The sequence below is a fragment of the Chrysemys picta genome, chromosome 9 (assembly GCF_011386835.1).
Source record: "Chrysemys picta bellii isolate R12L10 chromosome 9, ASM1138683v2, whole genome shotgun sequence".
Lineage (NCBI taxonomy): Eukaryota > Metazoa > Chordata > Testudines > Emydidae > Chrysemys > Chrysemys picta.
The window spans coordinates 20,648,956-20,721,044 of record NC_088799.1 but is presented as its reverse complement, the minus strand read 5'-3'; the positions used below and the strand labels follow the sequence as shown (position 1 = coordinate 20,721,044).

The 72,089-nt window shown below is 43.1% G+C and overlaps 1 long non-coding RNA gene across 1 annotated transcript; it reads left to right on the top strand.

Moving 5' to 3' along the window:
- The first annotated feature begins 42,176 nt into the window (after positions 1-42,176).
- LOC135973484 (uncharacterized) lies at positions 42,177-70,867 on the top strand. The gene is made up of 3 exons (XR_010590340.1): positions 42,177-42,486; positions 42,749-42,912; positions 70,647-70,867. It is a non-coding gene; the product is annotated as an uncharacterized LOC135973484 (long non-coding RNA).
- Positions 70,868-72,089: the final 1,222 nt, after the last annotated feature.

Below are 72,089 nucleotides of genomic sequence, written 5' to 3'. Positions count from 1 at the left end.
GAGGTTTTCTCTTGTGTTTAATCTAAAATATGTACATTTTCTTTCTGATTTCCCTCCAGGAAATACAGTTCATATGCAGGGATTTGGGTTAAAAGAAATGTTTTGTTTCATGTGAAACAAAATGTTTCATTTTAATTTCAAGTATGTTTTTACCCTTCGTTATTGTTTTTCACTTAAAGCTAGCTAAATTTCGAAATGAACCATTATTTTGAAACATCACATTGAAAATATTGAAATGTAAATTTTGACATTTTCAGAATCCCCCCCCCTCATATTTTTTCAGCTAAAACTATTTGAAGAATTCACCCCTTATTCATGAAGAGTCTCAGTCAACAGGAAACTGCATTTTGTAAAAAAGAAAAAAAAATCTCCAGCGCTAATTATTTCCTGCTACTGTGACATCAGGCATATCTTCTGCATTCAGCATCTTGTATATCAAAATATGTTTGGCTGAATGATGAATTACTGGCCCCCTCATGCCTTTGATCAACCATCATCAGACATATTTGAGCATTATTCTCTAATATGTAAAGCATAAGTTACTAAACTGAAGGAGAAATGAGATATGCAGTGTTGTTGTAGCTGTGTTGGTCCCAGGATATGAGAGAGGTGGATAAGGTAATATCTTTTATTGGACCAACTTTTGTTGTTGAGACAGACAAGCTTTCAAGCTACATAGATTTCAGAGTAGCAGCCGTGTTAGTCTGTATCCGCAAAAAGAACAGGAGTACTTGTGGCACCTTAGGCCTGGTCTACACTAGGCGTTTATGTCGAAGTTAGCGCCGTTACATCGAATTAACCCTGCACCCGTCCACACCGCGAAGCTATTTAGTTCGACATAGAGGTCTCTTTAATTCGACTTCTGTACTCCTCCCCGACGAGGGGAGTAGCGCTAAATTCGACATGGCCATGTCGAATTAGGCTAGGTGTGGATGGAAATCGACGCTAATAGCTCCGGGAGCTATCCCACAGTGCACCACTCTGTTGACGCTCTGGACAGCAGTCCGAGCTCGGATGCTCTGACCAGCCACACAGGAAAAGCCCCTGGAAAATTTGAATTTGAATTCCTTTTCCTGTCTGGGCAGTTTGAATCTCATTTCCTGTCTGGACATCGTGGCGAGCTCAGCAGCACTGGCAACGATGCAGAGCTCTCCAGCAGTGATGGCCGTGCAATCTCAGAATAGAAAGAGGGCCCCAGCATGGACTGATTGGGAAGTCTTGGATCTGATCGCTGTGTGGGGCGATGAGTCCGTGCTTTCCGAGCTGCGCTCCAAGAAACGGAATGCAAAGATCTACGAGAAGATCTCTAAAGACATGTCAGAGAGAGGATACAGCCGGGATGCAACGCAGTGCCGCGTGAAAATCAAGGAGCTGAGACAAGGCTACCAGAAGACCAAAGAGGCAAACGGACGCTCCGGATCCCATCCCCAGACATCCCGTTTCTATGAGGCACTGCATTCCATCCTCGGTGCGGCCGCCACCACTACCCCACCACTGACCGTGGACTCTGAGGATGGGATATTGTCCACGGCCGGTTCCTCGGACATGTTAGCGGACGGGGAAGATGAGGAAGGAGATGAGGAGGACGAGGCAGTCGACAGCGCTTACAACGCTGATTTCCCCGACAGCCAGGATCTCTTCATCACCCTTACAGAGATCCCCTACCAACCGTCCCCAGCCGTTAACCCGGACACAGAATCTGGGGAAGGATCAGCCAGTAAGTGTTTAAAACATCTAAACATTTATTTTTAACAGAACAGGAATATTAAAAATAACAACAATGGGTTTCTCATGATTAGTTTGCCTTAGGCGCTTAACGTTTCAGTCCTGGGCAGTGCAACTATTGAAAAAAAATCTAACAATGTCCAGTTTAGCATGATTGTTCTGCCCAAGCCGCTCTACTGTTTAGTCACTGCCAGTGCAGCTAGAGTAAAATGCGGTCTATATGTCCGGGGATAGAGCAGAAATCCTCCTGGGACATCTCGAGGAAGCTCTCCTGGAGGTAATTGGAAAGCCGTTGCATCAGGTTCCTGGGGAGAGCGGTCTTATTGGGTCCTCCGTAGTATGACACGTTGCCGCGCCACGAGACAATCAAGTACTCAGGGATCATTGCTCTGCACAGCAGGGCGGCATACGGCCCTGGTCTTTGGAGGCTTTCCCGAAGCATTCTTTCTTTCTCGCTGTCTGAGATCCTCATGAGGGTGATGTCGCTCATGGTGACCTGCTTTGAATTAGGTAGGGGAATGTTACTGTTGGGACTGCTTGCCCGTTGCTTTACAGAACTGTAACCGCTGGTTTGCGGCCACGCGGTGGAGGCGGGAGAGGGGCAGCCTACAGGGATCGTTCCCGGGGACAGCCGCGAGGGGGTGGGACAGGGGCAGAGTTCCTGCTTGCCGGATTGCTGGCAGCAGGGACTGACATTGCTTTCAATGTGAAATGAGGCCAGTGCTAATATTAAAGTTTTAAGCTGCCACAAGTCTACGGCTTACCATGTCTGCCTGCTACAGAAATTCCGGTGTCCTGCCCCGCTTCTCAAATCTGCTGTGCAAGACCCCAGGCACTGAATGAGAAGGCCGAGAATTCGACCTTGTGCTGAATGCGCATGTGATAGGTGCTGTGCATGGTCTTGTTCACAGAGAAAGACTATGTTCTTTGTTCACAACTACATTTATCTTTCTGAGGAATTCACTCCCTTTTTCCCATTCCCACAGCCACATCTGCGACTGTCTCACAACCTAGCCTGGCATCACACTCCCAGAGGCTAGCGCAGATTAGGCGTAGGAAGAAGAGGACACGGGAGGACATGTTCTCGGAGCTTATGGCCTGCTCCCGAGCCCAGGCAGCACAGCAGACCCAGTGGCAGGAGAACTTGTCCCAAATGCACCAAGCAAGGGAGGAGAGGTGGCGGCAGGAAGACCAGCAGGCGACTCAAACGCTGCTTGGACTACTGAGGGAGCAAACGGACACGCTCCGGCGCCTTGTGGATGTTCTGCAGGAACGGAGGCAGGAGGACAGAGCCCCGCTGCAGTCTATCTGTAACTGCCCTCCCCCGCCACCAAGTCCCATACCCCCCTCACCGAAAGTGCAAAGAAGGAGGGGCGGCAGAGTCCGTGCTAACTCTCACTCCACCCCTGCAGACAGCTCTAGTAGTAGAAGGCTCTCATTCCCCAAAATTTGACAAGTTCTTTCCTTCCCGCCTCACACAAGCCCCCGTCCAAGTTTCACCTCCCAGTTCCATGTGTAGTTGATAATAAAAAATACGTTTCTGTTAATTACTGTTTCCATCATGTTCTTTTGGAGGAGGGGGGAAGGGGGTTGGTAATTGGACAGGACAGTCACCTTTGGCAGGGTACATAGGCGGGGCAGGTCCAGCAGCAGGGCACATACACAGTGCAGTGACTAGTTACCCTGGTCAGTCTGGGAGGTGGTTTTCATGTTCTGTGGTGGGGGGTGGGTTGCTCTGTGACTTTGTGGCGGGGGAGGGCAGTTACAGATCTTAAGCGGCGGTCCTTATCCTGGATCACAGAGCCACGCAGTAGGGGATCTGTAACCGTCCTCCCCCTGCCACAAAGTCACATCGCCCCCCCATACACACAATCCCGATCAGGAGGGGTGACAGGCTCCGTTGAAACAACCAGTCCACCACAGCGGAGCCTGTCAATCCTGGAGTTTAGAAGCTTCATTTGCGTCAGTACACTACACCCGCTCCCCACCACAGTCTACGTCCCAGTTTTAAAACATTCCCGCGAAAACAGTAATAAAGACAACGGTGTTCATTAACAAAGTAGAAGTGATTTTATTTCTAAACGTGTGTTGGAAGGGGGTGAAGGGGGTATGTAACTGGAGAGGATAGTCAACATTAACTGGGTAAAGAAACGGGGGCAGGTTCAGCTTCTCTGTACACTAACTTAAAAGTCACAGGTTACCCTGCTCAGTCAGGAACCTAGCTTTCAAAGCCTCCCGGATGCACAGCGCGTCCCGCTGGTCTCTTCTAATCACCCGGCTGTCTGGCTGGGCGTAATCAGAAGCCAGGCTATTTGCCTCAACTTCCCACCCCGCCATAAAGGTCTCCCTCTTGCTCTCACAGAGATTGTGGAGCACACAGCAAGCTGCTATAACAATGGGGATATTGGTTTCGCTGAGATCACAGCAAGTCAGTAAGCTTCTCCATCTCCCCTTGAGACGGCCAAAAGCACACTCCACCACCATTCTGCACTTGCTCAGCCGGTAGTTGAAGAGTTCTTTTTCACTGTCCAGGGCGCCAGTATAGGGCTTCATGAGCCAAGGCATTAGCGGGTAGGCTGGGTCCCGGAGGATGACTACAGGCATCTCCACATCCCCAACAGTTATTTTGTGGTCCGGGAAGTAAATACCTTGCTGCAGCCGTCTAAACAGACCAGAGTTCCTGAAAACACGAGCGTCATGAACCTTGCCCGGCCATCCGACGTAGATGTTGGTAAAACGTCCCCTGTGGTCCACCAGTGCTTGCAGCACCATGGAAAAGTAGCCCTTTCTGTTAATGTACTGGCTGGCCTGGTGGTCCGGTGCCAGGATAGGGATGTGAGTTCCATCTATGGCCCCACCGCAGTTTGGGAATCCCATCGCTGCGAAGCCATCTATGATCGCCTCCACGTTTCCCAGGGTCACTACCTTTGACAGCAGTACATCAACGATTGCCTTGGCTACTTGCATCACAACAACCCCCACGGTAGATTTGCCCACGCCAAAGTGGTTCGCGACTGACCGGTAGCTGTCTGGCGTTGCAAGCTTCCAGAGGGCTATGGCCACTCGCTTCTGGACAGTCAGGGCTGCTCGCATCCGGATGTCCTTGCGCTTCAGGGCAGGGGACAGCAACTCACAAAGTTCAAGGAAAGTTCCCTTCCGCATGCGAAAGTTTCGCAGCCACTGGGATTCATCCCAGACCTGCAGCACTATGCGGTCCCACCACTCAGTGCTCGTTTCCCGTGCCCAGAATCGCTGTTCCACGGCATCAACATGACCCATTGCCACAGTGATATCCCCGGCGCTGGGTCCCGTGCTTTCTGAGAGGTCTGTGCTACTCTCAGACTTCAGGACATCACCGCGGTGCCGTAGCCTCCTCGCCTGACTTATCTGCATCTGCCTCAGGGAAAGGTGGATGATAAGCTGCGAGGCGTTGAGAACGACCACAACTGCAGCGATGGTCGCAGCGGGCTCCATGCTCGCAGTGCTGTGGCGTCCGCGCTGTCACTGACTAGAAAAGTGCGCGAACTGATTTCCCGCCGGCGCTTTCAGGGAGGGAGGGCGGGAGTGATGGACGGATGACGACAGTTACCCAAAAGCACCCTCGAGACATTTTTTTTACCCAGAAGGCATTGGCGGCTCCACCCAGAATTCCAATGGGCAGCGGGGACTGCGGGAACTGTGGGATAGCTGCCCACAGTGCACCGCTTCCAATGTCGACGCTTTCCCCGTTACTGTGGACTCACAAAGTCGAATTACTGTCCTTAGTGTGGACACACACGTTCGACTTTGCAATATCGATTCCAAAAATTCGATGTAAGTAAAATCGAACTACTCTCGTAGTGTAGACATACCCTTAGAGACTAACAAATTTATTAGAGCATAAGCTTTCGTGGACTACAGCCCACTTCTTCGGATGCATACAGAGTGGAATAAATATTGAGGAGATATATATACACACATACAGAGAGCATAAACAGGTGGGAGTTGTCTTACCAATTCTGAGAGGCCAATTAAGTAAGAGAAAAAAAACTTATTATGGGTGAGGATGAAATGGATTAGTTTGGTGATGTGTTTGGGGTGGACCAGTGTCTTGTAAATATTTGTCCAGTGTCTTGTAAATATTTGAACCAGGCAGCTATGCTAACATTGTGAGGAATGTTGGTGAATAGGGAAGTGACACGCATGGGGGCAAGGATGGTGTTCTGTGGGAGGTTTTAACGTTGCAGAGTTTGTGGAGGAAGTCGGTAGTGTTCTGGAGGAAGCTGAGACTTTGTATGGTTAGTGGTTTGAGGATGATGTGCTGTGTTGTCACCCTGGCATTCAGTTTGGGAACCATTGGAACTGCTGTGCCCTCTAACCCTCCAGCTGGGCTGGCCCTTCTCACACTGCTTTGATGGAGATTCATCTAGCCTCTCCAGGCCCTGTTATCACCCAACATGACAGCAGGTGGTGCCACACACGCAATTAAGCTACCTGAGTGCTTTACCTAAGCCACTCAAAGACAAATAGAAGACAACAGCCAATTTACTGGCTCCCCAGCCTTGTATCCCTGCTGGAATATAAACCCAGAATTATATTGTTTTACACTGCACAGGGATCTGTACAATGTAAGCTCATTAATATAGTTTGCCTTCCCCTCGATGTGGGAAAGATATGCACAACAAGCTTGTGTTAACCAAGCTGAGATTTTTCCCAGACACTTCACTCAAAAACACACTAGTAAAGATAACACATAAAACAAGTTTATTAACTATGAAAAGATAGATTTTAAGTGATAGCAAACAGATCAAAGCAGATTACCTAGCAAATAAACAAAAACGCAGACTAAGCCTAACATACTAGATGGATAGGATTTGAATTAGCAATTTCTCATCCTGACTGATGACATAAGCAGTCCACCAAGTTTCCATACAAAGGCTAGAATCCCTTTTGCCTGGGACCAGCACTTCCCCCAGTTCAGTCTTTGTTGCTCAGGTGTTTCCAGGAGTTCTGTTGTATGGGGAGTGAGGCCAAGAGATGATGTCACTCCTCACCTTATATAGCTTTTCCATATGGCGGTAATTATTTGTCTCAAACTCATTTCCCAGTCCAGTTTGTGGAAAAATACAGGTACCAAAATGGAGTTCAGTGTCATGTGGTTTGGTCACATGCCCTTGTATTCCTTGCTGAGTCATAGCAATCATTACTCATAGGCTATCTGGAGCGTTCTCAGGAAGGCTCACTAGGTGAGCTTCTCCTAAGGCCTATTGTTTCCCATAATGGCCCATTACCTTGAATAAGCCCTTTACAGCCAGCTATCTGGACTGGAAGCATCTTGCGTAGTGGGTGTCCCCCAGGCGTAACTACATGTGAAATACAGCTACATAGTCAATATTCATAACTTTAGATACAAAAATGATACATGCATATGCATAGGATAATTATATTCAGCACATCATAACTTTTCCATACACAGCTGACAAGACAGATCTTGTACAAGATGCATCATAATTATGTCATAATCATATTATAATCATACCACTATGCTGAATATGGGGGTGCAGTGTCACAGCTGGTTTCTATGAATCCTGATATTCTTTCAGTAAGAATCCCATGGCCAGATATGATGGGTCTGCCTGGGTTCCCTTGTTTGTGTATTTTGAAGAGCATGTAGAATATCCCTGGGATACGTTTGTAGAGTTTCTCTTTGAGTTGTTTGGGGAAGGATTTGATGATATCCTTAAATTCCTGGATAAACAGTGGCGTTTATCTTTGAGTTCTTTACAGTAGATGGTGTTGGAGAGTTGTCAGTTGGCCTTGTTAACATAGTCATCATGGTTGAGGACTACAATGGCGCCACCTTTGTCTGCCGGTTTGATTATTATCTGGTGTTTAGATTTTGGGGACTGTATAGCTGTCCTCTCAGCAGTGGAGAGATTGTGGTGGATATGATGTTTGTTAGGATTTCACAGTCAATTTTTTCATGAAGCAATCAAAGTAATGACCAAGAGTGTGGTTTCGTCTACTTTGTGGTGTCCAGTCAGATGATTCTTTTTTCTTATGATTGTTGGTGGGGACATGGTAATTGTGAATGGTGTCATCATTGTTAAGAAAGAATTCTTTGAGGGAGAGTCAGCGGAAGAATTTTTCTAGTTCTTCACTTGTTAGTATGGTATCAGGTTCTCTGGTGGAGCAGAAATTCAGTCCCTTAGTGAACAGATAATTCAGCTCCAGGGAGAGGTAGTCTTGATAAATTGATGATGTTCGGGTGTTGAGAAGTGTCCATATGGTGGATACTGTTCCCCTGGTTTCTCCTGGAGGTGGCATTCTGTGGGTTGTGCAATATTTGTAGTTGGTTCCACTTTTTTTGTTCTCTGGAGAAATTAGGGGCAGTTATATAATCAGAAAAAATCTATCTATTTTGGTGCTTTGTTTGGTTAGCAATTAACCATGCTGATAAACTGGTTTAAGTTATATTTTCTTATGCTTATCTCTGAGCTCAGTGTATATTTACTTGTCTCTGTGACAGGGTGTCCACCCCTCCAAAGAACTGGAAGTGGTTAAGATGGCCAGATGAGCCAATTAACTCCAGAGGCTGCACCTGAAGGAGGAGCCAGGCAGCAGGGAATTGATTGGAAGCAGGCTCAGCTGGAAGGGCCTATATAAGCCAGGAAGCTGGCAACTGAAGGGGTGGCAGGGAAGTAGGTTGCAGAATCTCCCTGGGAGAAGGGAGGTGTATTAAGACTATAGAGGGTAGTCCACAGTTATTCCCTCGGAGGAGGGAGTTGTGAGGCTGACAAACCCAGAGAGTGGGGAAGCCAGGAAGGTAGGAGAACGCCGAGGGGAAAAGCTGCAAGAAATAGGAGTACAGCTCTTGGCAGCTGATTAGAGGGTCCCTGAGTTGGAATCCAAAGAGAGTGTGCGCCCAGGTTCCCCTATCAGCCACTGATAAAGTGGCACCAGTGGGACAGTGAGCAGGAAGACTGCCTGAGCCCATTTGTCAAGGACTTTTATACGCTGGAAGGGGGGAATACATAGGGTGACGCGGCCGGAGGGCCGAATCACGAAGAGGAGGCTGCGGTTCCGGGATCAAGAGGGGTCCACAGGACAGGAGAGACACTGCTGGAGGAGGGTGCAACATCTGTCCAGAGCTAATCCCCAGGATGGCCAGCAGGAGGCACCACCAGTGGTGAGTGAACCCCATGACAGACTCCTACAATGAATTCTGCTGAGGTGAAAACCTCACCTCCGTTTCAGCCAATATTTACCTTAGGGATCAATGAACCTTGTCTAAAGTTGACAAAATCAGTGGGAGTATTTCCACTGACTTCAGTGGTGATTGGATCAGGTCGAGTAAGGGCAAAATTTTCAAACATAGCCCCCTAAATCATGACTGCAAAATAAACACACATTGGTAAACAAGTAATTCATTAGACATTCAAATCACAAATCAATGTGTGCAAAAGGGCTTACTGCATGAAAATGCTACTTCTATGTAAAATACTCCTTTTGTATATTTTAGATTTGGCACGCGGCTAGTTGGAAATCCGCTGGCAGGCCAAGATGGTTTGTTTACCTGCAGCGTCCGCAGGTTTGGCCAATCGCAGCTCACACTGGCCGTGGTTCGCCGTTCCAGGCCAATGGGGGCTGCGGGAAGCGGCGTGGGCTGCCGGATTTCCCTAACAGGCTGCGTGCCAAAGGTTGCCGATCCCTGTTCTAGATGCACAGTTAACTTGTGTGTGTGCATATTTTGAAAATTGAGCTCTAAACTTGGTATGGGTATAGATACAATCTATTTTTACACACATTTTCATTGTCTTTATCAGGAATGTTTGGAAATCACTCCATTTTGGGTATGAGTGACTTAAGCCAGTGTCTTCCAAATAGTGGGTCCCAGGAAGGGTTGTTGTCATTGTCCTTGGCACATCACTCACCCCCCCCCTGCATATGCCTTGAAAGCACTCCTCCCTCCAGCACTGGGGCTGCCCAGGCCCCCTGATTGAGATGGCCCCCAAAACTAGTGACATTGTAACCTGTAAGATGGGATCACACCACCACTCAGGTTTGGCCCAGTCACCCCTCCATCATGCCAGAGGGGCGACTGGACCAAACCTGAGTGGTGCTTTGACCTCATGCATCAGCTCACAACAGATGGAGCTGGGAGCTGGGCCCAGACCTGTGAGACAGGAGCTGCTGCTGTAGGGTGAGTGTGGGATGGTCTTGCTCTCCAAACCCCCATAGGGCCTCCACAGCTGGCTGGGACTTCAGGAGGGGACAGGGCTGGGAAAGCAAAAGGAAGAGCAAGGGGGCTGGTGGAAGATGAGCAGGAGATCTGGGGACCAGAGAGGGGCTCTCCTCACCTTGATAAAGGGGAAGACTGGGATTGTGTGGCCACCTTGGTAGGAGGGGATCTATGTTGTTTGGTGTCTGTTTCAGCAAGACCCCTGGCCATAAAGGAATCTTTGAGAGACCAATTGTCTCCCAGGACAGAAACAGCCTGGAGGGTGGTTGTGTTTTTTCATTTGTTTTATTGTAGCCTGTCTCCCACTCTCACTGAAAAGAGTGATGTCCTCAGACTGCAGGGCTGTAGCTCTTCATCCACAAGAGGGGGCAAAGGTGGGAGATGGAGAGCAAGGGGGCTGGAGGCAACTGAGCGGGCAACTCGGGGGGCCAAGCTGGGGTATGGGGAGAGCAGGGCAGAAAGCTTGTAACTTTGTGTTCTTCTTTCGGGTTTGAATATAAAGAAATAGTAAATAGAACAGTATGCGTATATATAACTATATCTATGGTATGTCCCCAAAACAGACAAAATGCAGACACTGGGTCACCGTAGTAAAAAGTTTGGAAACCACCGACTTAAGCATCCTGGTTTTTAAACAATGTGCAATGTTGATGTTATGGATTTTATTTCTGATTCCTTTTCAGTGGTTACTACACATAAGGGATGTTTAACAACATGTTATGTGGCTGTAATTTCAGCATGGACTTTTGCCCAGTAAGTATAAGAGCTTGTGGAAATCGTTTCATTCGTTAATTTAACTTACACTTTATAAAAATATTTGCACCCAAGCATATTAAGGAGATCACTTTCTTTATTTTCTGAGCCTGATATGTGAGGCAACAAGAAAGTTCAATAGAAGGCTGATCTCAAACCAGCCCAAGAGGCATGTTTGTAGCTATCAACTGAGCCAACCTAGAGGCTAGCCAGGAGGATTTTCAGACATCAAAATGCTATTGCTGGAAAAATTCCATCTGTTTCTTTGCAGCTGCTAAGCTTGCCCTGTGGTGACCATAACAGTCAATTTCAATTTGAAGGAGAAAGAGGAGGATAAATAAGTGCTGGATGCCACAGTCAGATTAATGGTCAAGAAACTATTGTAGTTAAATACATGCAACAAATGTTTCCTGCAATCCTCTTATTTTTTTAAACATGGGATGATTATATTGTGAGTCTGAAGTAAAGGGGCTATCTAGCAAAGAAAAAAGTATTGTTTATATTTGAGTCATTCTCTGATGTGTTACACTGGAAGAGTTGTATGTACACAATGGTAAAGTTTGCCAGGGCTCAGAGTGGCTGATGGGATGTGTGGTGTGCCTGTGTTTCACCAGCAGTGAGGTTGCAAGTGAGAGTCAACATCAGAGAGAGAAATTGCGTTTTTCTGTCTTTGCTGTTCTTTTCTTTCTGCCTTTTGTGTGTGTTGGTCTTGTTTTGTCTTAAAGGAAGCAGGATTGGACTTTAACAGCAACAGCAACAATAACACTTCCAGCCATCTCAACTAACTTCTCTTTCCCCCCAAAGGACAATAGTTACCATGTAAAGAGCTGTCAAACAAGGGGCATTCCTTTCTAAGGGTACATCTACACTACAGGGGGGAGTCGATTTAAGATACGCAAATTCAGCTACGTGAATAGCGTAGCTGAATTCGGCGTATCGCAGCCGACTTACCCTGTTGTGAGGACGGCGGCAAAATCGACTTCTGCGGCTTCCCGCCGGCGGCTCTTACTACCACCTCCCCTGGTGGAGTAAGAGCGCCGATTCGGGGATCGATTGTCGCGTCCCGACGGGACGCGATAAATCGATCCCCGAGAGGTCGATTTCTACCCGCCGATTCAGGCGGGTAGTATAGACCAGGCCTAAGACTCTACAGCTTAAGGGGAAGGGACCAAGGAATATTGTTAAAAAGAAAGCCTTACTTATGACTTTACATTTCAAACGTTTTAACTCTTTTCCTTCTTTTTTTTGTATCATTAGTACAAGATTAAAACATTTTTAATGGTGATTTTTGCCATGGTACTAAGCTGGCTGAGGTCTCTGTATACAAAACCTCAACCGTACTGAAAACTGTTTTAGGTTGAATAGTGACTGGGTTATGTTAACACCTTTGACTTTTTGGGCCCATATATTCCATCTAAATTAATACAAGAGTATTTCAGTGGGTTTTTCGATCCATTGGACAGGGATGTTGGGAGTATGTTAGTCTCTGAAGGGAGAGGGCAGTCTGTGTTGTCTCAAGAGGATGGTGTTAATAGAAGGAGTTTGCCTGTTTTTTTTCTGTAGGAAGCAGGAAACTCTTGGACAAAGGAAAGAGCAACTCAGAATTAGGGAGTGGTTCAAATCCACACCATTCTTATCAAACTCATCTATATCAACTGATCATAGTCTACATGTGGTAAGAGGGTCAATGTCTTCTCTAGTTTAATTGACTATATCCTCAAGCCACATGCTTTATCGAGGGTTATGGAGTATGTTAGGATTAGTGAGACCATGGCAACGAAAGAAAACTTTAACTCACCCCAAACATTTGTGTCATAGTATTTACAATTCCAACAGCACTCACTATGTATTTCTAAACATTTATCACTTCTTAAAGGCATCTGCTTTTATTTTCAGAACACTGCACTAATGTGTTTCCTGCAGATTACATGAGGTTTTTTTTCTCACTGTTTTAGACAGGAATGGAAATGTAGCACTGGAAGCTGACCTTACAACTAACCATCCATTAAAAACCTGTCCAAGAGTACATTAAGTGAAAGTAACAAAATTAATACTGTTGTTAATTTTTATAATCCTGTTTTAGTCCAAATGTTGTTAAATACATTTATTATCTTGTCTTCTCCTGTTTAATTGATTGTAACTGCAAAACATACTATATTGTCTTTGCATCCTTCTCTAAGTGACAGCTAGGGAGTAGGGAGACATTAATCATATTCCAATTTGATTTTTGGACATTATTTCATTATTCACAACTTTGGTGGTCAAAAGATTTTGTTGAGAAATAGCTTGCAGTATTTTGTTGTCCCCACTGTCCGGTAACTAGTTTCAAATGAGTTCTTTGTATCAAAGAGTCTTAAACATGTTCACCGTATATAATTTAACATACTTTTAAATGTCTTTAGATTTTGTTTTTGTTGGTAAAATTATTGCTCATTCAGGGGGCGGGGCAAATTTAAGAAGGAATTGAAAGCTGTTTTTCTGTATTGACGGAACATTTCTGCAATATTAGTAGCAGCAGCATGCCTCAAACCTGAATTGGAAGGACCCCCCCTGGAGAGTATAGATGATGATTTGGTCTTTGGGACAATCAGTCCTTGCTCTTTCTGCTGAAACTGACAACCAAAATTCCAACTAATGTGACTATGAACAAGGACACCTGTCCATTGCAAATTTGCCACCAATTCAAAGATACCACTGAAGGTACAGTTCTGAACCTTCAAAACTCCTCCTATCCTGAAGGTTTTAATAAATTCATAGATTATAAAACCAGAAGGGATCATTGTGATCATCTAGTCTGACCTCCTGTATAAAACAGGCCACAGGACTTCCCTAAATTAATTACTGTTTGAACTAGAACATATCTTTTAGAAAAACATCCAGACTTGATTTAAAAATTCCCAATGATGGAGAATTCACCACAACCCTGTGTAAGTTGTTCCAGTGATTAATTACTCTTATTCCTCAAAATTTGTGTCTTATCTGTAGTCTGAATTTGTCTAGCTTCATGTTCTAGTCATTGGCACTTGTTATATCTTTGGCTGCTAGGCTGAAGTGTCTTCTATTTCAAATTTCTGTTTGCAGACTGTGATCAAGTCAGCTGCCTGCTAGAAACCCACCCACTCAATGAAGATTTCCCATTTACAATTACATCTTGAGACCCGTCAGCCATTTAATGTGTGCCATATTGATTTTGTGTAGTTCAAGTATTTTAATCAAAATGTCACATTGTACCAAGTCAACTACTTACAGAAATACAAGTATATTAAATCAGCACAATTATCTTTATCAACCAAATTTGTAAGCTCATCAAAAAAAAAATCAAGATAGTTTGACAAGATATATTTTCCATAAACCCGTGCTAACTGGAATAAATTCTGTTACCTTTAATTCTTTATTAATGGAGTCCCATATCAACCTTTCCATTATTTTTCCCAAATTGATGTCAGACCGACAGGTCTATAATTATCTGAATCACCTCATTTATTCTATTTAAATATTGGCAAAAAAATTAGCTTTCTTCCAGTCCTCTGGAACTTCTTTAGTGTTCCAAGACTTATTCAAAAAACAACAATAATGGTCCAGAGAGCTCCTTGACTAGCTCTTTTAAAACTTTTGGATGCCTAGTTATCTGGACCTGCTAATTTAAAAATGTATAACTTTAGTGTCTGCTGTTTAACATCCACCTTAGTTACTATTGGAAAGGAATGTATGCAATTGTCATTTGATGTGACTACATTGGTTGGCTTTTTCCCCAGAATAGAACAGAAATATTTATTGAACACTTCTGCCTTTTCTACATTACTGACCATTCTACCATTTGCATCTAATGATGGACCATTACCATTCTAATGTACGTGAGAGATTTTAAAGGGCCAATGATCTAGGTCTTGTAAAAAACCTAATTAAATAGATACGAATTTTTGGATGAGTGAAACAGTTAAGGTGAATGGAAAACTAAACAGAACTCACACTTACAACTCAAATCAAACAGAGGATGAGCCTTAAATTTTCAAAAAAGTTGGGTTACATTTCTTTAAATATATTTTCACATGAATCTGTAATTCCTGTGTTTGGTTTAGAGCAGGAGCAAAACTACTTAATTGCCACGAAAGAGGTTGTTTTTGAGATGTTTCTGCCAAAGCTGAATGAAGAAAAATTAGAAATCTAGTAATAAAGCCTGATGTGCAATATTTTCAGCCTACTTTCTAGTCCAATGGAGGCTTGGATAAATTCAGATAAGCAGGCATGTTTCTGCATTCTTCGCAGGACTGAAAAGTATTTGCAGATTTTGATTTCTGTGGGCTTTGGCTCAGGACCTACAACTGTTGTCCACAGAACTAATCACCTCTATACACTGCATGTATTAAATACCAAAATGATGGCAATACCTGAAAAGAGGCTTATATAGATCATAGTATATCTAACTTCGGCTTTAGTGATCATGGTTTGTCCTATTATTGACAAAGAATGTGAGTCAGGAAATCTCAACTGTCTCTCATCCTGTAGCCCGTTCTTGAAGTAATGTGCATTTAGTTTTCAAATCTCTGGGGTTGCTGAAAATGATTTTCATGTATGTATTTGGTTTTCAAAATTCATGCTAAGTTCCTGTACATATGTTTGACTTTGATTTATTCCTGTCAAGGACACCTGTTTGGGACACACAGAAATCATGCACATTTGTTTGGCTCATTTGCTATTCATGAAAGGAAGATTCAATCTCCTCCTGTCTTAATAAAATTGTCTGTTATTATATGATAGGCCATTATTGCATTCAACAACCATAACTCATGTGGGAGAAATTTTGGGCAGTACTCACTAATACATTACAGTCTAATAGATACTAACAAATGTAAAAGAAGAGTAGGCCATAGAAATGCAATAAGTGGATTACTGGGGAAGACTAAAGGTAGGTCTCTATTTAGGCATCGGAACTGCTGAGTTGAAAATAAGGCCACGTATTTAGGTGCCTAAATATGAACTTTGGTGTCTCATGTTAGGCTCTCATTTTGGAAAACTTAGCCTTAGTCTCTCTGTCTCCATTTCCCAACCGACAAAACGAAAATACTACAACTAGAAACAACACTTAAATACTGACTTCACAATAGTGTTTGTGAAACACCTTTAAGATGAAAATTATATGCAGTCTAAATGCTAAATAATATTAACATCTGGGATTTCCCAGAATATTTCTTAGACTATAATTTGACTTGTTTTCAGATACATATTTACATAAGTTAATACAGTCCGAGCCCCTCCAGTGTGTTTCAGAAATCAATACCTTACAGATTCATAGGATGATTTAGAAAATAAATAGGTAATGTCTGTTCTCTGTACATAATGGGCCAGATTCTTAGCTGGTATAAAATAGCATACTTCCATTGATGTCAATGATACTATGCCAATTTACATTAGTTGAGGTCCAAAATCTTTACAAGGGGAAATATTCAAAACAATTGATCCTTTTACCATTCTTGAGGCTTACTAGATCAATTTATATAAAAAATACCTCTTACAAAAGTTGAACTATCAGAATATTTTCTTTCTTTCAGTTTCTTTACATAATAACTTTATATAACCGCTATTACACCTCAGTGGAATAGAGAGTACACCTCTACCTCGATATAACGCTGTCCTCGGGAGCCAAAAAATCTTACCGTGTTATAGGTGAAACCGTGTTATATTGAAATTGCTTTGATCCGCCGGAGCACGCAATCCCGCCCCCCCCAGAGCGCTGCTTTACTGCGTTATATCTGAATTTGTGTTATATCGGGTCGCGTTATATCGGGATAGAGATGTATTAGAAATGAGCTCATATTGTTTATTTTGTAATAATTTCGTTTGAGTATTTTATTCTTGTATTTGTATTGTTTGCATTTATATTTAAATACCTATATACAGGGCCAGCTCCAGGGTTTTGGCCGCCCCAAGCAGCCAAAACAAAAAAAAAACCAAACCAAAACAAAAAAGCCGCGATTGCGATCTGCGGCGGCAATTCGGCAGGAGGTCCTTTGCTCCCAGGCAGAGTGAGGGACCGTCCGCTGAATTGCCGCAGAATACCTGGACATGCCGCCCCTCTCCGGAGCCGCCGCCCCAAGCACCTGCTTGACAAGCTGGTGCCTGGAGCCGGCCCTGCCTATATAAAGAAATAGAAACTGCTCCTTTCAAATTGGGTGAGGGCTTTTTGAGTAGGCCCTTGTAGGGGGTATATGAGCAATGTGTGCTTCCACGAAACTCCAAATAAGGGAATTAAAAGATTATATAACATTTTTACTCCAAAACTAAGTCTTTTAAGGTGTAACATGTTTATATGTACAGGGCCTGATCACCAGCTAGTATGAATCCAGCTAGCTGCATTGACATTCATAAAGCCCATGTTGATTTACATCACTTTAGGATCTGTATTTGTATAGTCAATTTGATTCTACCCTTTAGAGGTTCAAGGACTCATCATTAGTGTTCTCAGTCATCATGCAGAAAAGCTTTATCCAGGATTAACTAGTTTTGTTTATACAGAACTTTGAGGAAAGAAAGGTAAGGGCTAGGTGTTTTCTACTGCATTATATATACACACACTTGTCTTTCCAGTAATTTTTTTGGATTTGGAAAATTAAAAAAATACACTTTTAGTGCATGTATCTTCTGTACTGTAAAACAGTATGGCTATATTACTTACTATACAATATATTTGATGCTATGCCATTTTAACCTAAAAGTATCTAAAAGCTGTCACTTTTGTCTTCTTTTAGTTTTGAGATTGTAGTACTGTAGCATGTAACGACGCTCTTTAATTGCAGTTTTTCTTCTTTTTTTAAGATACCTTGGTGAATTTTCATTCTCCTGAAATTCCAGGACTGCTAGCAGTGGATAGAAAAATGGTTAGTGCAAGCAAGCATTGTATAATTTATTGCATGCCACCTCTACAACTTGGGTAGACTGTTCGTTGGAGGGATGAGGCAAGATGCTTCTCTAGCCCAAGAGAGAGTCAAGGGGCTTATAAAATAAACAAGGCATAATGACCACTGAGTAGAAGGATGGATCTTCCCATGTGTTGCTAGGTTCTAATCACATTCGACCCTCACCTAACAAGATAGTTAAGATTAAGAATGTGATTTTCAGAAGTGTCAGGCAGTTAGCTTAACTCAACTCCCATTGACATCCATGGGAGTTTTGTTTGGGGAAGGGTAAGTTATCCTTTTGTAAGGATACCTCATATAACTTCTTGTACATGATTTATTTCCATTCCATAGTGATTAAATTACTGTTTTCACACCTTTTCTGTCCTGCTTAGTTCAGAAATATACTGTGTTCAACTTCCAACAACCTTTGTGGCCTTTCCAAGTGATAACGCATATGTTTCCACATCATATAGCATTATTGTTACTTACTGACTATTCTTTCAAGGCTCATTTTGTGTAATTTTTCCATAGTCTGATCAAAGCAACATTTTAATGTTTTCTTGGAACATTAGCACTGTGAAATTGCTGCTAACCGAATCAGCCAATTAGCAACTCTTTAATCTGCTATATTGTTTGTCAAGCCAGTGTGACAGAATGATAGGATACTATACTAATTAGCTGACTCCTACATAAGTAGAGAATTGCTCCTTGTGTGACACATGTTTAATAAGTAAAAGAAGTAGAGATCTGAAAGTCTGGAAACAAACTTAGTCATGCAGGGATGCATCAAAAAAGATGGAATGGCTCAGGTAACTGGTAATGAGAGGAAGGACCTTTCATCTTTTGTAATCAATCAGAAAAGTTACTGAGTGGAAAAGGGATAGAAGTAACTTTTTAAAGCTTTAACTGAGCATAGGGTTCAAAGTTGGATGTGGTCACAAACCTTGGCCTATGCTTGAGAAAGTTTGGCTTACACAGACCTATTATTTGAATAGCTGGAAAGTCAGCAAACTTCTCTCCATCTGACCTCACTTACCACCTGCCCAAGAGTGGCTGCCTCTCCCCCTGCAAGCTCTGAGACTATCTGAAGACCCCCTATGTATGAAGAGAAGGTCTCAGGGCACGCATGGCATAGAGATGAGTGTCAGTTGGCAATAGAGGTTCCCCTGGTAAGTTTGAGTTCATTCAACTCAAACTCCCAAGTAAACCTAAATGGGGTGACCAACTCCTGAGGATGAAATTACATGGTTCAGATTGTGAATCTCTTCACAGACTGAATCCTGCAGTGTTCACACAGACAATAGCAATAATCCCTGTTTCATCTAAAATATTACAGTAAAAAAATACCATGCAATGCCTACAAAACTACTGTAGTGGCTAGATGCATCTCAGGCTCTACATCAGCTTGTGTAGGCCTTGGGAAAAGGCCAGGCCAGCAGAAAGTCCATCAGGGAAGTGGTTTTTAGTGCTGGCTGAGAAGGGGACATTGATAAGGACTCCTGGATTGAACATCTGGGGGGAAAAATATCTGAACAACGAGATGTTTTACACCATAATTCAGTGGCTCCCCATAGCAGTTACTACTTGTTGAGCTCATGAGAGTTATGGCAGAAGTTTGATCTGTTCCCCAAGCAATTGAATCTCTTCCATGTGTGTTTAGGGGGGGTCACACCAGAACAGGGAGGTGTAATTTAGCAAGGTGGCCCTATATGTGTCATTGAAATAAAATAATCTGATATGTGCTTGGGGATAGCACCTAAAATACTCTTATCAAGTTATCTTTCCAGACAAGTCTTAGTCCATGTAGGGTTGTGAAAAGGTTTTCTGTAGGTGACTGAGGGGATTGGTAATAGCATATTAACCTTTCACTTTTAAGTTACCTGTTTCAGTAATAAATAAAATAACAATAACAAATCATAATAAAATCATGAGACATTTAGTTTGGGTTTCATAACAAACTTGATACTCAGATCAGATCTGTCATAACTATAAAGGGAAGGGTAACAGCCCTCCTGTGTACAGTACTATAAAATCCCTCCTGGCCAGAGACTCCAAAATCCTTTTACCTGTAAAGGGTTAAGAAGCTCAGGTAACCTGGCTGACATCTGACCCAAAGGACCAAAAAGGGGACAAGATACTTTCAAATCTTGGTGGGGGGAAGGCTTTTGTTTGTGCTCTTTGTTTGGGGGTTGTTCGTTCTTGGGACTGAGAGGGACCAGACATCAATCCAAGCTCTCCAAATCTTTCTGAACAAGTCTCTCATATTTCCAACTTGTAAGTAAACAGCCAGGCAAGGCATGTTAGTTTTTATCTTTGTTTTCTCAACTTGTAAATGTACCTTTTTGCTAGAGTGTTTATCTCTGTTTGCTGTACATTGAACCTAAGGCTAGAGGGGATTCCTCTGGGCTCTTTAAGTTTTATTACCCTGTAAAGTTATTTTCCCTCCTGATTTTGCAGAGATGATTTTTACCTTTTTCTTTAGTTAAAAGCCTTCTTTTTAAGAACCTGATTGACTTTTCCTTGTTTTAAGATCCAAGGGGTTTGGATCTGTATTCACCCGGGAATTGGTGAAGAGTCTCTCAAGGCTACCCGGGGAAGGGAATTAGCATTTGGGAGTGGTGGCAGCGGACCAGATCTAAGCTGGTAGTTAAGCTTAGAAGTTTTCATGCAGGCCCCTACATTTGTACCCTAAAGTTCAAAATGGGGAAGCAGCCTTGACAAGATCCAACAAAGGCCTGCTAAGTTTAACCTGTATTAATGAAAGGAAATTGAGTACAGCTTTATGATGAACAAATGTTACACACTATATGTGTAAACAGATTGATTTATTTTTCATGGCTCTGACTGCTTCCTGCATCACTGAGAGATAGGAAGTTGATCTGTATTAAAGAGACCAACACCAGAATGAATAGAATAAAACTATATTCTAAATTAATTAGAAAGCACAGGATGATTTATGATTTTTCATTGATATCCTATGACCTTTCTCATTGTTTTGAAGTGAAACTCGGCAGTCTCAAAATATTTTGCTTTGATATTTTCAGTTCTTTTGGACCTGATATCAAAGACAAAAAGTCTGAAGCCTGCAAAGATACTCAGATCGAAACCTAAGAAAATACTCACTCACTAGGAACCCTGCAAAGTAAATTCACTGAATTTCATACTGCTCTGTTGTGTACACACATGGAAGGCATGGCACTTGGAAAGCAGTAATGCCAAAAGACATGAATGGTTGACAGTGGTTTGCTAATAAGAACCTATAATGTGTATTGCAACAAAGAAGCACAACCTATCCCGACTGACCCTGTGAGGTAGGCCAGTAAGATGCACCACAGTCACCAAGTGGTGCTATGATGTTTGGTTGATGACAACTCTTCTTTGTTGCTATTGGTCAACCTTGTTGCCTCTTAGTGGCATTGGGATTGGCCAACATGTCCTCAATAGCCAAAAAAACCCCAAAAAACAATTGTGATTTGGGTGTTCTGTGCAGAGTCCTTGGGCTACAAAGGGAGGAGATCATTACTGTCTATAGTGCTCTTTTATGAGTGCACCTGAAATGCTAATTTGGTCTGAGCACATAGGTGCCAGAAAGATATTGAGAAATTGGAGAGTATTCACAGAAGAGCAACAAAACTGATTAAAGCGCTAGCAGAACTGACAATTTGATGCATGAGGAAAGATTAAAGGAACTAAATATATGTAGCTTGGCCACCTAAATGATACATACAAAAATAATAACAATAATTTAAAAAAAAATTCAAGGATGTATAGTGAGCCTTCTGGAAATACATGATTGATTAGGGGGATGCATGAGATAGATAAAATCAATTTTCTGATTAAAGGATTTAAGAAGAAGCTGATGTGTGTCTGCATTATGTTTGACCCATGCCATTTATTATTGATATAATGTTGTAACTGATGCATGCTTTTAGGTCTTTTTTTGTCCATGAGTTGCCGACCCCTCAACAAACTTGCTTCTCCCCACAAAGGCTGGTCATGTATAGCTTGAGCAGACAACAAGTAAGGTGGGTGAAAAGTACATGAATTATTTTGATTTAGGTTTAATGAAGTACTGCAGATCATAATATGAGGAACAATTCTGAATTGGCACATGGGTGGGGAGAAATTATATGTTGGTGGCAGGTGCCAGTTTACAGTCCTGGAAGGTGAAGTCCTCTGTTTATCTACACAATCGGGGATCAAAGGAATATAAGAACTGCTATTTCAGATTAAATCAGCAATTCATCTAGACCATATCCCATCTCTGACAATGGCCAGCAGCAGATGTCTCAAAGGAAGATGCAAAGAAACCCTATATTGGCTATTTTAGAACAATCCGCCCATGGAGGAAATTTCTTCCTAACCATATCAGTTAATGGTTTTCTTATACCGTAAAACATTAGAAATTAGGGTGGAATGTTCAAAAGTGTATAATGTAGTTAAGCACCCAACACCCATTGACTTTCAGTGGAAGTAAGGTACCTAACGACTGTAGGTGATTTGAAAATACCATCCTCAAAGCCTCTCTACTTTCTATTTTTTTCCTATCAAATGTAACTGGTTCTAGTAAGTATTCTCATTGTCTATTTAACAGGTGTGTTGTGAGCAAGACACGAGAAGTCATTCTTCCGCTCTACTCTGCTCTGGTTAGGCCTCAGCTGGAGTATTGTGTCCAGTTCTGGGCACCGCATTTTAAAAAAGATGTGGAAAAATTGGAAAGGGTCCAGAGAAGAGCAACAAGAATGATTAAAGGTCTTGAGAACATGACCTATGAAGGAAGGCTGAAAGAATTGGGCTTGTTTAGTTTGGAAAAGAGAAGACTGAGAGGGGACATGATAGCAGTTTTCAGGTATTTAAAAGGGTGTCATAAGGAGGAGGGAGAAAACTTGTTCACCTTAGCCTCTAAGGATAGAACCAGAAGCAATGGGTTTAAACTGCAGCAAGGGAGGTCTAGGTTGGACATTAGGAAAAAGTTCCTAACTGTCAGGGTGGTTAAACACTGGAATAAATTGTCTAGGGAGGTTGTGGAATCTCCATCTCTTGAGATATTTAAGAGTAGGTTAGATAAATGTCTATCAGGGATGGTCTAGATGGTATTTGGTCCTGCCATGCGGGCAGGGGACTGGACTCGATGACCTCTCAAGGTCCCTTCCAGTCCTAGAATCTATGAATCTATGAATATAAAATGCTTTTTTAGTTTAATTCACTAGAAGAGAGGGCTAACTACTCAAATGATCTAACTAATAGGTCTTTTCCATTTCTAACTTCTATGACTCTCTATATGTACATGCATATATTTGGATTGTATAATGTTAAAAAATTGTTATAGAATAGTGGTCTGAACATGTACAGTATATACATAGCATGATTTCAAGTCCAAACATTGCTTGAGATGCATCCAAATTGGCTCCTAATCATTCCTGAGTTTCAAAGGCCAAAAACCTAAGGTCCTTACTCATACAAGCTCCCATTAAAGGGTGAAATCCACTGAAGTCAATGACAAAACTCTCACTGACTTTAACAGGGAATGGATTTCCCTCAAAGTCAAAAAGAGTAAAAACTGAATAAGGTCTTCAGGATTTGTCACCCGGAACCAGAAGAGTTTCACTTTGAATGTTTTGCACAGGTGTAAATGATTGATCGAGTGCAAGAGAGTGGAAAATCAGTCCCGTACTTTTGATTCCAACCATCTGTGTGATTTTCTTGACCTCTCCTGGCCTTATTCAATAGCTAGATCAATAGTGGTTATATGAGGGGCAGTATAAGGCTGTTTAGGATTTTGAAGTGTTTTTCATTTGACAATAAAACCACAGTCACTAGAGTCTAATGGGGGAAATCCTGCTAAAAGACTCAAGCCTTTGTGTACTTCTGCACTTTATTAACATCTTGAGATTTTCCTTTCAGTGTTCACAATAAATGTACTTATCTGAGAAGAGTGGGATAAAGCAATGGTAGCTCTGCTAGTTATGTAAGAAAAACATTGTACAGAAGATATTTTAGGAAGTATAAAAGAAGAGACGAAACTTGAGAACGGATTTGTATGGCACTGTTGACTAGGTAAGTTACACCTTTGGGCACCTGTCATGTATTGTGTATTGCCAGACACATAATTTGGACGGTTCTAAGGGTCACTTAGTTACTTGGCTTTTCAGATCAGTTTCATTTATAAATCAGTGTCCTGTGTGTGACTATACCAAAGCATCTTTTCTTTTGTTTTCTTTTTGTTTTTTTGTAATGTCAGATCTCCACCTTTTAGCCTACACAGCCTTAGTCACACAATGAATAAGTTTATTGTTATGTGCCAGTTAACCTATTTAGCTAAATATCAGCCTTGTAATATTTACGTGGAGAAGACATGATCCTTGATGAAACTGTACAAGGAGAGGAGAAAGCTGAGTGCAAGCCTGAACATTTATGAAGAACAAACCTCCATATGTCACGACATTGACTGTCAGTTGAATATCTGGGCTACATAGACTCAATCTATATTAGACAGATCAGCAATAAATGAGTGAAACAAAATTAGATGCTAGATCTCTATCAGTCAGAGAAGTAATCATTGTCGCAGCTGAATTGTCCACAGAATCATTGTCAGATATACAAAAATGCTGATTTCTGTAATAACAAAAACAATGGAAATATTCTGTGTTTGCACAGCTCCTAACTGAATGGGGTCCTGGTCCGTTACTGGAGCTCCTATACATTATCATATTATAAATAGCAACAACAATAATTATACTTATAATAATACTATCACTGATAAAAATGGAGTTTGTATTTACATTTGCATAAACTAGCTTTTTATAACTTTGCATCATTTTTTTTCTCTCCCTTTAATTTTGCTTTTCCTCTGTAAATTATTTGCTGGTGACAAGTAACAGTTTACTGTCTTGGAAGATGAAGTCCTATGTTTATCCACACACCACGTACAGGACGACACATTCTCAAGTTTCCCTACTAGTGTGGATTATTCCTGTCCTAGAATGTAGTTCAGTCTCCATACCCATTCAATCTCTGGCCTCTTTATTGACATTGCCAGGAGTATACCAATTAGCATCCAGTATAGTGATGGTTTTCAGGAAGCTGGATTGTGTTTTTAACATGAGTGCTCTGGCCTGAATAAGAAAAATATTGGTTAATGGAAATATAGAGCTGTATTTGACTCCTGTATTGCTAAGCCAAAGTATTTGGGTGTGGGAGGGGAAGAACCTCACTAGCAGCAGTTCCTGAAGGCATTTTGCCACTGGAGGACAGAGAAAGGAAGACCTCTATATTCGCATTTTATTGGAGCAGTGTATGTTCCACCTGGTATTGGAAGTGAGGTAAGTCAGGACATGGCCTTGGCAAGCCAAACCCACTGGAATGTCTTCCATCATGACCCAGGGATATAAGCACTGGAATTCTGATTGGCCCTGGCACTGGATTGCAATGGCGGGTGGGAAGATCTTCCTGTGCTCTACAGCCTTGTGCAACCTGGGGTGAATCCTGAGCCCAGCACCCAGCCTGAATAGCCATTTGGGCCCTGGGCATATTGTCATGGGAGAAGGTAAGAAGACTGGCTGCAGCATTCTATATCACCTAGTCGTCCATTGTGAAGGGGATCAGTGGATCCTCTGGACCTGTCTCCTCCCCTCTCCTCTCCACCCTCTTCCCCTCTGTCTTCCTGTGCCCTGCCACACAGAGAACCCCATGTAGGCTGCACGGGTGCCATTTGAGATATATATACCCTCTGTGTCCCATATCTCAAGTCCTGCCTTCACCTTGCAGAGCAGAACACCAGTTCTGCTGACAGGGTACCCTCGATGGCTGTGTGGAGGCAGGGTAAAGCAGGATTTATTCCCCATACAGTGGGGAGGCTGAATCTGATACCTTTGGTGGTTGAACTCACTGAGAAGGCAGGAGTGTCATTCAATTCAAGTTCTTAGCAGCAGTTGGCCATATACTGCACATAATGCTGAATTTGTTTCCCTTACTTCCTTGGTCTTTTCTTTCTATTGACACTCTGGAACTACATAAAATAATACAGCAATGTAAGAATAATGAAACACATGACCACTAAATGGTCATAAGGGTTATTCAGTATTGTGTTCCAGTTTCTGTTTTAAATCCTCAGACAATCACTTACTGTAATGGGCCATTTATCACTGCAAATCTGTGTATGCATAAAATGTAAGTAGATATTGAATATATGGTTTTAACAACTTTCTAAGCATTGCCAGTGATATATTAATCTCTTGTATATCTGTTTATCAGAGAAGTATCATTGGGTGTATCCCAGTGGAACTGAATGGATTCTAATCAAATGCTAAGAAAATGAAATACTGCAATGGGACAAGAATGACTGCTTGATACAAACTCACCTATGAAAGTATAATTCTTCAATGTGCTGGTTTTTTTTGCCTATGTCAGATACTGAATAAAGATGGCATTAAAACAGCTAACTTTCATTGTATGTATCTAAAATTTAAAGGGCTAGATTCACCCTAGTGAATAGTAGTGTAAATCACTAATAACTCCACTGAAGTCAGTGGAGTTACGACAGTGTGAAACAAGTGAGACCTGGTCCTAACACATTTTTTTGTAGTGATATAGTTATGTCGATTAGATGTAGGATATTTAACAGAAGTAGCTGCACTGGATAACCCATAGTGTGGACACAGTTATATTGGTAAAAAGATGCTGTCATGGTTACAGGCCTAGCTGCACCTCTGACCTGTCCCTCGTCTTTCTGAGTGCACACCCTCAGCTGTCACGCTTGTACCTTTACCTCCCTGGGGTGGAATCTCATGACTGTCCCACTTTTAGACCAAGTCCTGGGCTATAGCACCTTGTGTATCAACTGTGCTTACCCACCAGGTCCAACTGAATTTGGAATTTGTAATTTTTCCCTTTTGGGGTTTGACCAGCGCTGAACAACCTTTTGAAACCAAAATATTGTTTAACCTTAACATTAGGCTCTTCACGGTTAACAGCTCAGGCTTTCTCTGTCCCATTATCATGTAACAAACTCACCACGCCCCCAGTGCAATTGTGTGTTTAAGGGATGTCTACCTCGAGTCATTGATTTGTCTTCCTGTTTGGTTCCTTCAGCCTAGTATTAAACTAAACTAATATGGTCATACAAAAATATCCCAATAACCAGGTCAACAATACTATTAATAAATTATTACAGGCATTTCCAAATCCAGGTGGCTTATACTGGTGTAGTTTCATTGCCTTCCCATACAGGAATCGTTACGCCAGTATAAAGCACCATTCTACCAATGTAACTGCGTGCACACTAGGGTGGTAGTACTGCTTCAGCCTTACTGGCATAAGACACTTTTTGTGTGTAAACAAATCCTTAGTTCAGAATCAGGCCTAAGTGTTGGAAACGTCGTCCTCCTTCCCCAAGTGGGGCAACTGCAATTAAAGAGGCATAAATGCTCCATTGGGGAAAGTTAGCTCTAAAATCCACGGGAGCTTTGCTAGTGAAAGCTGCCTTGGAAGTGCATTGAATAAGCTCATCAACTTCTGAATGGCTTTGCTTTACCTTCTTTGTAGGCTAAAAACTAGCTCTAGGTCACCTGGAAGAGTAGGGATTAGGAGCCTAGGTTTTGTTAGTGAATCTGGGGCAATGAAGCCAGGTTCTGTGTGTGTGTGTGTGTGCGCATGTGCACACATAGTGCAATCTGGACTAAAAATATCAGTGATATCTGATCTTGTGTGAGCTAGTGTCCTGAATCTCTACTGTATAGCCAGAAATGTTTTCTAGTTGATTTCACCATGTTGAGTTTTTAGCCTCATTCATGGCGAGAGGATGCAGGGAAACGGTGTGCTTCTATGTTCATCGTGTACATGAGGGATTTATTGTCCACCACTCCCAAGATGACACTTTTCACAAGCATACAAAAATGAAGACTATTTACATGAGTGTTTATAATGATTTGGCTTAACACTGAATTGAGTTCACAAGGGTGCTAATTTTCAGATATTGTCTCTCTACAGTTTTTAAATATTTCCAGTCCTACCAAGATTTAAAATCTCACACAGTCCTGATTTCCACACCAAATTATATTTTTATCAGATGTGAAAAGAAATCAGACTCTTAAGGCCCTATAGGGCTCTTCTGCTAAATGCTATAGGCTCATGTGATGCAACTCTGTATTAAAATTCAGGTTAATTACTCCTGAGTCATGTAGGCAGGTTGGTCCCCTTAGCGTTAGCTTAATTTCAATGGGCATTAGGTACTTGGGCACTTCTGAAAATTCCACTGGGTGCCTATCTGCATCTTTAGGAGCCTAAATATTTTTAAAACTCCTGCCCTATGTGTTCTGCTGAGGTTAGAGTAGGGATGAGTTAGTCAGCTTCAGCACTGAAATCAGTCAACAAAACTTTGCTGCTGAATAATGAAGAGAATAATAATTTGGAAATTATCAGTAAAAATCAGCTTTCATTGTCCATACTGAGTAATGGCATTTTACTTGAAAGATATGCCACTCAAATTACTAAATGTGCATTCTGTGTAAATGCCCTCAGTTAGGGTCAGGTAAACATGGAAAAGTTTAGGTAAAGCTTACTCACAACCATCTTGCAGTGATTTCAGATGTGCCTGTGATCCTTGGCCACCTTGTGGCTTAATTTTGTTACCATGGGGCTGTCCTCTGACAACTAAAGTTAAAGATTACTTTTCTGTAGAAATTGTTGACCGACTTTTCAGATGTACTAGAAGACTTCACCTATCCATGTCTTGTCCTAATGTTTCCTTTTTCATGTTAAAGAAAAGAGATAAATGTCTAAAAGGAGCTAATGGCTTTTTCTATTTCATCTAGTTTTTCCTTCAGCAATTTATTATTATTTGTATTACAGTTGCAACTAGAAGCTCCAGTGTAGATAGAGTCTCCATTACATTAGGAACTATACAAGAACAAAGGGAGAGACAGTCTCTGCCCCAAGGAGCTAGCAACCTAAATACACAAGACTGACAAAGGATGGGAAGGGAAATAGAGGCATAAAGAAGAGACGTCACATGACTCAGCCAAAGTCACACAACAGGACAGTTTCAGCACTGCAAATAGAAGTCAGATTTCCTGACTCCCAAACCAGTATCCTGTATGATAGATGATGTTGCCTCCTTCTACTTCTTTCCTCAATGTTTGGCTCAGTCCTATCTTCCATTCTCTTCCTCGTGTTCTCTGGCTCTTTCTCTTTAGAGTTGTTTCCTCTTAAAATTCTTGCTTGCTCTCTCTCATTTCCTTCCAATCTCTTGATCTTCCACTTCATTCTTTTTCCTCTCTACAACACTCACCATCTATTTCTGCACCAGCACATGCTCCTCATCTACATTTTTATATTGTGACAGACCCAGACCAGTGGGGTACAGGAGTCTGGTAGAGGGCAAATATACTGGTCACTGGATGAGTAGTTTTCTGTTCCCTGAGTAACCAGAGCAGGGGCTGCACTAGAGTAATCAGGAACCTGCTAGAACCAGTTAAGACAGGCAGGCTAATTAGGACACCTGGAGCCAATTAAGAATAAGCTATTAGAATCAATTAAGGCAGGCTAATCAGGGCACCTGGGTTTTAAAAGGATCTCACTTCAGTTTTTGGGGTGAGTGTGAGGAGCTGGGAGCAAGAGGCGCAAGGAGCTGAGAGTGAGAGGGTGTACTGCTGGAGGACTGAGGAGCACAAACGTTATCAGACATCAGGAGGAAGGTCCTGTGGTGAGAATAAGGAAGGTGTTTGGAGGAGGCCATGGGGAAGTAGCCCAGGGAGTTGTAGCTGTCATGCAGCAGTTACAGGAGGCACTATAGACAGCTGCAGTCCACAGGGCCCTGGGCTGGAACCCGGAGTAGAGGGTGGGCTTGGGTTCCCCCCAAACCTCCCAATTGACCTGGAGTGTGGGTTCTTCCAGAGGGGAAGGTCTCTGGGCTGTTCCCCAACCCACATGGTGAATCTCTGAGGCAGGAAAATCCGCCAATAAGCGCAGGACCCACCAAGATAGAAGACGAAATTTGTCACAATAAGTACACATCCCTCCCTGCCCTTCCCCACCCACCCCATTTCACCCTATGGCTCCTATTCACTACTGATTTGCCAGTCCCATCTACACTTGACCTGCTGTCTTCACTGATCTATTCTCTCTCACCATGGAAACATATATGAAGGAGCCAGAGCTGCTCATGTAGTAATAAGCTTCTCCCTCCTCTTCCTGGGAACTGGTTCCCTGCCCCTCTATCCCAGCCCAAGCTTTCATGACTTACAGTCCCACCTCAGAACACTCCCAGTGAGTTTCACCAGTGCCCTAGTTAAGGGGTGAGGGTTTATTAGAAGGACGTTACTGGGATGGGAATAGCCATTTAGGAAGTCCTGGACTCAATCTTGGCCAAGTCCCTTACTCGCCATGTGATAGTATGTGTGTGTAGGGGGAGCACAATTATGGTAGGGGCGTAGGGTTGCCAGCCCTCCAGGATGGTCCTGGAGTCTCCAGGAATTAAAGATTAATCTTTAATTAAATATTATGTCATGTGATGACAGCTCCAGGAATATGTCCAACCACAATTGGCAACCCTAGCAGGGGGCAGTGCATAATGCATTGAATCCCCTAGTAGGAGAGTGTGCATTCTATATCAGGTATCCACATGGGAGGCTTCTCTGCAGCTAGGCAGTTCTGGCCTACATCGTGCTTGCCTACAGGACGATGTGTATCGGTGTGCAGCCCATTCAAGGAACTGACCCACCAGGCAAATGCCTGGTTGTCCAGTGACCAAATCCAGTCTATCAGTAGCATAGTAGTATAATAAGAACCAATAATGCATTCAGTATATGTCTTTAATAAAAATAATGAAGAGACGGAGAGTCATACTGTCAGGGTGTCTGAGTCACGATGAGATTGCTAAGAGAAAGGTGAGAGAGTACAAGAGATAACTATATATAAATCAGCACCACTTGATGATACGCAGCCGTGGGGGTGAAGGGAACTGGAACAGGATTTTTCCAGAGTGACTGGCAACCATTTCTGACAATTTCTAGAAAGCTGGTGAGGTACCGGAAGAAGAGAGCACAGCCAATGTGTAGTGCCGATCTTAAAGAAATGTGCCATAGGAAATGAAGGACTTGTTAGCCTAGCTTGTTAGCAATAGTCTTTTTCAAAAGATGAATTTTTTAAAGTGCTCTCATCTTTTATAACATACTGTTTTCTGAAATTCTCTGACTCCCTGGTTGCACTCAGCACCTTATTGTTTAAATCAAGATAAAGATGACTAACTCTACATTTAAAAAAAGGGAGTGAGCAACCCAAGAAAAGGGCAATCAGTGCAAAGGTTATGGCAATATAATTATTTAATTATATTAAATTTCTTTGAGACAATAAAATTTACTAAATTTACACAATCATCTGTACATACAGGTTAAAGCAAGAAACTTATAGATCTGTTTCCCACTTTGTCCTTAGAAACCTGAGCAAACATAGCCTGTATCCTTGGAAGATTAACAAAGAAAATCTTTTTAAAAAGATGCTGATTAAGTTACTTCTGGCGTGAGGCTGTTATAATCTGCTTGCATGCAATCGATTCACAAAAATTTTAAATGTTTAGTTACTCTGGTATTTAAAAAGAAGATGAGTGGATATTGTGACGGGTTGGATCACAGAACCCCCCTTGGGAGCTGCCACCTGATGTGCCAAGACTACTACTATCCCTGTTTTCCCTGCCAGCTCAAGACTACAGCACCCTGTCTTGCTGAGCCAGACACTTCCGTCTGCTCCAACAAAGACTCAGGGTGTGAATTACTTGCCCCAATGCTGCAGGTTTACCTGAAAACAGCTCACAGAAGTGTGCTTGTCTTTAGCACTCAGATGCCCAACTCCCAATGGGTCTAAACCCAAATAAATCCGTTTTACCCTGTATAAAGCTTATGCAGGGTAAACTCATAAATTGTTCGCCCGCTATAACACTGATAGAGAGATATGCACAGTTGTTTGCTCCCCCAGGTATTAATTAATCTGAGTTAATTAATAAGTAAAAAGTGATTTTATTAAATACAGAAAGTAGGATTTAAGTGGTTCCAAGCAGTAACAGACAGAACAAAGTAAGTCACCAAGCAAAATAAAATAAAATGCACAAATCTATGTCTAATCAAACTAAACACAGAGAAGATCCTCACCAGTTCCAGAATGCTTCCTTTTACAGACTAATCTCCTTTTAGCCTGGGTCCAGCAATCACTCACACCCCCTGTAGTTACTGTCCTTTGTTCCAGTTTCCTTCAAGTATCCTGGGGGGAGGGGGGACGTGGAGAGGCTCCTTCTTTAGCCAGCTGAAGACCAAAATGGAGGGGTATCTCAGAGGTTTTAATAGATTTTCTCTTGTGGGTGGAGACCCCCTCCCCACCTTGTGTTGAATCCAGTCACAAAATGGAGATTCGGAATCACATGGGTAGGTCACATGCCCATGCATGACTCAGGACTTGCAGGTAGCAGCCATTACCCACATGCTACCTTGAACATCCTCAGGTAGTCTTCTTATGTGGATTGGAGTCTTCCAAGCTCTTTTGTCTAAGTGCTTCCTGATTGAGCACTTAATTTGCACATTCCTTTCCCAAGAAGTGACCAAATGTTCTAACTAAGGCTACTTAGAAATCAAGCAATTATACAGCCAATGTTCATAACTTTGAACACACAAATGGTGCCTGCATATAGGGTTACCAGATGTCCCGATTTTATAGGGACAGTCCCGATTTTTGGGTCTTTTTCTTATATAGGCTCCTATTACCCCCCCACCTCCTGTCCCGATTTTTCACACTTGTTGTCTGGTCACCCTACCTGCATACAACTAGGATGAACATAACCAGTAAATCATAACCTTTACATAGATATGTTACATGGCATATGTAGCAAAACCCTATTCCAGTTATATCATACATACATTTATGAGCACCCCCCCAAAGCCTTATGGGGTACACTGTCACAGGTATCTATAGAAGGAGCCATTCCAAATAGTCTCTTTCCAATCCACGAGGCATCTTCTTAGCCCTTTCAAATCAAACCCTAATCAAAGATTGACTCCGGAACATGTCCTGTTAAGAAGAAATGCAAAATATATAATACCACTCACTGGGGAGATACCAGTTAAAGATGTGGATATGGGTACTAAAGTATTATAAAACACACTAGCTTAACTGTACTATATTTCTTTTATATTTTAAAGTATGCATGGAAGAATATTGAATATCATGTAATCATAATCCATTGTGCTTATTGTAAATATATCGGGCCAAATTCACCCCTGGTGTGACTCCATAGAAGTTGATTGATTGAGTCCTAACTTTTTACAAAATATTTTGTCTGACAGGAAGCTATGGTTATTGTCATAAAGTCCCTTACAATAGTGGTAAAATTTGCAATCTGATGTTATCTGTCCATCAATATAATCTATCTAAGATGCTATAGCCATCTACCTAAACTTTTACACAATGCCCTTCACCGTGGTATCTAGGTGTAAATCCAATCGGGGCAGGGGTGTTTTCTGCCAATCTGGAAGTGATGCACAGTGGGTAGCTGGGTTGCACTGGTCCAGGGCTCTCTTTCCCCTTGGTGCTGAGGACCGCAGAGAAAAGGAGTAGCACCTAGTATATAATTGTTTATCTTTGTTCACCTTAGTGCTAGTGATAGGCCAACTTCGAATGTTCTGTTACTTTTGATAAACATCCAAAATTTTAGATGCTTATTTCATCCCTCTTGGGTCTGAAAAATTGGATTGTGAATTACACAAGAACAGTCTTTTCCCTGAGATTTTACAATTCTTTTGCATGCAGCCAGGCTGAAAATACTTCTAGAAAGGCCACTTGGTATTTAAAAACTCGTGCTTCCAATTTTTGCTAGGGCATTGGGGCATGAAAATGACAGACACAGCAAACTTAAAAAGGTTCTGGTTTGGTCCTAGTTTGGGCTCTGGTCTCATTTTATTGAAGCTAGTTCACCCATCTCCATTCCCTCCTATCCAGCTGTTCTTAACAGTATCCTTGAGCCATCCATGTCCTTTTTCCAACTGTCCTATACTGTAGGCTGCCTATTGCCTGTAGAAGGGAACCTTTCCCTTTTAATTAAAACATTTGAGCTCATCGCTGAGGGCCACGAGCTAAGAGGGAATTTGTTTTCCTTTAAATCTATATCTCCTCTAAATCTTTAAACCAAAGTTTACCAGGTTAATGGAGATTTAAGCTTTTATTTAATTTTTTTAAAAAGCTTTGAAGAACTAATCTCTGGCAAACAATTGCTCAGTGGTTCTTGGGGAACAGAAAGTATATAGGCAGTGGGTAAGAACTTTCCAAATGTCCTTAAAATGACTGTGTCAATGGGCCAGATCCTCAGCTCATGTAAATTGGCATAATGGCACTGAAGTCACTCCAGCCATGCTGATTTACACCATTTTATGATCTGGCTCCACATCTGTAGTATTCCCTAGACTTACTCCAATATTTGCTGTATTCTCTGTGCTATGAGAAGTTATCTAAGGGAATGAAAAAGTTTTCAAGCATGACAGTTGTACATCTTTAATTGTAATGGTTCTCTGGAAGATTTTCCTTTTTTGTAAAGTGGGATTATAACAGAGTATTTTACCCTCATTACTAAACATGAGATGTATCTCTGTTTATGATAATGGGTAAGAAACAAAAGAATAATAATATAGATGGAAGGTGGTCTACAGACCATCTCAGGAAAACACTAAATGTTGCATGAAGACTAAATGCATGTCTTTCATTTAGTATATGAGTGACTCTGCCTATGTAAAACTTCCATTTTTGCCAATACGATGAAAAATAGCTTGAAAATATGTAATGTTTTCTGACCGTTTAATTCAAAAGAATGTACTCTTCAATCAAATCAATCATCCAATACCAAGTAAATCAGTGGGTATCTGATCAGAATTAATTACACTTGAATGGTAGTGTATATGCTTTAAAGAAGCTTCTGGATTTGTAAAGATAATATAATAATTAGGTTTTTTTATGCACACAAAATAATAAACTTTTATGGTAATCTTCAGATGGCTTCTCTTCTATACTTACTCTTACTGAAGTAAAGTGTGCTCTTTTTCCATAAGATTTACCATGCAGTTGGATTTATGTTATACAGGAAATCAAGCCACCATATACACAGAGCAGGAATATTTACAGCCAGTTGTAAGATCACTACTAATTCACGGTAGGGTTCAAACAGATCAAGCCATATTATTCATTAAACACCCATAAGAAACAAAATAGAGTATTAGAATTTAAACATGCAAATATGATTGACACAATTTGCATTATCCCTTTAAGTGCAAGCCGGATACCTGCATCCAAGTTCAGCCATGGACCATAAAGCACCCTGAGAATTGCTGTCAGACACCATTGGACTTGTAGTTTTCAGGGAACACAGGAAGAATAGGCAGAGGGAAGGGAATGTTGGAAAAGGGACAGGATATAAGAAGCAAAATTTTCTGAGTAGGAGAGAGACAAGACTTGGTGAGAGTCTCTTCACAGGGAGCCTTGTGAGGGAGCTCAGCAGTTTGCTGTGGAGGCTCTCTACTAGGGATCAGTGGTCTGAGTAGTAAATGGTGGTAGTTGCCTATTGAGAAGGAGATGGAGAAATAGCCTGAGTGGGGGAGAGTTTTGTTTTGTTTATTAGAGTTGTTCTGGAAAAGGAAAGCTTTTCTTCCTCAAATAAAAAGTTCCCACTGGCCCAGAAGTTGCCCTAAAGATACTTAGCTAAGTTGCCTTCTGGTTAGTCCTTCCTATTCTTTTAAGAACTTACAAACACTGTGCTCTGGTGTAGTCTGGCTTCTCTGAGAGAGCTTCATTTTCTTCAAACTTCTCTTTCCAGAGTGATCCAGTTTTTTTTCAAATGGCTCTGGTAAAATTTCTCCTCTATGGGAAACCCCAATGAAGTCACATTCTTTTTGAGAGTTATCCGGTCTGGTTTTCCTCTCTGACTCACTCCATTCTGGTTCCTCTTCTCTCTCAATAGTTTTGGCCTTCTGTGATTTCTGAATGCAGTGGCTGCTCTTGTAGAATCTTAGGCAAAAAAAATCAATATTGTACATCAGAGTCTCATACGTTGCCTTTCATTCGAAGGGCTCCATTTTCTTATAACCCTTTATATTAAGTAATAGTAATAATATTGGCCCAGACTCATGAAGATAGACAAATGTCTACAAAATGGAATTCACTGTGCCCGTACAGGGGAAACTTCTTGAACACCATCAGTACACAGAAATGCCAATTACAAACAAATAGTGGACAGCCAAAGGACTGATGAGAACTGATTCAATGATGGAACTTTCACAGCTGAAGAAATTGTGGGAAGACATTTGACATAATTATCTGCAAATATAAACTGCAAGCCATCATGAGTCATTTGAGTATACCTCAAAAGTAAGGATTAACAGGTTTCAGAGGACGTTGTATGTAGGTGGAAATAAAGTTGGAAGGGGATTTGAAACAGATGAGTTTTCTACAAACTGTAGAAAATAAACAGGAGTGTATTGCATTGTTTGACACATTCTGTACCTAAAAGAGACGTAAAATGCTAATATATGTTTGATGGAATATGTATTTTCAGAATAATACTCCATGATGAGTTGCTTGGAAGGGAAGGTACAGAGTGAATTTAAACTCGCATTCTTTGGGGAATAGCATGGATAGAGAAAAAATATCATCAGTAGGGGATGGAGGAACAGCTACTTGTCCCTAAGGGAGCATCCATGTCTCTTTTAAAATGGCATGAATTGAAGAACAACTTTTTCTTCTTTTTTATATTCAAAGTGTACATAGTTTACAAGACCATTTTACAGTTTTCTACATATAAGCACCCTAAACATATTTTTGATAGCTAGCACTGGATACCATTTACAATCTTAACCTTGAAGAATACTGCCTTTGAATGATGGGGCTCATGAAAATGAGGGAATATGAGTACTAAGATAGCTGGTATCGTGGAAGCTGCTCCACACACATTTTTTATAATGCACTTCAATCTAGCTGAGCCTGAAAGACTTATGGGGGCTTTCCTGAATGTAGATAGTGTAAGACCAACTCTGCTAAACTGTCTGAAGTGGCCAGATATATGATGGTGTGATTACTTGAGTATGTTTCCATGGGGTAACATTTCAAACCAGTTCACATAACCATTAAACTGGAATATATTTTAAATAACAAGGAACACCAAGAGATGAGGTGGCTGAGGTAATATCTTTTATTGGGCCCACTTCCGTTGATGAGAATGACAAGTTTTCAAACTTAGGGCATGTCTACACTTACCGGGTATCAACGCTGCGGCGATAGATGCATCGGGAGTTGATTTAGCAGGTCTAGTGAAGGCCAGTAGGTCGCTCTCCTGCCGACTCTGGTATTCCACCGGAATGAAAAGCGTAAGTTAAGTTGACAGGAGAGTGTCTTCCATCAACCCAGCACAGTGTAGGCACCACAGTAAGTTGATCTAAGCTACATTGACTCCAGCTATGTTATTCACATAGCTGGAGTTGCGTAACTTAGGTTGACTTACCCCACATAGTGTAGACAAGGCCTTAAACAGAGCTTTTCTTTAGGGCCTCAAAAGCTCTAAAGTTTATCACTCTCACCAACAGAAGTTGGTCCAATAAAAGATATTACCTCACCCACCTTGTGTCTATATCCTGGGACCAATGTGGCTACAACAACACTGTATAAACACAAATACTTTCTTATTACATTTACATTAATGGCCAACTGCTCTCATATGGAGGCACAATTTGCATATCCCTAAGCCCACCATATCTGCTGCACTCCTGATGTGGGCACACAGAGTTTTCACCGTCAGAAGTTACTCAGAGGAGTTCACCTTTAGTTCCTGCTGGGGACTTGTAGTGATGCAGAGTGGCCTCTTACTGAGCCAGAGGGGAAGGGACCACTCTCTGAACTCAGGTGGGCAGAGCCTGGCTGTGCTCATCCCTCCCACCAGAAGGCAGGAGACAGGACAGGAAGTATAAAGGGCGGGTCCTGGAGCTCAGTTGGGCTCCACCCACCAGAGGAGACAGACGCTTTCTGCCTGCTCCCAAGCCTGGAGATCAAAGGAGAGCTCTGCTGAACTGAGGACTAGCCAGAGTGGCTGGAGTTGCCAGCAGACTGAGGCACCAAGGAGTTGCCCCTGGCTACTTACTTCAAGGAGCTGAAGGACACCCCACAGTTCCAGGTACACCACAAGGGGAGGGTAGGAAGTGGCCCGGGGTAGCTGACCTCAGTCTGGACACATTGCTGCCTAAAATGCGGTCAGCATGTTGTGGCTGGATTCCCTGCTGACCCAGTGGCAGAACACTCTGCCACTGTTAGGGCCCTGGGATGGAAGCCTCCCCTTTCTAGGCCAAGAGGCATGTGTTCGTCAGCCGTCCGCTGGAGCTAGGACACCTGACCTCTTCGCTGCTCTGTCCTGAGTACAGGCCAGAGTCCTAGACTATTTGCTGCCCTGCCCTGACTGAAAGCCTGGGCTCAGAGACTTTTTTGCTGCTCTTCCCTGACTGCAGCCTGGAGTCATAGATTGGTTGTGCCCCACCCTGCATGAAGACCTGGGGCCTAGAGACTCATTGGTGGCTCTGCCTGGACTGCAGGTCAGAGCCACAGACTGTTCATTGCTCTGCTAATTTCCTGACTGTGGGTGATGCCTAGTGATGTAGTGAGGTGGAGTGGCCTCCGCTAACCTACTACAGGGCTCCATTCATGACTGTGCTGAATTAATGCATTGCCTTGTCACACACCATCCCTAGCCAGCATGGTCCACATTTGGCCATAGCAGATGGAAAGCTGTGATCATCTTCTGCCATCAAACCTACCTCCCAGCAGACTTTTCAGCACCAGAGGCTCTGCTAAATTTGGGTTTTCAGACCAGATTACAGCTTTTTTTTTTAATAGCCATTGTCCACTTTGGAGGAGAGATGAAAAGAAGCTATGCAGAAACAATAGCCCCCAAAGGAACTCTAAATAGTCTTTGGGGAGAGCACACTTGTGTAGGAACTCTGCCTGTCTTTGAGAAGGTACCGCATACTCCCCACCTCAATCTATGCCATTTCCATTCATGAACTTTCCCTTTCTCAACCCCTTAGGGTAGGCAAAGACCATGAGCTCAGTACAGTGCCAGTGCTCCCCAGCCAAAATGTGACTTGCTCTCTGCACAGGAGGGCAGGGAAGGGAGAGAAATACTCCTTGTGGCATATACCTACCTGCTCCGTACATCCTCACAGAGCCAACCACAACCTTGCCCTTACTCTTATTTGAGATATGTAAGATTGAATGTTAGCTATGGAGACAGAGGCATGGGGGTTATCCCAGTTATAGCTGACATCACTTTAAACTCATATTTTTTCTTACTATAGCCAATCATGAGTGGTACAAACCAACCATAGCCAATAATGGGTAAATAGTAGTATTTTTGCCTGGATCTTTCCAACACCCTCCCTCCCCCCAGACATGCAGCTTTGTAGAGCTTTCCTTTTTGAGGGGTGATTGTATAACAAGAGAGCCTTATTTTAGGCATTATCTAATTCTCATTAGTGTCATTGGAAAGACTCCCATTGACTTTGGTGAGAGACCCTTTCAGAGGATGCTGGACTCCTAAATTCTTACCTTTGAGAATCCCAAAATGCAGATCTAATGGCATGACATTTCCCCATATTGTTGAACAGAGAACAGTACAGATGGCATATGCCAGTCTTCCTCAAATCCAGTATACTTAAATGAATCTTTCATAATAATTTAATAATAAAAGTTAGAAAATAAATTGTCAACATTCTCCAAGGCATATTTAAAACCAGGGTATTCATGTTGTCCTGTTATGTATGGTTTTACTACCGAGTGAGTCTGCCCCAAGCTGTTCCATTTGGATAACAGTATAAAGCATCACTTTTAAGCAAACACAAGTTACTGTGTGATTAAAGCTAGCAACGTTTTGCCAAGTTAATAGTAGCCAAAATTCTTCCACATCGAATATACTGAAGTGGCAGCAATATTCATTTCACCCTTCACAGAGTTCATCATTACTGTACAAGTATTCCCTTAGCATGAGACAATAGCAGCCAAAAGTAAAATAATTGTTTCTCCTTGCAGAGGCGTGCTCCAAGAAAACTCTCCAGGGACTGTATTAAGCATGTCCAATTTTTCCAACCATATCTTGAAAGAGTAGTGCCATCTGCTTTTATCATATACTTTACACAACACTTAAGTGGAGACTGAGCACAACAAAACTTGCTGTCCATCCCCTGAGAAATTGTGCCTTTTCAAGAGCACTGATGACCCCAATGGTCCAATTTCGCTTGATGATATTGCTCTGTGGGTTTTTTGTGCACAAGGAATCAACGTAAAAAGAAGTAACCAGCAGAACTTTTTATTTTTCATTGATTCCTTTTTTTTTTAAACATTTTTTATTTAAAAAGGACAAGGCAATGTTGGGTGGTGTGTGAAAGAGAAAGAGGCTGAGGTACAGTGGCTGATGCTTCATCCCTGGGGAATACAGCAGCATGGTGGTTGTTCTTTATTACTTGTTACATCTGAAAGGATACTTTGAAAAAGTATTGACCTTAGTGGGACCCCCAGAAATTAGTGGGAGCTGTGTGGCTGAAGTCCATATCGCTCTGCAAATACAAGGATTAAATTAATGTATGACTACTACTTCTTGCACTACACAGTAGTGTTAAAGAAAATTGTTTAAAAGGCCCTGGGAAAATGCAGGAGAGATTGTACCTGGTTCATGGTAAATTTTAATAATAGATTCTCCAATTCAGTTTTGTGGGAACCTCTACATAAAATGGACAGCTGACATCCTACAATTGGGTTTAAATTCCAGCAGCCCAGTTATCCTCTCTAGTGCACAGTATGCATTTGCCCATAAATATGAAAGCTTCATCTGGTTATTTCAAAGAGAGTAAGGTACATTTGAAAACACGTCACCAAACAAAATTTAATTCACACATTTTTTTAACAAGCTTCATCAGCATGGGAGCATGTCCTCTGGAATGGTGGCTGAAGCACGAAGAGGCATATGAATGTTTAATATATCTGGCACATGACATAAGTACCTTGCAATACTGGCTTCAAAAGTGCCATGAGAATGCCTGTTCTCACTTTTTGGTGACATTGTAAATAAGAAGAGGGCAGCTTTATCTCCTGTAAATGTAAACAAATGTATTTGTCTCAGCAATTGGCTAAACAAGAAGTAGGACCGAGTGGACTTGTAGGCTCTACAGTTTTACATTATTTTGTTTTTGAGGGCAGTTATGTAACAAAAAAAAATCTACATTTGTAAGTTGCACTTTCACGATAAAGAGGTTGCACTACAGTACTTGTATGAGGTGAATTGAAAAATACTATTTCTTTTGTTTATATTATTATTTTTATTACAAATATTTGCACTGTAAAAATGATAGCGTATACACTATGCACATTGTAATCTGTGTTGTAATTGAAATCAATATATTTGAAAATGTAGAAAAACATCCAAAAATATTTAATACATTTCAATTGGTATTCTATTGCTTAAGATTGCGATTAAAACCGTGATTAATTGCGATTAATTTTTTAAATCGTGATTAATTTTTTGAGTTAATTGTGTGAGGTTAACTGCGATTAATCGACAGCTCTAATAATTTTCATTAAAAATCATTACTTCTTATATGAAATAAATACCCGTGACTTGCATCCACACCCATTGGTTCCTGCCCACATAGCAAATTTGGAATTATAAGGTACAACTTATGTTCTTTTATGAAGAAATGCTTGGAGCCTAATTATACAGCCATGTCAATGTTACTCCCCCTTACTTCACTGGGAGTTGCAAGCATGCCACAGCTGAAGTAGTCTTCCTCTAGAAACGGATTTTCCTATTGCAACTCTTTCTCCCTCAAATGACAGAGGAGATGGCTGAGACCCCATGCAGGAAAGAGCACTGGATGTCTCAGAGGAGTCTAGACATTTGAGGGGATGAGGGAGCAAGAGTCATTCTTCACAGAGACACCAACCAATGCTTTACTTGATATTCGGCAGCATACTCTAAGGTATTTTTATAAGGCGGTCTTTTCAAGATGTCTGTATCAAAACATGTAACCTTTCACGGTATGTATTTTTAATAAACAATGTAGAGTATAAAGGTCACAATTACAGTGGTATTTTACAGGATTTGTCATTCCTTTTTGGTTTTGTTATTTAGTACTTTCCTTCTTATACATTACTAGACTAGCTATGACTTTTACTAAAGTGGGGAAATTACAGCACACATTGCCAAATTGCCACTCTTTAATTAGGAAGCAAGTTTTTTTTCCCATTCTTGTAACCTCTGGCATTTAGGGCTGGTGAACAGCCAATTGAAAGAGGCATATGGAGGAAAAAGAATGTGGCATTCACACGATGCAAGATTAAGTGTCCAGTCAAAATGATAAGGTTAGACTAAGCCATCCCACAATAATTTATAAAATGCGGAATGCAATGCATCTGAAGACAGAGAGCTGTGTGCTACTAATAAACCACATCCAACTGATTTCAGCATATTGAAAAGTGTTCAGTCAGATAATTACTGTTAATTATTAATTCTTTTTCATGATCAGATCAATCGGTGGTGGCACAGAAAAACAATGCATTTGATATTTGCAATCTGCCACACACTGGCACGCTTGCAGACCTTTCAACACAAGCTTTTGGCACCTAGTGATTCAACTTTATTTTGTATTTATTTCAGAAAGCTGCCACAAAGGCTAATAAAAATGACAAAACATCTGTTTTTGTAAAATTGTTTACCTTCATCTAACTTTGGAGTCACTTTTCTTATTGTGCAATCAGGCTTGATACACCCTAGGGATATAAACCTCTTAACAACCCACAAGCACTGACATGCCTTTGGAGTTTATTGCTACTTTAACAGTAAGTTGCAATCTGTTTTTGTGTTGGTTTTTGTTTTTCTTTTTTTAAGATAGACCAGAAGCAATTTCGTAAAACTTTCTGTAATTATGAGAAATAAACTACAGATTAGTTCTAAATAAATACTTTTGCAGTGTTTAGCATACAGTACTGTACCAGTAGGTTAATATGCATTTAGGTGATTTTTTTAAAGGTACTGTAGTTTTAATGTTAGAAAGAAAAGTTTTTTTTTTTTTTAGAGCTGTATGTGACTCTCTGTTTTCAGTTTGCAGAAATTCATGTCTACTGTATTTGGATTTCAACACCTGTCTCTTGTGTTGGGTTCTGAACGAACCCAGAACTGTCTCAAAACCACCAAGATTCATTTGGATTCGTGCTGCCACTGAAAAGTTTTGTGAATTTATTGACGCAAGGGCTGAGTTTAACCAAGTGAGTTTCACTGGATTTTGATTTCATGTGACAATTTCAACTTATGATCCAATTTTAGATCCTGCTTTTACGAAGACCATTGTTCATACTGAACTTAAAGCATGTAGCCATATTGAAGTTAAGGAGACTGACTGTATCTTTAAAGTGAAGCATATACACATTTGCAGGATTAAACACCTTCCCCGCCCCCCAAATAGATGGCTATGTTAAAAAAATCACCAAGTTTAAAATATTTATAAAGCTCCTTGACTTGAGAGGTGTGTGGTATCAAGGATGATTTACTTATTTGAAATGTCCCTAAAACGTTTTTTGAAGATTCCCTGGTTTGACCTCCCAAAACACAAATCCTCTCCAAAAAATCCTTCCTTATTCTCCCCGCATTCACAGTGATAGCTGGCTGCACTCATCCTCTGTTTCTTTCTTTTTGGATGGCTGTGTATGTCCGGGAGCTAGTATGGCTGCATTCTTGGAAGCACCTAAGTGCTGTTATCACTGCACCAAGAGAACAGAAGCAGCCAAACCATTTGCAAATTGCTGAAACATTTACATGTAATTATCAAAATAAAGATTTGCATGGAAGGTGAGGATAATTATTTAATTGAATCCTCCCTGTTTCCATCTCAACAGTTGACAGCTTCTGAGCTAGGGAAAAGGGACATTTGCAAATTGGCTTTGGATGTCACCAAATTTTGTTCTGCTAAACTTTGGCAAAATGCTTAGAAAATTTTTACACCTGCCATAAAACATTAGTGAAATATTGACTGGAACTAGAGATGGACCCAGGATTAGATCAGAATCAACACGTCCCCAAAGCATGAGCAGTTCATGTTTGGGGCACTAATCCAGTCCCATCTATAACTAGAAGTTATTTCAACTCTGTAAGTAGAGACACAAATAATTTCATATAGATCGGATCCAAAACTGTAGAATAAACAATCATGGTGAGATTCTCCCTCCCCTGTCCACTGAAACTTTAATAGTATCAATACTTTTTATTATTAGTGCATTATCTCTCTGCTGTTCTCAAAGCATTTGCCAAAGGTCATTAGATTAATCCTCACAATGTTCTTGTAAAGCAGGGATGGATTATTATCTCCATTTTACAGATGGGGAAACTGAGAGACAGAGAAATTAAGTGATGTGCCCAAATTTTTGAAGGGGGTCCAGGACAGCGCATCTTGCTGTTGAAATTATAAGATCTTCGGGGCAGGAACTGTCTCTTACTGTGTTTGCACAGTACCTAGCATAATGGGGTCCCATTCTCAGTTGGCCTCCAGAATTACCAAAGTTAACATGATCATATATATTATATATAGTATTTCTAATGCACCTATCATGCTTGCTATTTAAATGCTGAACAACAGTTCTGGAGGAAGTCTAAAAAGTCCAAACACATTTTCCTTCAGTTCCCCAGTTTTTCAGAATGTGTCTGTGCTTTGATTAAATTTATTGTTACTGGGGAAATTGGAATGAAGAAATGGATTTAGTACTAACTGGGATAGCTACTCTATCGGCTGTACCTCAAAGTATACTTCTAGATTTCTTTTTCCTGGTTTTCAGGGCTCCTCTCGTCTGATCCCTTACTTAATTTTATTTTTCTATTTGAAAAGGAGACGATATCCTTATTTTAGCATATTACGAGGCTGAGAAAATAAGAAGGTGGTACACCAACCATCTCAGTGGCTCCTTAGTTAAAAAAAAAAAGTAAAAATAAAAAGAGAAATCTTTCTTTCACCCAGTTTCTTCTTTATGTGCTTAATCTAGATCACATCATATTATCATTTTTATGACATAGAATAAGTGACACTGTTCCAAAATCCCAGCAGTAGACAGTGAAGCAATGCTTTCAGAAAGCTGTTTAACTATGCCAGCACTCAGCATATTTTAAAAGGCACTTTTAAATTATCCAGATGTGCTCTTGCAATAGGATTATTTGCAGAATCTGTTTAAAATTTTTTTTTTAGGCAGATATTGCTAGTGGGGCAACTTCCATTAATGTGAATGCCGACTATGTTTGTGCAGCAAGGGGAAAATAGTGGATTTCTCCAATTTTAGGTGAGCAATCATATTGCTCAGCACCAACTTTTAATATGGAAGAGGATATTCACCCTCTAATGCAGGTACATCATTACCAACAACACTGATATGTTCATGAAGAGAAAAATATACTATACAACACCTCACAGTTTGCAATAATGTGAAGACCTGTATGAATGTGCACCATATTATCTCTAGTTCTTTTTAGTGTGTTTGTAAGGAAATGTGTTAAAAAAATGCTTTTCTCTTCTAAATAGTTCTTCTAGCATAGTTTGGCTTACTAAAAACAAAAAACAAACAATTGGAGATAGATTTGTTCTGGATAAGCTGCCGAATGTTCAGATAAATATATTCAGATGAAACCAGACAAATCTGATCCAGAAATTGATCTGGAAATCGCATGAAAATTTGCTTCCTCACAGGATTCTTGTATCTTTCAAGCTCATGTTATGAAAATTTGGCACCATTTCTTCCTGGTACAGCACCAAGTTCACCAATTGCACTTTGTCTTAAGTAAGGTTACACTGATTTACATTATCTGAGGATTTAGCCCTATAATTATTGTGAAGCTTATTTTAACAGATCACTCAAGACACTGTCAAAAATTGTTTGATGAAGGAAGTCTTCCACTAAAGATGAACGAGATTTGCATTTGCCATGGCCATTAGCCTACACTCATTGAAGTCAATGGAAAAGTTCCCATTAACTATAATAATGCAGGGTCAGGGCCTAAGTATGAGGATATAAACATACCAATACAAACAACAATATAAATACTACATAAGTGCAGTATGGCCCAGTTAAATGATGGGAACTTTAACCTCTGAATTTTGTGACCTTTTTGCGCAGTTAGGACCTCTTGTTAGCTTCATTGCACTTTGAATCGGGCTCTATAATGCTGGGCCCTTAGTTTTTGCTAAAATAGATATATTGCATAATGAGATAGTATGTTTGACAGAGAGAGGGAGATGCTGAATTTATTTTTCTCAGTACAGTGCAGAAAAATGAGAAATACAACATGCCAGCATAGAAAATAATGCTGCTTAATGCCATTGGTGATGTGTGCCTGTTAACTGACTAAAAAGTGCAATCGTTTACTTTGATTCAGTCCTGTTTCTCCTTGGCTTAAATGTGGAAGAGCTCCATAAACTAAATTATGATAAAATAAGTGTAGCAGACCTTTGGGCTTTCTTCAATAAATAATTCATAATGCAGGTATCCATAATTTCCTTTGGATTGAGATTGCTTTTGGTGTGTCCTGACAAAACAGGAGACAGTGGAGTTTTCTGCAGTTACATAAGGAGAAAGGTGGGTAAAAATTAGGTAAGAATGCGGATGCAAATCACTAAACCAAACAAGTGGCTAGAACAGTATTCCTTTCCAGACTTGGTGCGTGCACACATTGGTATACAGGATGTGCACTTTTTATGATCATTGTCACAGCCCCGGTTGAACTCCCCCTGCTGAGCGCTCACCAGGCTATTGTGTTTGGATCCATGCACTGGATCCTGTGTGCTTCTAAGCCCACTGAGTTTGAGCAGTGGCCTGGCCCTGGCTCTGGCTATTGAGTCTCAGGATCACTCCCAAGGTGCAAGCTCCCTGTGTAGTCCCCTTTTGTGGAAGTGGGATGCAGATGACCTAGGCCCCAAGACAAGTACTGAACCCCCTCAAGCCTCCCCCGTAGCTTAAACTAGAGGTCTGCTCGGGCCTAATTTTTAGGCCAGCACTGGAAACAAGCCCACCCAATCCAATGAAGACCAAGTTGTTTTCTGACCTAAGCCCGAACATTCCCCCTGAACATAAGACAGTGCTACCACTGCTGCCCCCCTGGGGGATTGTCTTTCCTCCTTCTGCTCTTGGAGTCAATGTGATGGTGGCTGCATGCCCTGCCCCTGCTGTCTGTCACCTCTTGCTGCACTGAATGTGTTCTGTGGAGTGAGAGACACTATGACTCCTCAGAGTGCACACTCTGCAGCACACACAGTGCAGCGAGTTGGCAGTGGCTGGCAAGAGTGGGCACATAGCCGCCACTGAACCCACCCCTCGGAGGAGGAGGAGGAGGAGGAAAGCTGACCTAAGCCCAAGAGAGTTGGGTTATTTTCCATCCATCCTGACCTGGACCTGACACTTGTAGTCAGGTCCTGTGGGTTTGGGTCAGGTTGCAGGGCTCTAACTTGAGCACACACATTCCTAGAGCTTCACTCTCATAGGTATTCTGGTTTACAGTTTAACGCTTTGGGGACACACAACAGTTACAGCAAGGTCCTCGGACTCTGCCAAGCAACTACTTAAACACACATACCTTATTCCTAGAGAAAGCCTAGAGACTTACAGATCCATGCAAAACCAACACCACCTGCACACAAAAATCCTTCCCTCCAGTGTCCTCACCACTCGGAGTTTGAGTTTTGATCAGTCTTTTCAGGGTCCCAGACCTTCTGCCTCTCCTCCTAGAATCTTCAGGTTCTATCTCTCTCTATCCCTGCAACAAGATCTCTTCCACTTGTTCTGGTCTAGCAGTCAAAAGGTTCCCTCTCCCTCAGACAGCATAGACTCATAGAAATGTAGGGTTATAAAGTCCTGGAGAGGTCATCTAGTCAAACCTCTTGCATTGAGGAAGGGCCAAGTATACCTAGATCATCCCTTCCAGGTGTTTGTCTAACCCAGTGGTCCCCAACCTTTCTGTGTGGCGGGCTCCGGACGACTAGCTGCCGAGGAGTGTGGCCGCCGGACAAGCAGCCCCCGAAATGCCGCCGAGAAGCGGCAATGCCAAGAAGCATCGCCACCGAAATGCTGCTGAGAAGTAGCGTCATCAAGAGGCGTCGCCGCCGAAAATCAGCTGCATTTCAGCGGCAACGCTTCTTGACATTGCTGCTTCTCGGCGGCATTTCGGCAGCTGCTTGTCCGGCACCCGCAGGCACCGCGTTGGGGACCATTGATCTAACTTGTTCTTTAAAACCTCCAGTGACGGGGATTCTACAACCACCCTTGGAAGCCTCTTCCGGGGCTTAACTACTCATAGAGTTAGAAAGTTCTTCCTAATAGCTAACCTAAATCTCCCTTGCTGCAGATTGCTTCCTATCCTACCTTCAGTGGATATGGAGTGCAATTGATCACCTTCCTCTTTATAACAGCCTTTATCATATTTGAGGACTGTTATCAGGTCCTCCCTTCAGTCTTTTCTCAAGACTAAACACAGCCAGTTTTTTTTAACCTTTGATCATAGTTCAGGTTTTCTAAACCTTTTATCATTTTTGTTGCTGTCCTCTGGACTCCCTCCAATTTCTCTGCATCTTTCCTGAAATGTGGAAACAGTATTCCAACTGAGGCCTTACCAGTGCCAAGTAGAGCAGGACAATTCCTCCTGTGTCTTAGACCTTGGCTACACTTGCTAGTTACAGCACAATAAAGCAGCCCCGGACGCCCTGGCTCACTCCCCGTCTACACTGGCAAGGCACGTAGAGCGCTCTGACTCCGCAGCTACAGCTCTGCTGGTACTCCACCTCAGCAAGTGGAATAACGTTTGCTGCACCCCCGCTGGAGTGCTGCAGCTCCAGTATGAATGAGGTGTTGCGTTACTGTGCTGTGATCAGTCTCCGGAAATGTCCCATAATCCCCTTAAGTCAAATGGCCACTCTTGTCATTGTTGTGAAATCGGCTGCAGGAATGTGGAAATGCCCTTTCAAAGCTCCGTTTCGGAGAAGCCGACTGCTTATCAGTTCTGAGAAAAAGCATACATTTACTGTTTGCTTTGAGTGAGTGAGAGAGAGGTGGGGGGGTGGAAAAGGGGGGTCTGAACTTAAGACAGATGCTGACACTCTCAGCACCCCAAAAACCCACTCTCTCTCCCCCCACATACACACAACATACTCCCTGTCACACTCCACCCCACCCCACCCATTTGAAAAGCACATTGCAGTCACTTGCATGCTGGGATAGCTGCCCATAATGCACCGCTCCCAATGCCGCTGCAGGTGCCACAAAGGTGGCCATGCCAGTGCGCTTGAAGCTGTCAGTGTGGACAGACTGCAGCGCTTTCCCTACTGTGCTCTACGAAGGCGGGTTTAACTCACAGAGCTCTATATCTGCAAGGGTAGCCATGCCCTTACCTATGACACTTCTGTGAATACACTCCAGAATGATATTAGACTTTTTTTTGCAGTGGCATCATGTTGTTGACTCATATTCAATATGTGATCCATTATTCTTTTCAGTCAGGCATTTGATTTTTTTCTTATATATATTACTTTGCACGTATCTTTATTGGATTTGAAAGTGGAAGGCAGCTTGGGTGACAGTGATCATGAAATGATAAAGTTCATGATTCTAAGGAATGGTAGGAGGGAGAACAGCAAAATAAAGACAATGGGTTTCAAGAAGGCAGACTTTAGCAAACTGAGGGAGTTGGTAGGTAAGATCCCATGGGAAGCAAGTCTAAGGGGAAAAACAATAGAAGACAGTTGGCAGTTTTTCAAACAGACATTATTAAGGGCATAAGAGCAAACTATGCCACTGCATAAGAAAGATTGGAAGTATGGAAAGAGACCACCCCGGCTTAACCAGAAGATCTTCAATGATCTAAAAATCAAAAAAGAGTCCTACAAAAAGTGGAAACTAGGTCAAATTGCAAAGGATGAATATAAACAAATAACACAAGTATGTAGGGACACAATTAGAAAGGCCAAGGCACAAAACGAGATCAAACTAACCAGAGACATAAAGGGTTACAAGAAAACATTCTACAAATACATTAGAAGCAAGAGGAAGACGAAGGACAGGGTAGGCCTGTTACTCTGTGTGTGTGTGTGTGTGTGTGTGTGTGTGTGTGTGTGTGTGAAAATAACATAAAATGCGGAAATGATAGAGGTGCTTAATGACTTCTTTGCTTCAGTTTTCACCAAGAAGGTTGGCGGTGATTGGACGTCTAATGTAGTGAATGCCAGTTAAAATTAGGTAGGAACAGAAGAGGCTAAAATAGGAAAGAACAAGTTAAAAATTACTTGGAAAAATTAGATGTCTTCAATTCACCAGGGCCTGATGAAATGCATCTAGAATACTCAAGGAGTTGACTGAGGAGATATCTGAGCCACTAGACGGGAGAGATTCTGGAAGACTGGAAATGGGCAAATATAGTGCCCATCTATCAAAAGGGAAATAAGGACAACCCAGGAAACTACAGACCAGTCAGCTTAATTAACTTCTTAAATTAAAATTAAAATAATTAAATAACTTCTCTACCCAGAAAGATAATGGAGCAAATAATTAAGCAATCAATTTGCAAACATATAGAAGATAATAAGTTGATAAGTAACAATAGGCATGGATTTGTCAAGAACAAATCGTGTCAAACCAACCTGATAGCTTTTTTTGACAGGGTAACAAGTCTTGTGGATGGGGGTGAAGCTTGACATTAGTAAAGATTTTGATACTGTCTTGCATGACCTTCTCATAAACAAACTAGGGAAATGCAACCTAGATGGAGCTACTAAGGTGGGTGCAAAACTGTTTAGAAAACCACTCCCAGAGAAAAGCAACAGAGGATCCTGTGGCACCTTTAAGACTAACAGAAGTATTGGGAGCATAAGCTTTCGTGGGTAAGAACCTCACTTCTTCAGATGCAAGTAATGTAATTTTTCCATTACTTGCATCTGAAGAAGTGAGGTTCTTACCCACGAAAGCTTATGCTCCCAATACTTCTGTTAGTCTTAAAGGTGCCATAGGACCCTTTGTTGCTTTTTACAGATTCAAACTAACACGGCTACCCCTCTGATACTTCATTCCCAGAGAGTAGTTATCAGCGGTTCACAGTCATGCTGGAAGGACATAACAAGTGGGATCCCGCAGGGATCAGTTCTGGTTCTGTTTTTGTTCAATATCTTCATCAATTATTTAAATAATGGCATAGAGAGTACACTTATAAAGTTTGTGGATGATACCAAGTTGGGAGGGGTTGCAAGTGCTTTGGAGGATAGGACTAAAATTCAAAATGATCTGGACAAACTGGAGAAATGGTCTGAAGTAAATAGGATGAAATTCAATAAGGACAAATGCAAAGTACTCCACTTAGGAAGGAACAATCAGTTGCACACATACAAAATGAGAAATGACTGCCTAGGAAGGAGTACTGCGGAAAGGGATCTGGTGGTCATAGTGGACCACAAACTAAATATGAGTCAACAGTGTAATGCTGTTGCAAAAAAAAGTGAATATCATTCTGGGATGTATAGCAGGAGTGTTGTAAGCAGGACACAAGAAGTAATTCTTCCGCTCTACTCCGCTCTGATTAGCCCGCAACTGGAGTATTGTGTCCAGTTCTTGGCACCACATTTCAGGAAAGATATGGACAAATTGGAGAAGTGCAGAGAAGAGCAACAAAAATGATTAAAGATCTAGAAAACATGACCTATGAGGGAAGATTGAAAAAAATGGGTTTGTTTAGTCTGGAAAAGAGAAGACTGAGAGGGGACATAACAGTTTTCAAGTATGTAAAAGGTTGTTACAAGGAGGAAGAAAAATTGTTCTTCTTAACCTCTGAGGATAGGATAAGAAGCAATGGGCTTAAATTGCAGCAAGGGAGGTTTCGGTTGGACATTAGGAAAAAAATTCCTAACTGTCAGGGTGGTTAAGCACTGGAATAAATTGCCTAGGGAGGTTGTGGAATCTCCATCATCGGAGATTTTTAAGAGCAGATTAGACAAATATCTGTCAGGAATGGTCTAGCTAATTAGTCCTGCCACGAGTGCAGGGGACTGGACTAGAAGACCTCTCGATGTCCCTTCCAGTCCTACAGTTCTATGATTCTATGATGTCAACTTATTGATTTCAGACCCATTCTCCAATTTGTCAAGGTCATTTTGAATTCTAACCCTGCCCTCCAAAGTGCTTGCAACCCCTCCCATGTGGGCGTTATCTATAAATTTTTTAAGCACACTTTCCACTTCATTATCCAAGTCATTAATGAAAATATTGAATAGTGCTGGACTCAGGACAGAGTCCATCTGGACCCTACTAGATGCATCCTCCCAGTTTGAGAGCAAATCATTGATAACTACTCTTTGAGTATGGTCTTTCAACCAGTTTTGCACCCATCTTATAGTAATTTCATCTAGACCACTTTCTGTAACTTGCTTATGAGAATGTCATAGGGAACTATGTCAAAAATCTTACTAAAATCAAGATATACCACATCTTGAGCTTCCCCCTATCTACTTAGCAAGTAACCCTGTCAAAGAAACAAAATAGTGTGGTTTGGCATTTGTTCTTGACATTATTGACTATTACTTATTACCCGATCCGCTAGGTGCTGGCTATTTGATTGCTTAATAATTTGTTCCAGTATCTTTCCATTTATCGAAGTTAGACTGACTGGTCTATAAATCCTTGGGTCCTCTTTGGGCCCTTTATAAAGATAGGTACTAGAGGGAACAAAGAGGACCTGGGCAATTATAGACCAATCAGCCTAACTTTGATACCTGGAAACATGTCTTTTTAACAAGAGCTTCTACCACTTCTTCCTTTGTTCTCTCTTTCTGCTGGGGAATTTCCACTGCGCCACTCCCTTCCACCCCTTCAGACAAGATGGGATGACCATTTTTTTTTCTAGCTTGGTCAATCTCTTTAGCATATTCATTGTTCTACCAGGGCAAAGTCATTCCATGTTAACTTTTTTGATTGTACCATAGCTGCTTCAAGAGAGGGAGTTTATATGACATAGCTCCTGTCAGCAAATGACTGATTCAGTACACACTGAGGGTTATACACAAAGTTCATAGACTACATAAGAATTCATGTTATACATTGTCAGATTCCTCAAGCCATCACACATATAAATAGTCAGCATTATAGAACACTTTTTACATACTCAGGACTTCATGAAAGAGAATTGCTACAACATAGCCCAATGTGGTAGCAAATTTCCCTGCCCAAGATTCTGTTGCAGCTGTTTCTTTTGCTAGTTTGGAAGCTGATCTCTTTATTTCCTCTGCTTCCTTCCAGCTTTAAGCAGGTTAAAAGCTCAAACATCACGTACAGACTAGATGTGAATGCTCAGCTCCACTGTGCATGATGCTGAAAGGTCTGTTCATGGTCAAGCTCTATCACCACCTTTCATCTGGAGCCAGGGTTGTAAATGTAGATATTATTGAATGAACACTTTAAGAAAGCAGATTGCACATTGCCTCAGTACAGTGGGAAGTCAAGTCCTGTGTTAGCATGATCTAAGAGGCTAAGCGTGGTATCGAACAAAATAACAGGAATTGAGGACCAAATACCCTTGTGTAAATGTCACGTCTCATAGAAAATAAAGACAAGGATATCACCTGTCAGTGCTATTGTGCAGGGGCGGCAGGTTTGTATAATTTTTGGTGGTGCCAAGAACAGGTCCAAGTCCTGCCCCCCCACACCTGTCTTATAAGCCGATATATATTTTTTAAAATAATGTAAAAATGTGAGGGCTCTGGGGTGGGGCTGGTGATGAGGGTTTTGAGGTGTGTGTGGGAGCTTAGGCAGAGGGTTGGAGTGCAGGGGTGAGGGTTGTGGGGTAGGGTTGTGGATGAGGGGTTTACGATGCAGGAGGGGGCTCAGGACTGGGGTAGAGGGTTAGGGTGTGGAGGGCATGAGGACTGGGGCTGGGGATGAAGGGTTCAGAGTGTGGGAGAGGCTCAGGGCTAGGGCAGAGGGTTGGGGTGCGGGGGGGTGAGGGCTCTGGCTGGGGGTGCGGGCTCTGGGGTGGGGAGGGGCTGGAGATGAGGCGTTTGGGGTGCAGGCAGGCTGCCTTGGGGCTGGGGCCAGAGAGGAGGACTCCCCCCATCCCTCTCCCCTACTTATTTTCCTCCTACCAGAGACAGTAGATAGGCACGAATATTTGAGTGGTTACATTAATGCTGCTCAAGGCAACATTAGCTTAGACTCCATACTGGCAACCTGTGAGGGAGGGAGATTTTGTGCAGCTGTATGTGGTGAATGGCTTCTATAGAAGGGAGTAGGGGACAGAAGGGCACTGTAGCAGGGATGGCACTGGGAAACACTATCTTTCATCCACATTGCTGAGAACCACATGGTTGGGAGAATACCTCCTTCTCCTTGTCTCTTATTCCTGTGAGAGGAAGATTTGTAGGAAACACTGCAAGGTGAACTTTGTGGCGTTTCCTGCCCCCTATAGCTCATCAGATTTTACTGTTCCCTGAAAACACCCATAGGAGACACGTGTATGAGATTTTTAGGTGGTACAGTAAAGAAAGAGCTAGAAAGGTTCATGGAAGTGAGGTGGAGTAGGTGAGGAAAGGTGTTAATGAAGAGAGCTGATCACTATTTGGGAAGAGAGTGAAGTGGAAGAAGGGAGAGGGTAAACAAGTGTATTTAGATGTGAACAAATTAGAATGAATGAAATAAACTGGACTCCATATTAAAGAGTGTGTCATCAGTGTCTCCATTAGTACCACTGAAGTCTGAAGGCTGTCTAAAATAGTTATGACAAACACAGGATTTAGTGGAAAGAAAACACTGAACACTTTAGTTAAAATACACACAAAAGGAAACCATGTGGTTTAGCACTTAACTACCATGAATGTACTGCTGTGTAAGTTAACTGTGGTTTCTTCCATTTAGCACTTATTATTTCTCTTCCCCCCCCCCAACCTCTCCCTTGTATTATTGATTGAACAATGTAAGACTATTAACCTCAGTGATGGTTAAACCTCCAGAGTTTTGGGGCTTGATTCTCTCCTGCTCTTGAGCCTTATCTGCCACAGGAGAGAAGGGGAGGGATGACATCAGGGTGGTGGCTCTGGTTCTTTGATTCTCAGGGCCACCATGGCCCAATGAGAGTTAGAACTGCTTTTGAAGATCCTTAATAGACCCTATGCCAGTGAAGGATTACCGTGGGCATGCCCACTCCCTTTCCTGACACTGAGCAGGTGGGGACAGCAGTTTGTAGGGAGTTCCTCTCTTTTGGGGGAATTTCCTGCTGGCCAGTTGTGGCCAGTGTTCCGACCAAAGGCTGCTCAAGACAATCTGCTGACCTAGGCAGAATGTCAGTGTGATGTTCCCCACGTAGTGTGCACCCTGTGCTCATGCACAGTTCCTTACCATAGCTGCCAGGTTTGTAAAATTTTAGGTGGTGCTCAGGAATCAGGTTGTGAAGCCCCGCAGTGGGGATGTGAGGGCCAGAGTCCCCTAAAGTCTGCTCCACAAGAACTGAATTGAACTATGGTGTTAAACTTCTCTGGGGGAGTGGGGGAGGGAGATAGGTTAGTGATTGGGTGTAAAGGTGTATGGGCTTTAACTGACTCCTTTAGAACAGCACCCACATGTCAAAGAGGACACCCCATGCATACATGAGAGAACCCCTGTGGCTTCCAGACTGCCCAACTCTAGGTCAGTTCCCTTTTCGGGTGACAGAGCAACAAATACAGCAGCATGTGCCTCTTTGAACAGGCTTCCCTGGAAGGACCTCCCTTACCCAAGGAGCCAGCAGCCCTGCTCAATGCTGCATTAGGGATTTGTCCCCAAGAGAACCATGTGCTGGAACTCACGAGTGAACCCCTCTGGCTGTCAGTCCAAAGGGCACTCTTGGGTCTGAGGGAGCTGCACTACGCTGGGGAAAGGGGGGAGCCAAACAAAACAAGGGTGGAACAATGAGGGGACAATAATGAGGGAGGATTAATTTCATCGGGGACTCCTAGTTCTTATGTTTTGTGAAGGGGGAAATAATACTTCCCTATTCACTTTCTCCATACCATACATGATTTTATAGGCCTCTATCATATTCCTCCACCTTCCTCCCTTAGTCGTCTCTTTTCTAAGTTGAATATTTCCAGTCTTTACATCTCTTGTTGTATGGAAGCTATTCTGTATTCCCAATCATTTTTGTTGTCCTTCTCTGCACCTTTTTCAATTCCAATATATCTTTTTTGAGGTGGGGCAACTCGAACTGCATCAATATTCAAGCTGTGGGTGTTCCATGAATTTATATAGCAGTATTCTGCTATTTTCTGTTATTTTATCTATTCCTGTCCTAATGGTTCCTAACATTCTCATAGCATTTTTCACTGCCACTGCATACTGAGTGGATGTCTTCAGAGAACTATCCAAGATGACACCAAGATCTTTTTCTGAATGGTAACAGTCAATTTAGATCCCCATCATTTTGTTTGTATAGTTGGGATCATTTTTTCCCAGTGTGCATTACTTTGTACTTATTAGCATTGAACTTTGTTTGCAATTTTGTCACCCAGACACCCAGGTTACATGTGTACATGCACCTCTGTAACTCTTCTCAGTCAGGTTTGGACTTAACTATCTTGAGTAATTTTTGTATCATCTGAAAATTTTATGACCTCACTGTTCATCTCCTTTTCTAGATCATTTATGATTTCATTGAACAGCACAAGTATTTACCTCCCTCCATTGCGAAAACTGACCATTTATTTCTAAACTTTCCTAACTTTTATCCAGTTACTAAGAGAACCTTCCCTCTTATCCCATGACTGCTTAATTTGTTTATGAGCATTTGATGAGGGACCTTGTCAAAGGCTTTCTGAAAGTCCAAGTACACTATATCTACTGGATCATCCTTGTTCACATGCTTGTCGACTTTAGATTAGGGTATGTCTACACTACGAGAGTAGTTCGATTGTACTTAAATTGAATATGTGGAATCGATATTACAAAGTCAAATGTGTGTATCCACACTAAGGACAGTAATTTGACTTTGTGAGTCCACACTAATGGGGCAAGCGTCGACATTGGAAGCGGTGCACTGTGGGCAGCTATCCCACAGTTCCCGCAGTCCCCGCTGCCCGTTGGAATTCTGGGTTGAGCCCCCAATGCCTGCTGGGGAAAAAATGTGTCGAGGGTGGTTTTGGGTAACTGTCGTCATCCAACCGTCATTCCCGCCCTCCCTCCCTGAAAGTGCCGGCGGGCAACCAGTTCGCGCACTTTTCTGGTGAGTGACAGCGCGGACGCTACAGCACTGCAAGCATGGAGCCCGCTGTGACCATCGCTGCAGTTATGGCCATTGTCAACACCTCGCACCTTATCATCCACCTTTTTCCAGAGGCAGATGCTGAGAAATCGGGCGAGGAGACTACGGCAGCGCGGTGAGGACATGAAGTCTGAGAGTGGCACAGACCTCTCACAAAGCACGGGACCCCGCGCCGTGAACATCATGGTGGCAATGGGTCATGTTGATGCTGTGGAACGGCGATTCTGGGCCCGGGAAACAAGCACAGACTGGTGGGACCGCATAGTGCTGCGGGTCTGGGATGAATCACAGTGGCTGCGAAACTTTCGTATGTGGAAGGGAACTTCCTTGGAACTTTGTGAGTTGCTGTCCCCTGCCCTGAAGCGGAAGGACACCCGGATGCGAGCAGCCCTGACTGTCCAGAAGCGAGTGGCCATAGCCCTCTGGAAGCTTGCAATGCCAGACAGCTACCGGTCAGTCGCGAATCACTTTGGCGTCGGCAAATCTACCGTGGGGGTTGCTGTGATGCAAGTAGCCAACCCAATCGTTGAGCTACTGCTGTCAAAGGTAGTGACCCTTGGAAATGTCCAGGTCATCATAGATGGCTTCGCCGCGATGGGATTCCCAAACTGCGGTGGGGCTATAGATGGAACTCATATCCCTATCCTGGAACCGGACCACCAGGCCAGCCAGTACATTAACCAGAAGGGCTACTTTTCAATGGTGCTGCAAGCACTGGTGGACCATAGGGGATGTTTTACAATCATCAACGTAGGATGGCCGGGCAAGGTTCATGATGCTCGTGTTTTCAGGAACTCTGGTCTGTTTAGATGGCTGCAGGAAGGTATTTACTTCCCGGACCACAAAATAACTGTTGGGGATGTGGAGATGCCTATAGTGATCCTCGGGGACCCAGCCTACCCGCTAATGCCCTGGCTCATGAAGCCCTATACAGCCGCCCTGGACACTGAAAAAGAACTCTTCAACTACCGTCTGAGAAAGTGCAGAATGGTGGTGGAGTGTGCTTTTGGACGTCTCAAGGGGAGATGGAGAAGCTTACTGACTCACTCTAATCTCAGCAAAACCAATATCCCCATTGTTATTGCAGCTTGCTGTGTGCTCCACAATCTCTGTGAGAGCAAGGGGGAGACCTTTATAGCGGGGTGGGAGGTTGAGGCGAATAGCCTGGCTGCTGATTACGCCCAGCCAGACAGCCGTGTGATTAGAAGAGCCCAGCGGGACGCGCTGTGCATCCGGGAGGCTTTGAAAGCTAGGTTCCTCAGTGAGCAGGGTAACCTGTGACTATTAAGTTTGTTTAAAGAGAAGCTGAACCTGCCCCCGTTTCTTTACCCACTTACTATTGACTATCCTCTCCAGCTACATACCCCATTCACCCCGTCCCCCCCTTCCAACACACGTTTAAAAATAAAATAAATGGAACTTTGTTAACGAACACCATTTTCTTTATTACGGATTTCGCGGTAAAGTGTTGAAACTGGGACGCAGACTGTGGTGGGCAGTGGGCGTAGTGATGGAAACTCGAGGAATGACAGGCTCCTGCTCGTAGAGTGGTCCGCAGTGGTGGACTGGTTGTTTCAACGGAGCCTGCCACCCCTCCTTTTCGGGACTCTGTGTGTGGGGGCTACGTGACTTTGTGGCCGGGAAAGACGGTTACAGATCCCCTGCTGCGTGGCTCTGTGATCCAGGATAAGGACCACTGCATAAGATCTCTATCTGCCCTCCCCTGCCACAAAGTCACATGCCCCCCCCTCCCCCCCACAGAACATGAAAACCACCTCCCAGACTGACCAGGGTGCCTAGTGACTGCAATGTGTGTGTGACCTTCTGCTGAACCTGCCCCCGTGTCTGTACCCTGGTACAGGTGACTGTCCTTTCCAATTACCAACCCCCTTCCCCCCCTTCAAACACACTCTCCCCTAAAAGAACATGATGGAAACAGTAATTAACAGAAACTTATCTTTTATTAGCAACTACACAGTTAGGGGATGAAACTGGGATGGGGGCTTGGGTGAGGTGGGAAGGAAAGGACTTATCAAATTTTTGGGAATGAGAGCCTTCTGGTACTTGAGCAGTCTGCAGGGGTGGAGTGACAGTTTTCACGGCCCCTGCCGCCCCTCCTTCTTGGGACTTTGGGTGAGGGGGGGATGGGACTTTGTGGCGGGGGAGGGCAGTTAGAGACTGCAGCAGGGCTCTGTCCTCCTGCCTCTGGTCCTGCAGAACATCCACAAGGCGCCAGAGTGTGTCCGTTTGCTCCCTCATTAGTCCAAGCAGCGTTTGAGTTGCCTGCTGGTCTTCCTGCCGCCACCTCTCCTCCCGTTCGCTGTGTGCTCGCTGGTATTGCGACATGTTCTCCCTCCACTGGGTCTGCTGGGCCACATCGGCTTGGGAGCAGCCCATAAGTTCTGAGAACATGTTGTCCCGTGTCCTTTTCTTTCTCCGCCTAATCTGCGCCAGCCTCTGCGAGGGGGATGCCAGGGTAGGTCGGGAGACAGGCGCAGCTGTGGGATGGGAAAAAGGGAGTGAATTCCTCACAAAGATAATTTTTTGTGAACAATGAACATAGTCTTTCTCTGTGAACAAGACCATGCACAGCACCTATCACATGCGCACTCAGGACAAGGTCGAATTTTCGGCCTTCGCATTCAGTGCCAGGGGTCTTGCAGTGGAGATCAGACAAGCGGGGCAGGACAGCGCAGGCTGACATGGTAAGCCATAGACTTTTGGCTGCTTAAAACTTAAATTATAGCAGTGCCCTCCTTTCACGTTCAAAGCAATGCTCCTATCGTTGGCCAGTTTCTGCTGCCAGCAATCCAGCAAGCATGAACTCTGCCCCTGTCCCACCCCCTCGCGGCTGTCCCCGGGAAAGATCCCTGTGTGCTGCCCCTCTCCCACCTCCACTGCGTGGCTGTAAACCGCCGGTGACAGTTCTGTAAAGGAACAGGCAAGCAGTCCCAATAGTAACATTCCCCTAATTCTAAGCAGGTCACCATGAGTGACATCACTCTGCTGAGAATTTCTGAGACCGAGAAAGAACGCATGCTGCGTGAAAGCCAGCAAAAACCAGGGCCGTATGCCATCATGCTCTGCAAGGCAATGATCCCAGAGTACTTGATGATAGCCTGGCGAGGAAAAGTTTCCTACCACGGAGGACACAATAAGGCCGCTCTCCCCAGGAACCTCATGCAAAGGCTTTCCAATTACCACCAGGAGAGCTTCGTGGAGATGTCCCATGTGGATTTCAGCTCTATCCCCGGACATATAGACCTTCTTTTCCAGTAGCTGCACTGGCAAGGACTAAAAAGTAGAGCGCCTAGGGCAAACAAATCATGAAAAACCCATTGTTAATATTCCTGTTCTGTTCAAAATAAATATTTACATGTTTAAAACACTTACCGACTGATCCTTCCCCTGATTCGGGGTCTGGGTTAACGCCTGGGGACGGTTGGTAGGGGATCTCTGTGAGGGTGATGAAGAGATCCTGGCTGTCTGGGAAATCAGCGTTGTAAGCGCTGTCGACTGCCTTGTCCTCCTCCTCACCTTCCTCATCTTCCCGTCCGCTAACATCTCCGAAGAAGCATCTGTCGACAATATCCCATCCTCAGAGTCCACGGTCGGTGGTGGGGTAGTGGCGGCGGCCGCACCTAGAATGGAATGCAGTGCCTCGTAGAAACGGCATGTCTGGGGCTGGGATCCGGAGCGTCCGTTTGACTCTTTGGTCTTCTGGCACGCTTGTCTCAGCTCCTTGATTTTCACGCGGCACTGCGTTGCATCCTGGCTGTACCCTCTCTCTGTCATGGCTTTTGAGATCTTCTCGTAGATCTTTGCATTCCGTCTTTTTGATCGCAGCTCCGAAAGCACGGACTCATCGTCCCACACAGCGATCAGATCCAAGACTTCCCGATCAGTCCATGCTGAAGCCCTCTTTCTATTCTGAGATTGCATGGTCACCTCTGCTGGAGAACTCTGCATCGTTGCCAGTGCTGCTGAGCTCGCCACGATGTCCAAACAGGAAATGAGATTCAAAGTGGCCAGACAGGAAAAGGAATTCAAATTTTCCCGGGGCTTTTTCCTGTGTGGCTGGTCAGAGCATCTGAGCTCGGTCTGCTGTTCAGAGCGTCAACAGAGTGGTGCACTGTGGGATAGCTCCCGGAGCTATTAGCGTCGATTTCCATCCACACCTACCCTAATTCGACATGGCCATGTCGAATTTAGCGCTACTCCCCTCGTTGGGGAGGAGTACAGAAATCGAATTTAAGAGACCTCTCTGTCGAACTAAATAGCTTCGTTGTGTGGACGGGTGCAGGGTTAATTTGATTTAACGCTGCTAAATTCGACATAACCTCCTAGTGTAGACCAGGCCTTAGTGAGGCATTATTTCCCTTTACAAAAGTCATGTTGACTTTTCCCTAGTTATGAACAATGTGAGCAGCGCAACCAATACCAAATATCTTTCCCTAGTTTTACTTGCAGTTTTTGCCATACTTTGTTTTTCCCAGCATGTATTTGTATTGGTGTTGTCTGCACAAAGCCCAACAAGCTTTTCACTAAGAGAATATTTCTCAATCAATTGTTATAGAAATTTGCACTGCACATCAGAAGTTTTTCATGGTAGAAAACTCAATAATTTTTGTGTTTACCCCACTAATTGGAAGAAAATAGTGCACGAGAACAGGGAATAACTTTTTGTCCTTTTTGTTTGCTGCAGTCACGCTAAGTGTGATAAATGAGTAGTTCTCTAAATTACACTGCAGTTCGTCTGTTGATAATGGAGCTAAAACATTGCAAATTATTGCCTCAGATTTTGTGCGCACAGACGAAAACTTGGGTTGGTAAAGTTTTTTTATCAGTTGCGCGGTACAATCACTAGATCTGAAACAGTGTCTGTGGCACACAGAATGGTCAGCAAACAGTCCCTCACTTGCATGTATTTGATCAGCTTCTGTGTTTTGCTTAACAAAAAATCCTGAAACACTTGGAGTTGCATAGTTAGTTCGTTCAGCAACTTTGTGTTTTTTTGTTTGAAGATGCTGAGTAATGTCCGCAAGCAATTGAAAAATGTGCTCCACACGTTTGACATATAACCTGACTGTTGTCAGCTACTGAAGAGTCTTTTTTCAAAAACTTGAATTGTATCTGTAGGTCATCATTAAAAGAACATGCACACTTTTGTGACATTTCTGGAGTAAAGATCAAAGTAACTTCACATGATTGCAGCCTTACAATGCTTTGCACCTAGCACTGATTCAGGTTGCCCAGAGCAACTGCCGCCACCACTGCTTATCGTAAATTTGACCGCAAAAGAATGTTATTGTGAGCGCAATGAGATTTTGTTGTGTACGTGCATTGCAAAACTTCTATCTATCCCATGTTTACACTTAGTTTTGTCTCAGGAACAGCAGCCAGTTGGTGAAATCCAAGGCCAGATTAACCTTTTGTGGACCCGGCACCAAGCATATTTGTGAGCCACCCGGGAGAAAGATTGTAAAAGACAGGAGATCAACACAGAAGTTGTCTTTGACACAGCAAACGCTACACAGGTTTTAACTACAAGTTTCAGTTGCAGATGGATGTGGCTGCCAGCAATAGTAGCCATAGGGCAAAAAGAATACACACAAGTATACATAATGTTAATCTTTTTTTAAACAGTGTCCCTTTTTGACCAGACATCTGGTCACCCTACTCCCGGAAGCGGCAACGTGTCAGTTTGGGAGGGAGTCAATGCCCCCAGTGCCCCCCAACTCTGCCCATGGGTTCAAGGGTCTTCTGAGATTGGGGCTTTAGCCCTGTGGAGTGGGAGGAGTGCCAGGGATTGGGGCTTCAGCCCAATGGCTCCCAGTGTCAGCCCCGTGGGGAGTGCCAGGACTTAGGAATTCAGCCCCACAGCTCCTGGCTTCAGCTCCGCGGGGGGCACTGGGGATCAGGCTCTGGGTTTCAGCATCGGTGCCCTGCAGACCCCCGTTGAGAACCCCTGCTTTAGGTTTCATATGGGGAGGGGCGACACACATGCCTATCCCCCCATGGACACCCGTACCCCTCTCTCTGACACTGGGCTGCCTCTCCTCCTACCTGGCGTTGCATCTTCCCGCCTTTCCACCCAATGAAACCACCATGTGCTCTCACTGAATGACTGCCCTCACTCACTAGTCACCTTAGCTAGCAGAGTGCAAGCAGTGCCAGCCACAAATAGGACACAGCTGGGGCTGCACTGACCGCTCACTGCAGTGGGAGCAGAAAATATGGGACAATTTGCCCTTTTTTTTTTTTTAAGGTGGGACACCTGCCAGAGGGCTTAAATATGGGACTGTCTCCTTAAAAACAGGACAGATGATCATCCTCTCTAAGGCAAGAGAGCAGAATGGGGCTGGCTGGCTGCCACCCCCAAGTTAGAGAGCACAGCTGGAGTGCTGGAGAAGACTGAAGGCAGGGGCAGCACCAGTGGGAGAGTCCTGATGGCTCTGACCCGGAGCCAAGGGCCAGAGAGGGTTGAAGGAAGGGGGAGCTGTGGAGGGACTTACCTTCTGGCATCTCTTTGCTGAAGAGCTGGGTCCCAGAGGAACCTTGAGAGGTTCTTAGTGGAGATGCTGTTGGAGTTCCTGCTGGGAAGAGTGGGGTTGCACCCCAGAAGGAAAGACTGGGGTGGCTTGGCAGGAGAACAGAGGAGGACTGACAGAGTCTGAGTGGGGAGGGAGATACTGGAATGAGGTATGTTATATTAATGCCCCCAAAGAGATGTGGTTTTTTAAGGACTAGTTGCACTGGAGTGATAGGGATGATAGTTTGGCACTTTTGTCATGGACTACTCGCAGTGTTTGTTGGTAAATGCTATTGAACTAGAGGACAAGATTCCATGAGGGAATCTGAAGAGAAGAACTACAGTTAGGGCTGCCCCGAGGGCAGCATATGATAAATAGGGGAGCACTTTTGAATCCATCCTTAGAAGGCAGCGATTAACATACATACCACCATGTTCATTAGCTTGTCCTCAGGCTTCACAAATTTTGCTTCTGACTCTTGGGTAACAAATCTGTGACCATTTGGAATATCTTTGTTGTCCTGATGTGGTATCTCATGGCCAATAGGAACATTGTATAGACAACAGGGATAGATTTCATATCCTCCCACTTTGAAAGCTCTGGTCTCTGCCACTTGAGCTCAAGGAGCATCTTCATTAGTTAGCAGGATAGGCCCTATTCAATTGTCTGGTCCTGATTGTATTCAGCAGATGGAAGTGCCAAGAGACACGCGCACACACTCAGTGACCAGCTAACTTGTTTTAGTTGTCAGGCAAGTCGTGTGTTATAAAGATTTAACCTTTAGCAGGAAGTTAACACAACCTGCAGGACTCTGGGTACATCTACACTACAGGGGGGAGTCGATTTAAGATACGCAAATTCAGCTACGTGAATAGCGTAGCTGAATTCGACGTATCGCAGCCGACTTACCCCGCTGTGAGGACGGCGGCAAAATCGACTTCTGCGGCTTCCTGTCGACGGCGCTTACTCCCACCTCCGCTGGTGGAGTAAGAGCGTCGATTCGGGGATCGATTGTCGCGTCCCGTTGGGACGCGATAAATCGATCCCCGAGCGGTCGATTTCTACCCGCCGATTCAGGCGGGTAGTGTAGACCTAGCCTGAGTGTAGTACCATGCTGCCTATTGTCTCCCTCAGATTCTCTCTCTCTCTCTCTCTCTTTCTCTCTCTCTCTCTCTCTCTCTCATGGAGAGACAGGAACCAGTTGAAGAGAATGAGACAAGAAGACAACAAGGCTAGGATTAGAAACATCAGTGCTGTGTTTGCTATGCATTACAAACTCTTTCTTGTTGCTGGTTATCCAGGGCCGGTGCAACCCATTAGACGACCTAGGTGGTTGCCTAGGGCGCTAGCATTTGGGGGGCGGCATTTTCTTCAGCGGCGACCACAGTGGCCGGATCTTCTGCCACCCCGATCGTCGTCGGCATTTCGGCGGAGAGAGTTGGGGTAGGGGGGCATGGGGAGGGTCGCCTGCAGCAAGTAAGGGGGGGGGGCGGCACGCAGGGGAACCGCTCCCCGCCCCAGCTCACCTCTGCTCCACCTCCTCCCCTGAGCATGCCGCCCCACTCTGCTTCTCTCCCTCCCAGGCTTGCGGCGCCAAACAGCTGATTGGCGCCACAAGCCTGGGAGGCAGAAGAAGTGGAGCAGTGACGGCGTGCTCGGGGAGGAGGCGGAGCAGAGGTGAGCTGGGGTGGGGAGCTGCTGCACGGCTTCCCGGGCGGAGGGACGGGGGAAGCAGCCACGGGGGGGGGGTACCTCAGGATGGAGGGGGTAGGTGGGGAACTGCCACGGGGAGGCGCCTCAGGGCGGGGGGGGGGGAGGAGCTGCCGCAGGGCTCAGGGAGGGGGCGGAGCAGAGGGGAGCTGGGGAGGGGAGCTGCCGCAGGGCTCCACGGGCCGGGGTGGGGAGCTGCTGCGGGGGGGGGGAGATGCCTCAGGGCGGGGGGACGGTGGGGAGCTGCTGCAGGGGGGGCGCCTCAGGGTGGAGGGTAGGGGGAGTGGGGAGCTGATGCAGGGGGGGCGCCTCAGGGCGGAGGGTAGAGGGAGTGGGGAGCTGACGCAGGGGGGTGCCTCAGGGCGGAGGGTAGGGGGAGTGGGGAGCTGCTGCAGGGGGGGCGCCTCAGGGTGGAGGGTAGGGGGAGTGGTGAGCTGACGCAGGGGGGGCACCTCAAGGCGGAGGGTAGGGGGAGTGGGGAGTTGCCACGGGGGGGGGGCCTCAGGGTGGGGGAGGGCGGGGAGCTGCCGCAGGGCTCGGGGAGGGCGCAAGGTGGAAGTTTCGCCTAGGGCGCGAAACATCCTTGCACCAGCCCTGTGGTTAGCCTAAAACCTGCCTCTGTCACTACTGAAATACTTGAAGCCCTATTCTCCTGCATTTTGAAACTCCCTGCCAACTTACATAGATAGAAGACCTGAGAAAGCATTCAGTTTGCACATGGAAAGAAAACCAGGATTTAGGCAGAAACATATTCCCTTTACATAGCTTTGTGTCTGTAGTTGTAACATGCTGATTTCGCTCTGCTGTAGTCATCACTGCAATACAATAAACGCTGTAACCTGATTTTGCAGGACGCACTGTGCTCTGTTCACTTCAGATACCTAAAATGAATGCTGATGTAGACTGAATTCTGTTACCCTCATTTTGATAGTCATCCCTTTTTGACCCAAGTCAAAATTTGGTGACCCTGGGGATATCCCGGGTAGGATTAGAAATTGATGATGGAGTCTGGAATTTTCTTTGATGCAATCTTGTTTATTTACAAGAAATATACAAAGTCCTGGCTCTCTGAATGCAAAAGGAACCCAGGCAAATGATGCAGTTTCTTAGCAGATCCCAGCTTCTTTTCAGACAGCACCTCCAACCCAGTAACTCTCTCTACGTTTCTTTCAGGTCCCTGAGCGCTTATAGGATTTTGCTTGGATTTCTTCAGGCTGCCTCTAACTCCCTCTGGTTCAGTCTTCTGCCTCTCACATAACCCCCTTCCCCATCACAATAACCAGTGGAACCTCCACCCAACTGGGTGGACCCTTAGCTGTCCCTTACAACTATCTTTAGTGAAGGGCATGTTCACACATCACTTTTAATAAGGTTTTACTCAGCTCATAACAATATACTTCCTACATATTATATGTTTCCTCACAATTATATACTGTAGCTCTTCTAACAATGGCAACTAGTTATCCTTTATGCATATTTTTAGCTAGTGCTTTCCTCAAGTGTACATTTTATACTGCCTTCTTATAGCTTTTAGCTCTGGCAAAATCCTGTTACATTGAGTCGGGTGGAGGGGGAGAAGATTGTCTTGATGATGTACACATGGAAAGCTTTGGGTAATGGATTACAATTGGAGATATAAACATGTCACTTATTATTATTATCATTTGTGGTCTGGGGCTAGATTAAAAAATAGAAGGGTGGTTTCCTCATTGAAGTTGAGTTGAATGCCTCCTGGGTTTGCAAAACCAATACATGAAATGTTTCCGTCAGCCAGTCTTTTCAACAAGCCTGCAAGTCTGGCAAGTCAAGTGATCTTGATGAGTTGGCAGGTTTTCCTGAAGCAAGGGTGGGTAGCTGTGGGCTCAGATAGCTGTAATATCAATATGTTCAGTGCAATTGTGTTGGAGCTCAAAATATGATTATAGTGGCACTCACCACGGCTGTTCTAGCTATGAGTTGCCCGGCATCAGGAACATAAGAAATTATAGGCATAGAAGAAAATTGGGGGGAGATTGTTCAAGTCACAAATGAAAGTTGGATGCACAACTACCATTGATTTTCAATAAGAGTTAGGCACCTAACTGCCATTTTTTGCACATGTAAATATTCCCCTATGTAGTAGTCAGCAGATATACTCAGATCAGAATGACTTAAATCAGTGGTTCCCAAACATGTTCCGCCACTTGGCGCGGGCCGAGGGACATTCTGGCTGCCGCTTCCAGCAGCTCCCATTGGCCTAGAGCAGCGAACTCCAGCGGCCGAACCTCTGGACGCAGCAGGTAAACATACCGGCCTGGACCGCCAGGGGCTTTCCCTGCACAAGCGGTGGAACAAGTTTGGGAACCACTGACTTAAATCATACAACAGTCACACACTAGTAACTTTGCTTACAGCATATTACCTTGCAACCAACTTTTTTTGGTTTATAAAAGGGATCTCCAGACAGCAGCTAATATCTCATATCTAAATGTTGCAATAGCTAGACAAATTTGGGGCCCCAATATGAAACTGAATCTGTGTGGTGGACCCTTGAGCCCACATGGAGTCTGATTCTATTGGAAGATCAAGGCTTAGGTGAGTTAAGGATGAAAAGAAAGCAGAAACATTTTCAGAAATATTTTTTTTAATTATTTTTTAATCTTCTGTAGTTATATGACAAATTTAAAGAATGGGCCATCTCTACACTAAAATGACTTTCTTTCTGAAGGAGAACACGGGAATTCTTTGAAAAGACTAGCTGTCTTATCTTTTTCTTTTCTATTTATACTGGCTAAAATTCTCTACAGATTTTTCATTCATTCTGGCAAGTACCCTTGCTGCCTCTTGTCTGAGGAGCAAGTGTGTTTAGGAAATATAAATGTAAGGGTGACCCAGTACCCAAAAATCTGATCTTTGGGAGTTTTGAATTAAGAAGATATAAAGTTGCAGCACTTGAGAATGTGTCTGATCTATTGCAGAAAAATCTGAACCTGTTATATCTGTGAAGGTTTATTATTTTACCAAATGATTAAAAATGTCCTGCCAGCCATTATGAAGATGTCTTAAACTAATAAACTAAAAACTCTGTTTTTTCACTCAAAGCACAAAACTGACAAAATCAACTTGGGGGAATAGAGGAAGGAGGGAATTTGAATTATGTTAGAAAATATTTGCCTATGAAGAAACCTTGTATGCCAAGTTTTAGTCCAGAGCAAATGTTGTGGCCAAATATGACTCTGTGGAAAATATTTCTTATGATGATAGTGTTGGCAAATGGATTTTCTAAAGCACTGAGCATTGCCTTAACTCTGCTCTTTAAATTTTACCATTCACTTCAATGGAAGCAGAGTTAGGCCAATACTGAGCACTTCTGAAAGTCTCAGGTTAGGACACTAAAAAAGTTCTGGCTCTTCTAGTTTGAGACAGTTCATGCTCAATATTCTCTATTTAGTACTTTTAAATCCTTGATAGTCCCAGTTCATTGGTTACTGTCCCTACAACCTCAATCCGGCAGTCAAATCTGTATGACAGATGCCCAGACAGATCTCAAGTGACTTCAGGGGGATTCTTCATGGGGCATAGGCACAGAGCAAACAGGATGCAGTTTTGATGGATAAAACTATATAGTGACCATGAATATTTCTCAAGTACTTCTTGCACAAATATTTTACAACATTCTGAAAGATCTTGCATTGTGTATGAAATATAGCTGTCATTTTTAATTATGTAAAAAAGAATCTTCAGCAGGAAAATGGTTTTTTAAAGATTTAATTAAGAGGGCTTTGTACAAAAATAGTTTGAGAAATTAAGAAAGGTATCTAATTCTACAATGTATTGTTAATGGAAATTGTAAAGGTGTTTAAATTTATTCAATGTAATTGTAATTGGGAGACAGGGTTGTTTTTTTTTAAATTGTATCTGTATGGATTGATGTTTCTTGTGTAAAATAAGAGACTTAAAATTATCCATTGTACATTTTAGATTTTTGAAAACTTGCAAGTATAGTGGGGTTTTTCTGCTTATATAAATAGCATTAAATATATAAATTCATTAAACTGTCATTTATGAATTAATACAATAAAATAGCCTTCTGGCTGATATTCTCATGTTTTCCAACATTAGTAATCTATTTTTGTATTTCCTCTGCTGTTTATTAATCACAGCACGCATTTTGTATGAATGAGTTTTCATCTTAGTTTTAAAAGTGGTCTTGAATTTTTGGGAAGTTTCAGCATAGATATAATTGTAGATACTTTTGTATCAGGTTAGTACAGTCCAACAAAGTAAAACAAAGATTAATATAATCTTAAGGGCCGTATCCCCTTTGCCTTACTTACCTTACATGAGTAGCTAACTGGTTTTCAGTGGGACAACTGACATACAAAAAGCAAGATTTGATCCTGTCAGTGTAAAATGGCATCCAAAGTGGTTAGTAATACAGTTTGTATGCGGCTTTAGCCCTCCAGTTTGCCCTTCCTGCACTCTTCTTACTCTTTTGGGGGCCTGCGGTCTTTCCTTGAGGACCCTGACTATGTTAAGGAAATTTGCACTGGTGCAACTGCACTGAGGTGGTTGCACTGTTACAAACTCCTAACAAAGTAGTTACCCTGGTGGAGTAGTTACACCAGTACATATTCTGTAAATGTAGACAGGACGCAGGTCTCTGGCTTTGTCTAGTGGCCTCCTCAGCTTGCCTTGCTTTGTCCACCCACACTGCCCAGGGAGGCCCTGACTGATATGTTGGAGTCAGTGCTACTAAATGTTTAACAATGAAAATAAGGGCTACAAAACTGGGCTACAACATACGAATATAGACTTTGATCCTGCTCCCAATGATGTCAAATGAGATAAGCCTTATAATGGAATTGACTTTTAAAAAATCTGTGGAAGAAAATCTAAGTTACAGAGCAGTACAAATCAGTGTGGTGAAGTGCTTCTGTTCTCCTGACTCCTAGAGCAGAGGGTGATTATTCACACTCCTCAGCAAGAGGCTAAGGAGCATAACCTGTCAGACTCCCTTTGTTTTTTATTTTACAAGGAGACTTTTGAGTGATTTAGCTCCTAAATTTACCTCTGTTAAACAGCTGTGTTCCTTTGCTGAGGGAGTGTCCTCTAAATTTCAAATCTCTTTCCCCCTCATTTTTACCACACTGTCAATGAGAAATGTAACTCACCTGGGGTGTTCTCAGCTCCTACAACGTGTGAGCCTTCTCGTGTGTAGCTGCACGCTGGCCAACAGAAAAACTAATTAGCTAACACACACTATTCCCCAAGTGCGCTGACATCTGAAAAGTCCCTTTGTTATAACTGAATGAAGATACTAGTAGAGGTGTTGAACCATAAAGCTATTTCTCTAAGACCTCACAAGAGTTGCTGCTTTCCTGCACTGTGCCCTCTCCAGTCTCACAGGCCAATCAGTATTTCTAATACATTTCTAGAGTGGATTATTCTGTAGTGTCTCGCATATTTAAACTGTGAAATTTATGCTTCAGTTTCAAGCTGTGAAGAAGAAAGAGCAGTTGAGCAGGAGAGTCAGAAGTGAGCAGCAGAGAAGAGGAAAACTGTGTAGGGATGAAGCTACAGGAGGAAAGATTGTGAAAGCCTTTGGAGGTTGTGGTGCCCCAATACCAGGGTCTATTTTGCAATCAAACTATGCTCAAGGAAGCTTACAGGAGCAGGAGCAAAGGCAGTGGTGAGCTGAAGCAGCACTGAGGTAAGCAGAGTTTGTGGCAATTTTTGAGTGCATCAATATTCATGATATGACCACAGTACTATTGTTGTTTGTATTGCAGTGGCACTGAGGGGCCCTGAGAAAGGACTAGGACTTCGCTGTGCTGGATGTTGTACAAACAGCAACAAAAAGTGTGTCCCTGCCCCAAAGAGTTTATAATCTAGGTCTCATTGCCAGTATTATGTTCCTTCTGTGGATGCTGCTGAAGTGTTACCAGCACTGATCACTGCTAGCACAGTACTTAGAGAGCACACCTGTGCTCTATCTCACTGTATAGGTGCTAGCTCAGGGGTAGTTACCAAGATCATCCTTTGCACTGAAAGTGGTGGCCTGAAGTAGCTGCCATGCCATAAAATTAGCAGTTGTTGATTGGGTGTGGGAGGTATTAATTTGAACTGGCTTTTTAATGGCAGTTTTAAAGCAGGCAGGGATTAAATTCCCTATCTGCTCCTATACATAGGTCTCTGCTTTATCTCTGTCACCTTAACAAGTCTTGGTAACTACCCTTCCACCCACAACAATATGGAGTAGCAGAGGCGCAGTAAGGGAAGGGAGCAGGGGCATGTTCCCTATGTAGTATGTCATATGTGCTCAGTGATGATAAGAAGAAAGGGCAAGGATCTCATAAACAGAACTGTAGGGCTCATCCAGAGAGCCAGTATTATGATCCTGCCATGATTACAGGCAGGGATCCTGTTTTCCTACTAGATATATTTGTACGGTAACAGGCACAATGGGACTCTGATCAAGTTTTGCACATTTGAGCCTTATAATATAAATCAGTTACTTTCGAGGTGTTCGGCTAATGTACGGATCAGCTTATTCATGACTCTGTGTGTGTGTGTGTGTGTGTAGTTCACTAGATTGGAGACAATAGTTATATAATAACTAAATCAATGTATTATTTATATATACTGTCACCGTTATGGGGCTAGCTGCATCTTTGCTCCCCTTTTTGGTCTTTCTGAGAACACCCACTTCAGGACTTAGGCCGCTAGCCCTTCCCTGCTCTGGTGTGGAACCTTGCAATTCTCCTACTCTTAAACCAAAGCCAGGGTCAAACTACTCTATGTATGCCAACCACTCACCATCATGCAGGACCAACTGGGCTCCGGGCACCTGTTTCCTCCCATTGGGGACAAAATGACCAGTGACTGAATATCCCCCCAAAAATGAGGAGTCCTAGAGACTGACAAATTTATTT